Here is a 72,089-nt window from a genome sequence, read left to right as displayed (position 1 = left end):
CTCAACATATTGGTGATTTAATTAATATGTGAGCAATCACGATTATTCTCATACAGAACATCTCAACATATTGGTGCTTTAATTAACATGTGATCAATCACGATTTTTCTCACACAGAACATCTCAACATAATGGTGATTTAATTAATATGTGAGCAATCACGATTATTCTCACATAGAACATCTCAACATATTGGTGATTTAATTAATATGTGAGCAATCACGATTATTCTCACATAGAACATCTCAACATATTGGTGATTTAATTAATATGAGAGCAATCACGATTATTCTCATACAGAACATCTCAACATATTGGTGATTTAATTAATATGTGAGCAATCACGATTATTCTCATACAGAACATCTCAACATATTGGTGCTTTAATTAACATGTGATCAATCACGATTTTTCTCACACAGAACATCTCAACATAATGGTGATTTAATTAATATGTGAGCAATCACGATTTTTCTCACACAGAACATCTCAACATATTGGTGATTTAATTAATATGTGAGCAATCACGATTATTCTCATACAGAACATCTCAACATATTGGTGATTTAATTAATATGTGAGCAATCACGATTATTCTCACATAGAACATCTCAACATATTGGTGATTTAATTAACATGTGATCAATCACGATTTTTCTCACACAGAACATCTCAACATAATGGTGATTTAATTAATATGTGAGCAATCACGATTATTCTCATACAGAACATCTCAACATAATGGTGATTTAATTAACATGTGATCAATCACGATTTTTCTCACACAGAACATCTCAACATAATGGTGATTTAATTAATATGTGAGCAATCACGATTTTTCTCACACAGAACATCTCAACATATTGGTGATTTAATTAATATGTGAGCAATCACGATTATTCTCATACAGAACATCTCAACATATTGGTGCTTTAATTAACATGTGATCAATCACGATAATTCTCACACAGAACATCTCAACATATTGGTGCTTTAATTAACATGTGATCAATCACGATTTTTCTCACACAGAACATCTCAACATATTGGTGATTTAATTAATATGTGAGCAATCACGATTATTCTCACATAGAACATCTCAACATATTGGTGCTTTAATTAATATGTGAGCAATCACGATTATTCTCATACAGAACATCTCAACATATTGGTGCTTTAATTAACATGTGATCAATCACGATAATTCTCACACAAAACATCTCAACATATTGGTGCTTTAATTAACATGTGATCAATCACGATTTTTCTCACACAGAACATCTCAACATATTGGTGATTTAATTAATATGTGAGCAATCACGATTATTCTCACATAGAACATCTCAACATATTGGTGCTTTAATTAATATGTGAGCAATCACGATTATTCTCAGACAGAACATCTCAACATATTGGTGCTTTAATTAATATGTGAGCAATCACGATTATTCTCACACAGGACATCTCAACATATTGGAGCTTTAATTAACATGTGATCAATCACGATTTTTCTCACACAGAACATCTCAACATATTGGTGATTTAATTAATATGTGAGCAATCACGATTATTCTCACATAGAACATCTCAACATATTGGTGCTTTAATTAATATGTGAGCAATCACAATTATTCTCACACAGGACATCTCAACATATTGGTGATTTAATTAATATGTGAGCAATCACGATAATTCTCACACAGAACATCTCAACATATTGGTGCTTTAATTAACATGTGATCAATCACGATAATTCTCACACAGAACATCTCAACATATTGGTGCTTTAATTAACATGTGATCAATCACGATTTTTCTCACACAGAACATCTCAACATATTGGTGCTTTAATTAACATGTGATCAATCACGATTTTTCTCACACAGAACATCTCAACATATTGGTGATTTAATTAATATGTGAGCAATCACGATTATTCTCACATAGAACATCTCAACATATTGGTGCTTTAATTAACATGTGAGCAATCACGATTATTCTCACACAGGACATCTCAACATATTGGTGATTTAATTAATATGTGAGTGATCACGATAATTCTCACACAGAACATCTCAACATATTGGTGCTTTAATTAATATGTGAGCAATCACGATTATTCTCACATAGAACATCTCAACATATTGGTGATTTAATTAATATGTGAGCGATCACGATTATTCTCACACAGAACATCTCAACATATTGGTGATTTAATTAATATGTGAGCAATCACGATTATTCTCACACAGAACATCTCAACATATTGGTGATTTAATTAATATGTGAGTGATCACGATTATTCTCACACAGAACATCTCAACATATTGGTGATTTAATTAATATGTGAGCAATCACGATTATTCTCGTACAGAACATCTCAACATATTGGTGATTTAATTAATATGTGAGTGATCACGATTTTTCTCACACAGAACATCTCAACATATTGGTGATTTAATTAATATGTGATCAATCACGATTTTTCTCACACAGAACATCTAAACATATTGGTGATTTAATTATAATATGTGAGCAATCACGATTTTTCTCACACAGAACATCTCAACATATTGGTGATTTAATTAATATGTGAGCGATCACGATTATTCACACACAGATCATCTCATCATATTGGTGATTTAATTAATATGTGAGCAATCACGATTATTCTCGTACAGAACATCTCAACGTATTGGTGATTTAATTAATATGTGAGCAATCATGATTATTCTCACATAGAACATCTTAACATATTGGTGATTTAATTAATATGTGAGCAATCGCGATTATTCTCACACAGAACATCTCAACATATTGGTGATTTAATTAATATGTGAGTGATCACGATTATTCTCACACAGAACATCTCAACATATTGGTGATTTAATTAATATGTGAGCAATCACGATTATTCTCACACAGAACATCTCAACATATTGGTGATTTAATTAATATGTGAGTGATCACGATAATTCTCACACAGAACATCTAAACATATTGGTGCTTTAATTAATAAGTGAACAATCACAATTATTCTCACACAGGACATCTCTACATATTGGTGATTTAATTAATATGTGAGTGATCACGATAATTCTCACACAGAACATCTAAACATATTGGTGATTTAATTAATATGTGAGTGATCACGATTATTCTCACACAGAACATCTCAACATATTGGTGATTTAATTAATATGTGAGTGATCACGATTATTCTCACACAGAACATCTCAACATATTGGTGATTTAATTAATAAGTGAACAATCACGATTATTCTCACACAGGACATCTCATCATATTGGTGATTTAATTAATATGTGAGCAATCACGATTATTCTCACACAGTACATCTCAACATATTGGTGATTTAATTAATATGTGAGCAATCACGATTATTCTCACATAGAACATCTCAACATATTGGTGATTTAATTAATATGTGAGCAATCACGATTATTCTCACACAGAACATCTAAACATATTGGTGATTTAATTAATATGTGAGCAATCACGATTATTCTCACACAGAACATCTCAACATATTGGTGATTTAATTAATATGTGAGCAATCACGATTATTCTCATACAGAACATCTCAACATATTGGTGCTTTAATTAACATGTGATCAATCACGATTTTTCTCACACAGAACATCTCAACATAATGGTGATTTAATTAATATGTGAGCAATCACGATTATTCTCACATAGAACATCTCAACATATTGGTGATTTAATTAATATGTGAGCAATCACGATTATTCTCACATAGAACATCTCAACATATTGGTGATTTAATTAATATGAGAGCAATCACGATTATTCTCATACAGAACATCTCAACATATTGGTGATTTAATTAATATGTGAGCAATCACGATTATTCTCATACAGAACATCTCAACATATTGGTGCTTTAATTAACATGTGATCAATCACGATTTTTCTCACACAGAACATCTCAACATAATGGTGATTTAATTAATATGTGAGCAATCACGATTTTTCTCACACAGAACATCTCAACATATTGGTGATTTAATTAATATGTGAGCAATCACGATTATTCTCATACAGAACATCTCAACATATTGGTGATTTAATTAATATGTGAGCAATCACGATTATTCTCACATAGAACATCTCAACATATTGGTGATTTAATTAACATGTGATCAATCACGATTTTTCTCACACAGAACATCTCAACATAATGGTGATTTAATTAATATGTGAGCAATCACGATTATTCTCATACAGAACATCTCAACATAATGGTGATTTAATTAACATGTGATCAATCACGATTTTTCTCACACAGAACATCTCAACATAATGGTGATTTAATTAATATGTGAGCAATCACGATTTTTCTCACACAGAACATCTCAACATATTGGTGATTTAATTAATATGTGAGCAATCACGATTATTCTCATACAGAACATCTCAACATATTGGTGCTTTAATTAACATGTGATCAATCACGATAATTCTCACACAGAACATCTCAACATATTGGTGCTTTAATTAACATGTGATCAATCACGATTTTTCTCACACAGAACATCTCAACATATTGGTGATTTAATTAATATGTGAGCAATCACGATTATTCTCACATAGAACATCTCAACATATTGGTGCTTTAATTAATATGTGAGCAATCACGATTATTCTCATACAGAACATCTCAACATATTGGTGCTTTAATTAACATGTGATCAATCACGATAATTCTCACACAAAACATCTCAACATATTGGTGCTTTAATTAACATGTGATCAATCACGATTTTTCTCACACAGAACATCTCAACATATTGGTGATTTAATTAATATGTGAGCAATCACGATTATTCTCACATAGAACATCTCAACATATTGGTGCTTTAATTAATATGTGAGCAATCACGATTATTCTCAGACAGAACATCTCAACATATTGGTGCTTTAATTAATATGTGAGCAATCACGATTATTCTCACACAGGACATCTCAACATATTGGAGCTTTAATTAACATGTGATCAATCACGATTTTTCTCACACAGAACATCTCAACATATTGGTGATTTAATTAATATGTGAGCAATCACGATTATTCTCACATAGAACATCTCAACATATTGGTGCTTTAATTAATATGTGAGCAATCACAATTATTCTCACACAGGACATCTCAACATATTGGTGATTTAATTAATATGTGAGCAATCACGATTATTCTCACACAGAACATCTAAACATATTGGTGATTTAATTAATATGTGAGCAATCACGATTATTCTCACACAGAACATCTCAACATATTGGTGATTTAATTAATATGTGAGCAATCACGATTATTCTCATACAGAACATCTCAACATATTGGTGCTTTAATTAACATGTGATCAATCACGATTTTTCTCACACAGAACATCTCAACATAATGGTGATTTAATTAATATGTGAGCAATCACGATTATTCTCACATAGAACATCTCAACATATTGGTGATTTAATTAATATGTGAGCAATCACGATTATTCTCACATAGAACATCTCAACATATTGGTGATTTAATTAATATGAGAGCAATCACGATTATTCTCATACAGAACATCTCAACATATTGGTGATTTAATTAATATGTGAGCAATCACGATTATTCTCATACAGAACATCTCAACATATTGGTGCTTTAATTAACATGTGATCAATCACGATTTTTCTCACACAGAACATCTCAACATAATGGTGATTTAATTAATATGTGAGCAATCACGATTTTTCTCACACAGAACATCTCAACATATTGGTGATTTAATTAATATGTGAGCAATCACGATTATTCTCATACAGAACATCTCAACATATTGGTGATTTAATTAATATGTGAGCAATCACGATTATTCTCACATAGAACATCTCAACATATTGGTGATTTAATTAACATGTGATCAATCACGATTTTTCTCACACAGAACATCTCAACATAATGGTGATTTAATTAATATGTGAGCAATCACGATTATTCTCATACAGAACATCTCAACATAATGGTGATTTAATTAACATGTGATCAATCACGATTTTTCTCACACAGAACATCTCAACATAATGGTGATTTAATTAATATGTGAGCAATCACGATTTTTCTCACACAGAACATCTCAACATATTGGTGATTTAATTAATATGTGAGCAATCACGATTATTCTCATACAGAACATCTCAACATATTGGTGCTTTAATTAACATGTGATCAATCACGATAATTCTCACACAGAACATCTCAACATATTGGTGCTTTAATTAACATGTGATCAATCACGATTTTTCTCACACAGAACATCTCAACATATTGGTGATTTAATTAATATGTGAGCAATCACGATTATTCTCACATAGAACATCTCAACATATTGGTGCTTTAATTAATATGTGAGCAATCACGATTATTCTCATACAGAACATCTCAACATATTGGTGCTTTAATTAACATGTGATCAATCACGATAATTCTCACACAAAACATCTCAACATATTGGTGCTTTAATTAACATGTGATCAATCACGATTTTTCTCACACAGAACATCTCAACATATTGGTGATTTAATTAATATGTGAGCAATCACGATTATTCTCACATAGAACATCTCAACATATTGGTGCTTTAATTAATATGTGAGCAATCACGATTATTCTCAGACAGAACATCTCAACATATTGGTGCTTTAATTAATATGTGAGCAATCACGATTATTCTCACACAGGACATCTCAACATATTGGAGCTTTAATTAACATGTGATCAATCACGATTTTTCTCACACAGAACATCTCAACATATTGGTGATTTAATTAATATGTGAGCAATCACGATTATTCTCACATAGAACATCTCAACATATTGGTGCTTTAATTAATATGTGAGCAATCACAATTATTCTCACACAGGACATCTCAACATATTGGTGATTTAATTAATATGTGAGCAATCACGATAATTCTCACACAGAACATCTCAACATATTGGTGCTTTAATTAACATGTGATCAATCACGATAATTCTCACACAGAACATCTCAACATATTGGTGCTTTAATTAACATGTGATCAATCACGATTTTTCTCACACAGAACATCTCAACATATTGGTGCTTTAATTAACATGTGATCAATCACGATTTTTCTCACACAGAACATCTCAACATATTGGTGATTTAATTAATATGTGAGCAATCACGATTATTCTCACATAGAACATCTCAACATATTGGTGCTTTAATTAACATGTGAGCAATCACGATTATTCTCACACAGGACATCTCAACATATTGGTGATTTAATTAATATGTGAGTGATCACGATAATTCTCACACAGAACATCTCAACATATTGGTGCTTTAATTAATATGTGAGCAATCACGATTATTCTCACACAGAACATCTCAACATATTGGTGATTTAATTAATATGTGAACAATCACGATTATTCTCACACAGAACATCTTAACATATTGGTGATTTAATTAATATGTGAGCAATCACGATTATTCTCACACAGAACATCTAAACATATTGGTGATTTAATTAATATGTGAGCAATCACGATTATTCTCACATAGAACATCTCAACATATTGATGATTTAATTAATATGTGAGCAATCACGATTATTCTCACATAGAACATCTCAACATATTGGTGATTTAATTAATATGTGAGCAATCACGATTATTCTCACATAGAACATCTCAACATATTGATGATTTAATTAATATGTGAGCAATCACGATTATTCTCACATAGAACATCTCAACATATTGGTGATTTAATTAATATGTGAGCAATCACGATTATTCTCACACAGGACATCTCAACATATTGGTGATTTAATTAATATGTGAGCAATCACGATTATTCTCACACAGAACATCTAAACATATTGGTGATTTAATTAATATGTCAGCAATCACGATTATTCTCATACAGAACATCTCAACATATTGATGATTTAATTAATATGTGAGCAATCACGATTATTCTCATACAGAACATCTCAACATATTGATGATTTAATTAATATGTGAGCAATCACGTCACGATAATTCTCACACAGAACATCTAAACATATTGGTGATTTAATTAATATGTGATCAATCACGATTTTTCTCACACAGAACATCTAAACATATTGGTGATTTAATTATAATATGTGAGCAATCACGATTATTTTCACACAGGACATCTCAACATATTGGTGATTTAATTAATATGTGATCAATCACGATTATTCTCACACAGAACATCTAAACATATTGGTGATTTAATTATAATATGTGAGCAATCACGATTTTTCTCACACAGAACATCTCAACATATTGGTGATTTAATTAATATGTGAGCGATCACGATTATTCACACACCGAACATCTCATCATATTGGTGATTTAATTAATATGTGAGCAATCACGATTTTTCTCACACAGAACATCTCAACATATTGGTGATTTAATTAATATGTGAGCGATCACGATTATTCACACACCGAACATCTCATCATATTGGTGATTTAATTAATATGTGAGCAATCACGATTATTCTCGTACAGAACATCTCAACATATTGGTGATTTAATTAATATGTGAGCAATCACGATTATTCTCACATAGAACATCTTAACATATTGGTGATTTAATTAATATGTGAGCAATCGCGATTATTCTCACACAGAACATCTCAACATATTGGTGATTTAATTAATATGTGAGTGATCACGATTATTCTCACACAGAACATCTCAACATATTGGTGATTTAATTAATATGTGAGCAATCGCGATTATTCTCACACAGAACATCTCAACATATTGGTGATTTAATTAATATGTGAGCAATCACGATTATTCTCACACAGAACATCTCAACATATTGGTGATTTAATTAATATGTGAGTGATCACGATTATTCTCGTACAGAACATCTCAACATATTGGTGATTTAATTAATATGTGAGCAATCACGATTATTCTCACACAGGACATCTCAACATATTGGTGATTTAATTAATATGTGAGTGATCACGATTATTCTCGTACAGAACATCTCAACATATTGGTGATTTAATTAATATGTGAGCAATCACGATTATTCTCACATAGAACATCTCAACATATTGGTGATTTAATTAATATGTGAGCGATCACGATTATTCTCACACAGAACATCTCAACATATTGGTGATTTAATTAATATGTGAGCAATCACGATTATTCTCACACAGAACATCTCAACATATTGGTGATTTAATTAATATGTGAGTGATCACGATTATTCTCACACAGAACATCTCAACATATTGGTGATTTAATTAATATGTGAGCAATCACGATTATTCTCGTACAGAACATCTCAACATATTGGTGATTTAATTAATATGTGAGTGATCACGATTATTCTCACACAGAACGTCTCATCATATTGGTGATTTAATTAATATGTGAGCAATCACGATTATTCTCGTACAGAACATCTCAACATATTGGTGATTTAATTAATATGTGAGCAATCGCGATTATTCTCACACAGAACATCTCAACATATTGGTGATTTAATTAATATGTGAGCAATCACGATTATTCTCACACAGAACATCTCAACATATTGGTGATTTAATTAATATGTGAGTGATCACGATTATTCTCGTACAGAACATCTCAACATATTGGTGATTTAATTAATATGTGAACAATCACGATTATTCTCATACAGAACATCTCAACATATTGGTGATTTAATTAATATGTGAGCAATCACGATTATTCTCATACAGAACATCTCAACATATTGGTGATTTAATTAATATGTGAGCAATCACGATTATTCTCACACAGGACATCTCAACATATTGGTGATTTAATTAATATGTGAGCAATCACGATTATTCTCACACAGGACATCTCAACATATTGGTGATTTAATTAATATGTGAGTGATCACGATTATTCTCGTACAGAACATCTCAACATATTGGTGATTTAATTAATATGTGAGCAATCACGATTATTCTCACATAGAACATCTCAACATATTGGTGATTTAATTAATATGTGAGCGATCACGATTATTCTCACACAGAACATCTCAACATATTGGTGATTTAATTAATATGTGAGCAATCACGATTATTCTCACACAGAACATCTCAACATATTGGTGATTTAATTAATATGTGAGTGATCACGATTATTCTCACACAGAACATCTCAACATATTGGTGATTTAATTAATATGTGAGCAATCACGATTATTCTCACACAGAACATCTCAACATATTGGTGATTTAATTAATATGTGAGTGATCACGATAATTCTCACACAGAACATCTAAACATATTGGTGCTTTAATTAATAAGTGAACAATCACGATTATTCTCACACAGGACATCTCAACATATTGGTGATTTAATTATAATATGTGAGCAATCACGATTATTCTCACACAGAACATCTCTACATATTGGTGATTTAATTATAATATGTGAGCAATCACGATTATTCTCACACAGGACATCTCTACATATTGGTGATTTAATTAATATGTGAACAATCACGATTATTCTCACACAGAACATCTAAACATATTGGTGATTTAATTAATATGTGAGTGATCACGATAATTCTCACACAGAACATCTCAACATATTGGTGATTTAATTAATATGTGAACAATCACGATTATTCTCACACAGAACATCTAAACATATTGGTGATTTAATTAATATGTGAACAATCACGATTATTCTCACACAGAACATCTCTACATATTGGTGATTTAATTAATATGTGAACAATCACGATTATTCTCACACAGAACATCTAAACATATTGGTGATTTAATTAATATGTGAGTGATCACGATAATTCTCACACAGAACATCTCTACATATTGGTGATTTAATTAATATGTGAACAATCACGATTATTCTCACACAGAACATCTAAACATATTGGTGATTTAATTACTATGTGAGTGATCACGATAATTCTCACACAGAACATCTCTACATATTGGTGATTTAATTAATATGTGAACAATCACGATTATTCTCACACAGAACATCTAAACATATTGGTGATTTAATTAATATGTGAGCAATCACGATTATTCTCACACAGGACATCTCTACATATTGGTGATTTAATTAATATGTGAGTGATCACGATAATTCTCACACAGAACATCTCAACATATTGGTGATTTAATTAATAAGTGAACAATCACGATTATTCTCACATAGAACATCTCAACATATTGGTGATTTAATTAATATGTGAGCGATCACGATTATTCTTACATAGAACATCTCAACATATTGGTGATTTAATTAATATGTGAACAATCACGATTATTCTCATACAGAATATCTCAACATATTGGTGATTTAATTAATATGTGAGCAATCACGATTATTCTCACATAGAACATCTCAACATATTGGTGATTTAATTAATATGTGAGCAATCACGATTATTCTCACACAGGACATCTCATCATATTGGTGATTTAATTAATATGTGATCAATCACGATTATTCTCACACAGGACATCTCATCATATTGGTGATTTAATTAATATGTGAGCAATCACGATTATTCTCACACAGGACATCTCATCATATTGGTGATTTAATTAATATGTGAGCAATCACGATTATTCTCACACAGGACATCTCAACATAATGGTGATTTAATTAATATGTGAGCAATCACGATTATTCTCACACAGTACATCTCAACATATTGGTGATTTAATTAATATGTGAGCAATCACGATTTTTCTCACACAGAACATCTCAACATATTGGTGCTTTAATTAACATGTGATCAATCACGATTTTTCTCACACAGAACATCTCAACATATTGGTGCTTTAATTAATATGTGAGCGATCACGATTATTCTCACACAGAACATCTCAACATATTGGTGATTTAATTAATATGTGAGCGATCACGATTATTCTCACACAGAACATCTCAACATATTGGTGATTTAATTAAAATGTGAGCGATCACGATTATTCTTACATAGAACATCTCAACATATTGGTGATTTGATTAATATGTGAGCAATCACGATTATTCTCACACAGAACATCTCAACATATTGGTGATTTAATTAATATGTGAGCAATCACGATTATTCTCACATAGAACATCTCAACATATTGGTGATTTAATTAATATGTGAGCGATCACGATTATTCTCACACAGAACATCTCAACATATTGATGATTTAATTAATATGTGAGCAATCACGATTATTCTCACACAGAACATCTCAACATATTGGTGATTTAATTAATATGTGAGCAATCACGATTATTCTCACACAGAACATCTCAACATATTGGTGATTTAATTAATATGTGAGCAATCACGATTATTCTCACACAGAACATCTCAACATATTGGTGATTTAATTAATATGTGAGCAATCACGATTATTCTCACACAGAACATCTCAACATATTGGTGATGTAATTAATATGTGATCAATCACGATTATTCTCACACAGGACATCTCAACATATTGGTGATAAACTTAATGAACGGCCGATTAGGTTTTCTGACTTGCGACCCCACAGCTTGAGGACAAAATACAGCGGAAACAGGGAAATTCTTTTTTCCACTGATGATGTTAAAACTAGTCGACGCACTGCAAACAAATGACAACATATAATTACTTGTGTTTTAACTGAAGTTTTAATCGAGTTTTCGCGCTTTCATGTGGGGAAACAAACATTAGTGTACGCACGATGCAGGGGCGTAAGTGTAACACATGACTACACGATTCTCAGAGCAGAGGATGTGGTTTTGGTCGGCATATCAATATTTTATCAATGTTTGTCAGATTTCAAGTTTTGTGAAAAAGTTTTACACAAAACACTGAGTAATGATCTCATAGCCGACACGTTTCGACAGGCAGGTCAAAAATCCTTCAATGGCGTGGCACCGATTCAAATTACATCATGAATGGTACGCTAAATAGCGTCATCCAAATTTGTTTGCAATAAAAAAAAAATACGTAATGAACAATGCGAGAATCGAACAACAGTGTATTGTCCCATTAAAGTCTATAGATATGGTGCGTATCGATTGACTTGATGCATAATAGCTATAAAATACTCACGGCATGGCTCACCGAATTCAGTCTGATCTTTTAACGCAATATGGAATTTGCATCTTTTCGATAACTTACAACTCATCAATCGCAGTCCTCAGTATGTTAAAGCGTATTCCTACTCAACCACTCAAGTTGCGCTTCTCTGATAACCTTTTTCTTCCGCGTTTTCATTGATATGTAAATGAGTGAATGTTACATGGTCCCCCTCCATTAACTATTGTGTGTACACTTGCTTCAATACTTAGTAGCGACCCGCACAACAGTCCGGAAACTCCCACACACAGAAGAGGCGCGTAGTGGGTGCATTACTACAGTGACCATTTTATAGATTCATATTCGTGACAATTCAGAGCAACGTAGTCATCCAGTTGATATTTATTCCCGGTGGAGGGGAGTTTTTAAAGTGACGCGCTGCAGCGTGTGTAGCTCCGACCATTTCTTCTATCATGATACCGGTATTTTCTGATACGCGTGTTTGTGGAAGCCAAGTTTCTATCGTTATATTGATTTTTCTTTCGTCTCGGTGTATATATGCGGTAAGTGTTGTTTACATTTTCTAAAAGCTTTAGTTATTCATGGACTTAAACTCATACTTTAGGGGGTTGGAAACGATGCAGAACGAACGGACCGCGCCCAGTGTGGCCCGAGTCTGTCAGTCACGTACTTGTTACTCTACACCTATCATTGAAGTTCAGGTTACATAAGAGACACGGTCAGACACTGGTTCAAGTGTACCGGTTATGATATACAAAGTCAGTCGTATCACGCCCATCGTGGTAATGCTATCAAACGTTCTTGATCTTATGACTCCGTTTTCCGAATGTCAGTGAATTTGAAGGACAAGTCGTGTTTTACGACGCCTGTGAGGGGAATTTCCCTACGTGTGACCGTGAGAACACACGCTGCCCTTTGACAAGAAGCGATCAGGTAACACGAATTTATGGTCCAAGGTGGGCGACCCGGAGTAAACGTCGTTCTAGTGCCAGGTACTGAAATGACCATCGCGAATGTCTGAAAGCTTTCTAGCATGTTGTACTCGAAGTGGTCCACTCTGAGCATTTATCACGCCAGATTGTCAAAATCGGCGATGAACGGCTTCTACTTAACTATGTTAACTGTCCGCATTCGCACAAATACTTCTTAAGTTTGGGGCGGGGTAGAATTAAAATAAATGTTCTCGACCAGGTACTTTATTTCGATTTTACAATGTAGATCTTATAAATAAGTAAACACTGTAGAAAAATACGTGGTTCAACAGGTGGTTCAATTCATTGAATAATACAAGTAGATGTTTTATGAAAACAAATTAGACCTAAAGGCAAATATATTCCAAATATACCGGTTTTAGTTCCTTAAGCGTTAAGGCTGTAACCTGCCGATGTTAGGTCACCGTATATTAACAGCCTGACAGCGACTAATTGCGTATATTGTGCATCGTCCTTGTCACGTCAAAGAAATAGCAGTACACGTTTTCAACGCGATAATGATCTAAACTCCAAAGTTCTACCAATTGCCTTTAATGCCGAATGTATTCTACCATAGTGACTGTATTTGTAATCACATCAGACAAATTGCCCCCAAGGAAGTACTAATAATGTTCGAATAAAGCACGGGTGTATCAAGGTTAAATACATTGAATAAAAGAATTGAACGAAGTAATTCAATTTAATTTGCTATTCTATTCTATTCTATTCTATTCTATTCTATTCTATTCTATTCTATTCTATTCTATTCTATTCTATTCTATTCTATTCTATTCTATTCTATTCTACTCTATGTGTGCCCCTGTTGGTCGCCAAACCATAATAGCTATACTTGAGTAAATTTCTTTATGCTGAAATGTTGCAACCCTTTTACAGTGATATTGCGAATTGTATTGTTCACTATTAGTACTCGGATAGCATTATGTCCAAAGTAAAGAAAAGACGTATTACGCGCGTGGCGATAGTTTTTCTTCAAATGTACAGTATACGCGATCGTTCATTCATAGTATAGGTAACTTTCTTTAGGGAAAAACGCTGCAACCACCGTACAAAGTTATTATGAATTGTATTATTCGCTGTTTGTACTCGGTCGAAATTCTGTTCACGTCGCGGTCACAGTTGGTTGTTTCATTAGCTTAGCAGTGTAACCATCGCAGCATGTACCTGTTAGCTAGCGAAGCGTGGAGGCCACGTGAAAAGACTGTACAACAGCTGAATGCTCAGACGTCACATTGAGGAATTCGGTTACATGGGTGGGGCCGACTTTTCCCAAGGACACTAGTCGTAATTCTATTGATACCCACTCAAGCTTACATGGTCTACATTCATCTGTACATAGTTGCCAAAGTCGAGTGTGACCTACTAAACACCTCGGCGTTCTTGGGGTCAATGTTGTAACTTCAAGTGTGCATCTTACCTATAACCAGCGGGTTGCGATGGCGGGGGCATCGTAACAATGTTGCTGACTGCGCGCGTATTTAAAAAACAAAATCGCAGTTGTATGTTTTTGGAGCATTATGATTGCATATGTCGTGTACAATTTTCTATGGCGGTTCAGAATTGTTAAACAGTGTTGCCATAACAACAGTGTCACATCCCAAATCATTAGATAAAAGAGCCATCATCTAAAACTTAATGGCATTGGAAATTTAGGTAACGATCCGAAACTAAATCTAGTAATGAGAACATAGTTTGAGAGAGCGTTACACGAGCGACATATCTACGGTAAAACACAATTTCGCACAATTTTATTTTAACAATGAAAGACCATGGAGGACCATACGAGACTGTTACAATCGGTCGCGATATTAGTAAAATGTATTCCATTGGAAATATTTAAATTACATTTCTCTCTACCATTGCCTGACACAAAGTCTGCTAGCAACTTATTTCCAAGGCAGTCGATATTATAAGAAAGGTCAAGCTCTCCCATGATAGCCGTTTCATTGTGTGAAGTTTGAATAAACAAAATCATAATATTCGAGGATGCATGCATAATAGCTGTATGTGATTGTAAACATTAGTTCTGAGCCATATCCGATTAAACACGGTTGGTGCTGATAGGTTATAGTGACCTCCGTTGAGTACAACATACCACTGCCTTATAATATTCCAAATTCAGGCCTTTTAGAAGTATTTCGTTTTGACCAGCGTGAAAAAAATACAGTACGATCCGAAATAAAAAAAATAGAATTATATATATATATATATATATATCAAAATAACCATGACAGAGAGCTTCTACGGCCAACCCCCTTTAGTCACGACTGTACTGGTTGCTAGGGAACCACGCACACTTATATATTAGTAGACCGTGTCATGCTAATACAACTTAAACCGAGCCCGGCGTCAAGTTCAAGATAACATTCCAGTCTAAAGGTGTAAACTCGTTGCATATTGAGTGAAGATTGCCAATAGGAACAAATGTGCACTTTATTTTCGGTCAGTGATTTTCATGGGAAAAGATATATCCGTTTCCCGAGTATTTTTCTTACGTTGTGTTTGCTTTCGCGAAATTGTGCTGTTTTTATGCCAATTTCATCCAACATAGCGTATACTATAAGTTGCTCTAAATGTAATAAGTTTGTACTTTTGTTTTATGAAGGCGTAATTGTATCACAGTCTCTGTCCCGTGTTGCCTTAATATTGATGATGCGTAGCCACCCACGTGATGAATGTGGTTTAAACCGCCATCGTTACTCTGTACGATCATCGGTATTCTCACGGGATTCAGGACGTGTTTCACAGGTCATCGCGTACACACATATATATAAACAACCGTTGACGTGTCATCTATCAAATGAACAGAGCTATATGCCACATTACATCAATCTGTCCAACCTAAACTGAAAACAAACCATTTGCGAACAACAACAACCAAAATACCACACTGATGACAGATGCCTAAGAAATCGCACTTTCTGTCTTTCCTCGCGGCGCAGGCATGATATCACGTGCTACTTGAACACCAATCAAATTCAATAGCTCACAGGGTCACGTGTCAAAAGATCTTAGGAGGAGCTGCTCAATCGGGGGATACATTGCGTATTTACAGTGTGTTCACACAAAGGTGCCAAATAGCATCCTCAGTGAATAGGTATCAATGTCATGGTCAATCTAAACGCAATACGGTTCATTGCTTCCTATGTACACGTGAATGGTTATACTGAATTATCCTCTCTCAACACCTAGTTTATATTCAAAATACAACATAAACACTTATAATGTCTGAACTACGAGGCATGTGATGCTAAAACATCTACGGTGTTACCCACACATTACTAATATCACCAGAAAAGTAATCCACTCCCTAGAAAGAAAATGAGTAATTGTGTTCATTATAATTTGGGGTTCTCTGTGTCTCATATTACCTCAGCTTGGTGTCTTCTCATGCCTTGAGGGTTGAATGTTAATATTTGTGATCGATATTTCATGGTAGTGTTGGTAATCAGAAACTGAATCGTTGTTTTGGTTGTTTGTACGGCTTTCGTTGGTTGAAATAATGCGCATGCGCTTTACAATACTGGTACGTACTACTAACACCAGGTTTATGCACGCTGTGTGGTTTACTTTTTTGTCAAAGTATCTGTGTCATTTTACAAAGAGTATTTTACCAATTAAAATCATTTATTAAATTAATTAAAGTTAAAGTAATATTTTTGTGTAATTAGTGCTTATGAAAATTATTGGTGTGCATAAGAAATACATTTCTTTAATTTATTTCAAATTTTCTTGTCAAATCAGTTGTTTTCATTTGTTATCCAAAAAACGAAAGAATTTGACAATGTTAAAAACAGAAATTTTTTACTGTAGTGTTATACGTTATACGCATCGCCGTACTTTGAGTATAACATTTGAATAAAAAGATGCGTCTACAACATATCAGTTCAATATCACTAACATGTTTGGTCCGTCATTAGAATCGAAGTACTAGTAGTATGTGTGATATTTGTATTCGTTGCAACATGGCTACGTACCGCGTTTGTTAATGCAGATACATTAAGCATTATCCACGCTTACCATTCACGTGGTCACGCACAAACGATCAAATCTAAGCTAAATCTGATATATCGACGAAAATCCGTTATAAGTCTTTTATTCGAAAAATGATCACATTTAAGGAACTAAACAAATATATTAAAAACGCAAATAAATCGACTCGAAGTATTAACAAGTCAGTCTTACACGTTTGTTTTTCAAACTGTCAAAATGTAGTGTATGGATTAATTCCAGTGACGTTATAGCATGGTTATAGTAGCACACAATGTTTCTTTTTTTCATTTATACCCAAATAACGCTTCTTGTATGGGAGACATGGGACGCAAACACAACCAAGACAAGGTTTTGTCATAATGAGAAACGGGGGCAAGCGTAGTCGGTATTTCAAGGCAACTTAAATGAAATTCCCGAGATTGCCACGAACCAAATGATGTTTATTGTCAGTCCAATAATTCGCTTTTGTTTGATATACTTTCAAATGTGGGAGTACTAATCCCTATAAGAATGTGTTTCTTTCTCATCTACCACAAAGTGAACCTTGGGTAATACAAGGTAATGTATACAAAAAGAGAGTAATCTGTTGCCAGCTCAGGTATATTACAAAAAGCGAGTTTTCTGTTGTCAGTTTATTGGGTGTGCGGGTAATCCCCTGTGACGTTGGGTGGTATTACCTAAATGTACACGATTTGTTGGTAAAAGGTGGGCAGTTTCAGTCGAGAGATATTGAGCTAACATTAATGGAAGTTTTCTCTTTAATAACATGCGTTTCTTTTAAAAAAAAAAAAAACATTACGGAGTTTCAAAACGCGCAGTACCCTCCAGCAGACCCCACGAAAACGAACGTCCACTTATACAATGCGTTTGGTATTTGCTATGCTTTCGGCGTGTAACATGGTTTGTTGTTCCACGCATTCTTTAAACAAGCATGTAATTTTCCGCTTTGCAACTCGTCAACGAAATGTCTTCCGGCATGCGAAGTCTTGTCTGACTATGTCACAGTTATTTGCAAACGTAAACATAAACGCGTAGTATCCGACAGAACAATATCAACCGCGGATGTCACTTTAAAATCGAATCTTTATTAAGCAAGACGAACATTGCACACTTCTCAATGCCGATTTCTGTCATCCCGAGTCATCGCAAGTTAAGAAGTTTTGTCTAACCTTCAACCTTTGGTTTATTAAAGCGGGGGGGGGGGGTCGTCACCTGCGCACGCGCGGGAATTGAGTCCCAAACGACGATAACACACACTAAGAACGCAAAGGCTCGTGTGTAGACGTTTGTTTGTAAACAATGACACGCTTTGCTCTGACGTATGCGCAGGTGACGACTCCCCCGCTATAATTTCCGAACTCGTATACCTTGTTTTACAGACTCCTCTTCCTAACGTATAATCTGAATGATTCAGCAAATGAACAACCGTTCGCTGAGATATACAACAACACACAAATTAGGTTGTAAACATTAAGTTCTTGTCCCTATTCCCTACTTGTAAGAGATTTTAAAGAGCGTTAACAGAATTTAACTACAAGAAGTAAAAAAAGGGGAAACAAACATCACAAAACCATAAATATCAATCATGGGTGTTTCCTACACATTTACTGAACGTAAATCTGTCTGTTAAAATATAAACGAAAATATAAACGAAAAATGCATTGAGTCAAAACCTCGTGAAATGTGATTATCCTAATATTTTTCTAGAATTGAGGAAGTAAAGAAGTGCCACTTTATCGGAGTTATAAATCTTAACGGAAAAGCCACTTATCTGGTGAATATTACTAAACCATTATGGCGACTATTGTTCGCACTTTTATCGGTATTTCACATGATAATTATATTTCTTCATATCTTAAATATATTCTTGCAAAAATGATTCGCGTCTTCATTTTGTTCATGGATAATTGAACAAAAATATATATTATACTTGTTGTTGGACATTCCATCACGTACGCTGTGGAAATTAACCTACAAAAAATATTTATGAAGCTATCAATGTAAGGAGGTCTATGTTATCACTTGCAATTGACGTTTATTTCTGGTTAGTGACGATAGTACACTGCTCGCCGGCGGTGAACTATGTTAATGGTGTATTTAATGTGATAGGTTCGCCAAAAGTACGTAAAATATTAGGAGTGTCGTGTTGATACACAATGGGTTGTATAACTTATGTCTCAGGATTTCGTTGTTAATGGACACTTAATAAGACATTATTCCCCGCTGAATAAATGTGGCGCTGTTCTCTGGCCGTTACACATCACTAGAGCAACGCACATCAATTCACCTTGCCCTGGGCAAAAATAGTTTTCAGTAAGTTAGCGTTTCGATAACATCATCATGTATTACGTTAACGCGGGGGTTGTCGTCACCGGCCATAGCGTGTTGTTGTTTACGAATAAACATATACCCATGATCCCTTGCGATTGTTAGCGCGTGTTGTATGGCTCATACCAACCTGTAATTAGAACTCCATAGATGACAATGTTAGCGTTTGACTGAATTTCTCTAAAAAACTGGTTACAAAGATCAAAATAATGTTTTAATTTGGTGATACCACATAAAATAATAGAATTATGACCAGAAAACACATCATGTTGGCCAGCTCAAAGTCCTTCAAAATTGATGTAGACAAAACACACAGATTTGCCAGGCTTTCTACCTTCAATATTCTCAGAAATGCAGCCAGTTAGGAAGTGTCTAATCAAGCCTGGAGTTGTCCAGACCCATAGGTCACCGGTACTTGTCAATAAACAAAGCTACACCACAGTCCCTCTATCAGATAGATGATAGAGATAGAGGGACTGTGGCTACACACAGTCTAACAGCTGACATAATTGAAGTACGCCCTCATACATCGTGTTTCAGACAGAACGCGGTAACCATTCATAACAGCAACCATAAGATTTGAACGCTGATAGACTAAATGGTAGTATGAGACCTGTAATCGTCGCTTGGGATTTAATTTCCGCGCATGCGTAGGTGAAGACCCCTCCGCTTTAACACATAATTGTACTAGTATTCATTACCGTGTATTATTCATCGGTTTCATTTGAAGGCAATATCTATCACGAGGACCTCGTTCTTCGCTTTTCCCTTTCAATTGTCATCACATACTTTATTGAAATAATAACACCATGTTTTTTTTTCTTTTTTTAAACGATCGGTATCTTTTTTTGTAGAAAGTAGTTAAGATGCATTTTCCCAAGGCGGGAATATGTGCGATAATTCGGCAGCTGGTGGTCAGACGCCTAAAACACGAATATGCAATATAATATGTTTTCGAAAACAAACAGTTTAAAAAAAAAATTATGAAGAAACAACCATTATGAAAACGTTTGTTTGAAACTGTAATTTGGAAAGAAAAAAACATTAATTGTTGTACTGAATACAACAAATTGATAGTGATATAAACCACATCCCAACAATAGCGGGCGGTATATGAAAGACTCCGAGTCGATTTAAAGGAGTAAATTTTTGCCCGTGCAACTAATATATAGTATATACTCCTAAATGACATATGTGAATTGTGTGTTTTTTTCAAGCGTTTTTTTTTTTCTGCCAATCACTGTATTAAAAAATAACGTGTAAAACATTGTTTTACGATACAATGAGAAGGAACAACAACAAGATACGTAGCAACAGTGTCAACAACAACAACAACAACAACAACAGTGGGAGCAACAACACTACAAACATTTACATGTACTAGTACTTATTTTTGTTTCTCTTTAATTTCAGCAACTGGATTTGGGGGCGCTGTTTACATCACCTATTGTGCAATATGAATGCCCGGATGGTAAGTGTAGATGTGCCAGAGCCCTGTTCTCAAAATGTCATATGTTGGTGGTTTTCTGAAATGATATAAATATTAGGAGCGTTTCCTTTGACGTAGTAAATAAAATCAACACTGCTGATGTGTGATTTACCGTTGATTGGTTGTATGAAGTCATGTGGTTGTTTTCACCTTTGTAGGTTATACGCTCAGAGGCTCGTCGTGCTATAAGTCTGTAACGAGTAGACAATCGTGGGTTAACGCAGAGAATACGTGTCAAGGGTAAGTCATGTATATTTCATTATTAAAATATATGAAACATAATAGTTGATAAACAAAATAAAAAAATTCTCGATTATTTCAGATTTTAGTGTGGCAGTTATATTTGAGGAATACAAACACAAATTATACATAACAAGAGATTTGAAGCAATATTCAACAATGAGTCTGGCTCTCAAGTTGTAAAAAAATTATCATTCTAGCAAAAAGTGAAGTTCGCCTTCAATAAGGTACAACTATATTAGGGATTGGCTATTAAATCCTCCGGATAAAAACACATAGTACTGTACTGTAGTGTCTTTCAATCGGTCTTGAGTTTGGGTTTGTTTTTCCACACTGCTAGACTGGTCACAGTCGGACGATAGGTGTAATTTTTAATTAAAAAAAATATGTTCCTCACTTGCCGCGAAATGTCGCGGTGAGTAGAAATTTAGCGGTGAGTGGGATATTTCGCGGTAATATTTCTTATGAGATTTCGCGGTAAGTGGGGTAATTCGCGAACAAATATAATCTCCCCGACTGTAGCCAGTCTACTACACTGTGTGTGGATTGATAAATAATTTTCCCTGTAGATTTTTCTTTCAAATCATTCTCTGTTCACACACCCAGCCCCGGGAATGTTAAATAGCAATAAACTGCCATCCACTAAGAAACACCCCTCCATTGTGTCCAGTGTACCAAGTGACGGTATACCTCAAATAACTGTTTTATTTCATGTGATCGAATGAATTCCATTACCGCGACTAGAATGAGAAAAAATGTGAACCTGCGAACAGACGTGATTGTTTTCATGTGTCGATGCAATGGAAGAGTAAAACCGAACATATAAAGCTTTCATTTGCAGAATGTATCAAATTCCCCATTGATAGTTACTAGTATAACAAAGAAATGCTTAGCGTCCGTGTCTCTATGCGAGGGTGGCACCAATCGGTGGCACAGCATTTCAGTGTCTTGTCTTGTCTTGTGTCAGTGACTTGATTACTATGAGCGATCTCTCACAAATATTGATAGTAAATTATAATGATAACAATAATGCATTAAAACATTATCACATACTATTATAATTCGACGGTTAGTTTAATGAATACAGTGGCTTTTGTCAAAGCTAAGCATATGACAACATTTGACCAAGAAAAGATAATATGAAATTGAGTGAGCAGGATGGACTCAAAATAACAAAATAAATAACTCCCTTCTACATTCACCTATTTATAGGGAAAACAAAAACACCATGGCCTTCTTGGTGGTATACGATATAAGGCTCGGCTTTTGTCTCATCTATTTTTTTTTCGAAAGCCCAGCCATTAGTATTTGTAATGTAATTCTTGTCCGGCATTCCTGGCAATAGTAGGAACTCGTAGCCCGAGAGGATGTGAACTCAAGTGAATCATTTGTTTTGTATACGCTCAATAGTCACATTATCGTAAAGTTAACCCCTATGAAGGCTGATTCAATACTAAATACAAAGACTATCAAGCCAACGCCCAAATGTATGCAACTTGCTAAAATGACTTTTAAACACTGCCGCCCCTTAGAGGATGTTCGATAATATTGGAATCCTTTATATCATTTAATTGTGTTTTATCTTTTGCCTGTTTAATACCATAGATCTCAATACATGGGTAAAATGTCGGTCGCTGTAGTTGATTGTTTTCTATGTTTTTGCTAAAAACCTTCTGATCAATAGCAAGTAGTAACTATTTATTCATCGCCGAAATCTTTGTTACCCTGGTAATTTGGTTCTTGTTTGGACGAAGTTCGAAAAGGGGGACAGTGAGTCAGCCCGTCTGTCCATCCGTCCGTCCGTCAGCACCTGTATTCCCGGCATGCCTGGACCAATCACGCCCAAACTTCACACATGTGTATTACATCGTGTCACTTTTTCGCATTTTTCCCATTTTCTAAGTCGTGTTGGGTTGGATTTTATCCAAATATATAATATTCAAAATTCCAGAGTCATAGAATACATTTTACATCATGTCACGCATATAGTTATTTCATTCGTTTCAAGTTTTGGAAATGGCTGGCTCGTAAATAAATGCCATGATCAAGTATGTCCGCCATTTTGGCACTGAATAATTCAGGCATTCGTGGATGGATTTTTTTTTTCAAATTTGGAACATACATAAGAAGATTTGCCTGAGCGTGTCAAGTTAAAACACTATATATCTGTATGAATGGCCATTTTATAGCCAACATTTCAAAGCATTTTGGTCAGTAATTGTATCGTGTACAGTCTGTTTCAGTAAAAGTTATATATAATGAATTTCTCATATCATATTTTTCCATTTTGAATAAGTACAGTGATATTGGGGATAGTTCGAGTCAGATGGAGTCTTCGAATACTAATAGAGTGTTGTTGACAATGTATACTTATTTGGTTACAGAAAAAAGAACCCATCGATAGCGTTGTATTATAGTGTTACATTCGTTCTGTTAAAGGGCGGTGGTCGTCGCGCCGCGTCATGTTCGATATAGGACTCATAGCGACGTATTACAAACGTGTGGTGCGTGGTGACCACGGTCTATTGGGTCAATTAAGAGACGGTTAAAAGTGATACTAACTTTAAAAATGCATAATTAAATGTTTTTGTTTCACGATAAATGTTTGGCAGACTTGGGTATTTTCTGCTACAGGTAATGTACAAAGATGTAAATGTATGTAATTACTTCTCCCTAGGAGGTTTGCATCACTGGCGGTAAATTTAATCCTACGAGTTCATTTATTTTTTATTCAAATTGCAGACATGGTGGCCATTTAACTGCCGTAGAGGGCTACTCAGAAAATCTCTATGTCGGCGCACAGATATTAGAGGATGTTAAAAATGATTATGATTCTCCGGAAGTAGATGATATTGACGATTGTTGGCTTGGTATGTAAATCCCTCTAATTTATTTGAAAATAAGTGATACTAATGTGCTAGATTGTAGTTGTTATAACATACAATGTCAATGATAGTTTTGCGTGCTTTCCTCAAGATGTTTGCTTGCAAGTTTTTAATGTACTAGTAGAAGTGAATTCACGACATATCGATGTGATGATCACGTGACTATCGAACTTCTGAGGGTGTAATAGTTGGAATTTCCACAATAAGAAATGCAAGCTTAATAATAATCGTTCATATTTATTTATTTCTACCAACACCAAGACCATTAATAAATATGCATGACTAACTGTGACAGTTTAATTGAATATTATAGGTCATGTTTGTCATACTTTTCCTTTAATGGGTTCATACCACCAGGACACCGAAAATAAAAAATGAAATGACAAGGTCATGAAATGTCATGATAAATGGTCATAATTATTACTTTTTATTAGTTCCTATGGCGAAATTGCCTATTCATATCTTAAAATTGTTTTCGGTGACTTGTGTTGTGGAATTCATATACAGTACTATTATTGATATAAATCTTCGTATTCCGAAAACATTTAAAAACTTGACTTATAATTTAGCGAGTTTCTAGGGCGATAACAATTCTCCCATTATATACAATAGAATATTATTTCCCATAATACATTGCTGCATATATGTGTAGTAATATAGGGATTAACATAGGGCTCTATGAAAAAGATGCAAGTTTCCCATAAACGCTACAGTCCAATTTCTTGTCCCACAATCCTTTGCAGAACCCAATATGGAGTTATGGAATATAACACATTTCTGCCCTATACTCAGTAAAATTTTGATTTCAACTGCCAGTTCAGTGGCCGCGGCGGCCCCGGGGCAGAGGGAACGGTCGCTCTCTCGACGAAAAAGTTGGGGGCGTCGGCCCCACAAAATTCAAACTGAAAACAAGATTTGCCCCTCAAAATGCAGGAAATAGCGTTTCAGAGATTTAGATTTCAAAATTGTTAAGAGCATGCCCCGGACCCCCTAGTAAGGTGGGGTGGTGAGCAGCCCCCCTCCCCCAAATGCAAAACTTCGTGCCTCTGCAGTGCCTTAAAGGGCGGTGGTCGTCGCGCCGCGTCCTGTTCGGAATTGGGACTCATAGCGACGTACACAAAGCGTGTAAACTACTAGTACATTGTTTGTTTGCACAAAATTCGAATACATTCTGCGCGACGACCACCGCCTTCTAATGCTAGTTTGAACAGTTACTGTTTTTTTTATTTCGTTAGGCCCAAATGTCGCCTTGACACATGATGCAGTTACTGTGTGCGAAACAAATTAAAAGCCCAGACATTGTTCCATCTGTCGCTTGTTAACCTTGATGATTAGCTAGATGTCTCATGATTTTTACGTGATTAAGAGATGTAGAATGAATTATTCATATATGGAACAAAGGAGGGAACAGTTTTTGTGCAAGAAATTGTCGTTTGCGTACTTTTATTATGTTCTTTATTTCAGGATTTACGGGTCCAAACCCCGCCGGGAGTAATGAATATGACTACGCTGATGGGAGGAAAGCCACAGTGTTCGACGGTCGATGGAGTGATACCCAACCAAATGAAGAAGACGGCGCATGCGTTGAACTTCATCTTTACGAAAATAATTACCCATGGTATCATTCGCCGTGTATTCAAATGAGTCCTTTCGTGTGTGAAATTGGAGCATGCGCAGAAGGTAAACGATACACGCACCAAAAATGAGATTGCTTATACAGAAAATAATTTCCAAGCAAATGTTGCTTTCAAAAATATATTCAACTTTGAACTGTAATCTATATATTTGAAAACATTTTTTTTGTTTTTTGTTTTTAAATTACAGGAGAATTCCGTTGTACAAATGGTGCTTGTATCAATCCTGATTGGGTATGCGATGGGACGGTCGATTGTGGTGGCGGCGATTTCTCCGATGAGATTGGATGCGCAGGTAAAATAATCGTGATTACTAGCCACACTTGAGATAGCAAATCTTCTTTACGACATTTTAATGTTCCGCGCGAATAGAAGCCTACTCATTAATGAAAATACCCAGAATTCATTTTGCAAAAAATTGCGTTTTTACCATTGGTTCCTAGTGATATTTTGCCATATCTCAAATTGTAGGCTGGTGCATAGGCTAAAACACTTCTAGTTTCTAATTTTCTATTGTTTCCTTAACATTCATTGTTGTTCTATGGATGGTTCTAAAAATAACGATTTTTGAAAAATATATCTCAAAACACGCAACTGTAACACAAACAATAATGTTTTTTATTGTGCCATGAAACAATAGCTCCATCATTATAAATAATATACCAATGAGCACTGTCGTGCGATTTAAGACCAGCTTTCTAATATAAATAGGTTTTTCCCTTTAATAATGACCACGTTGTGTACACCACTAGAGGGCGTAGCATCACCCTACAATCGCAATTATTTATTTGAGCGATTGTGTTCTATTTTGTTCATGAAGATCTACGTTTCGTTGAACACCATCGTATTTACAGCCTAAAATGCTATATCCCGATTGTTTGTTTGTTTGTTTATAGAGGATTGCGGTGGTTTTCAGACTGGTACTTCGGGTACTATACAGACAAGTGGTTACCCTGACAACAATTACGACATCCTCCAGGAATGTGTATGGATCATAGAAGGACCAGCAACGTCAAAGATTAAAATAAAGGTACATGCGAAATATCAGGTTTATCTTCCCGTTGGACCGGTTACACGATTGCAATTCAAATTAAATTAAAAAGAAACAGAAAAGATAATGTGTTTCTTATCTTTGAAAGAGTCTCAAGTCGTGGTTTCCCATGTCTGTGCAGTACAGCAAAAAGGATCCTCGCCACAAGTAGAGTAGAGTAGAGTAAAGTGTTATTGACAAATTCAGAGATTGTGATTCGCTATTGGGAGCTTTTTTGTATCGCCCTCTATGTGCGATTCTTTCGAATTATTTTCATCCACACCAGGGACGTCAAAATCAGAGTTGATTAGAATGGTCTAATGGTGTTTAACTGCCATTTTGAGTTTTGTTAGAGAACTAGTATCAGAGCATCCCCAACTCCTTCTCATGTCACCAACTGGGGATATTGAAATATGAAATTACATTAATTTTTCCTCCTCCTGAAAGCGGAATTTCAAGGAAAGTACACTTTCAAATTCAAAAGAAAAAATCTATTATAGAGACACGCAAAAATGAGCGGTCCGGTGGAAAGGTTATTTCCCGGTCCCCGTGTCCCGATCGCGGACATGAGAAGAATATATTCTCGGCATATCTCCGTATTCTATACCTGCACTGTGTTTTCCCGATATTGTTAACTGCTGTAATGTATGCCCATCTCATTGTATATGTCTTTCTATCTATACTTTCAGTTCCTTGATCTCGTAACTGAGAAAGACCACGATATTGTCGAAGTGATCGACGGACCTGTATACGACGCCTCAAAAGTTCTCGCCACGTATAGCGGCACTGGTACCCCGGATGAGGTGGTGATCACTAGTACTAATTCTATGACTGTTAAGTTTCACTCGGATAGTACCACTACAAAATCAGGATTTACAGCGGACTGGGAAGCCAGTGAGTGCTATATAACGATTTATCGATAAAACAAAGTTTTAATAATACTTAGTTTTACATACTTACTCAAACAGTATTGCAAACTCGATCCTGGCTAACGTTGGTTATTTTTTAGCGTATTTAAGAAATTGTTTTGATTTTGCATTTTGTGAAAAAAAATATTTGGCCATGATTTATCGTAAAAATAAAATCTTGGTTTTGGGACAGACAAAATCATTCGTTCAATGAAATACTAAAAAATTCTCATTTCCTGTATGTCATCACACGAATATTGCTATGCTAGCAGCCGAATCATTATTTGTGTCCACTGAAAATTATGTTTATTACCATTGTATCTTTAATAATTTCATAATTTGCGTAAATGACGTCATTTCTGTTGCTTCCAGTATTTTCTACGTGTGGAGGAGAGTTCATTGCCGAGGTTCATAAAAAAAATCTATCAAGCACGGAATATTTTGAAGAGAAAAACTACCTGAACAGCGAGGACTGCAACTGGCAACTTGATTCGTATAGCGCACAGACGGTCATAACATTACAAGTAGGTTGAATTTTCCGCATTATTTAATATTGTTATGTAAGCACACGTAAATATCACAAAATCATATTTTGTTTTCACTTATTTTAAATTTATAGTTTGTCACCTTTGAGACACAAGAAGATACAGATATGATATCAGTGTTCGATGGTGAAGATGCTGGTGCTGCTCACGTATTAGCGTTATTTTCTGGTTCGGAATTACCAAACGTTGTGATATCCTCCAAACATCAGATGAGAGTGGACTTTAAAAGTGACGACACTGTCACCATGCGTGGATTTCATGCTTGGTATTGGGCAGGTAAGTGCGACTATATGTATGCCATGTTTACCGACAAGACGAGATCTCAATCTCTGTTCGACGACAGAAGAACTAAAGCACTGATTCGTCAGTGTGTGTTATGCTTATGTGATTCTCGATCTCAGTTGTGATATTTTAGTTCTTAATTTTGATATGATGGGAGAAACCTATCCTGATATAGCCGTCGTTGTACGAGAGTGTAGATTGGGTCGTGAATGTCGCCCTCTGCAGAGACAAGTCAATAGCTCAATAAGTGTTTAGTATTCAATGACAATGCATAGTTACGCGTGATCTCAATATTTTTTAAATTTTCTGGAAAAAAACCCAGTATATTGACACTATATTAATGCAAGAGTATTGTTTCACATTATGTGAGTATCGTGTCACGAAAAGAAAGAAATAACACAGAACGATCGGTTACACGTGAAATGGATTAGTTGCAAATTGCAAGTATTTAAATGTGAATCACGCCATAATACACCAACAGTGCAACATAATCCCAATTGTTAAAACATTACAGGCTGTCAAGGAATTGAAATTGTACGGTCACATGGTTACATAAGCACTCCTGGTTACGGAGTAAATGATTATCCCGGTGAAATAATGTGTACCTGGGCCATTGAGGAGCCAAGTGGCAAACCATTAACATTGATATTTGATGATGCATTTGAACTTGAGTTGAATACGGATGCAGATTTTGTAACGGTAAGCTATTTTTTATAGTTTTGTTTAAAGTTAGTCATTGTGTGACTCGGCTCATATTATTTTGGATTTTGAATGACAGTAGTAAAAAATAGATCATGCCCAAACCATACCTATAAATTCGAGACAACAACAAAACAAACAAACGAACACACATACGCACGATTAACAAACAAACAAACGAATGACGGGCTTGACTATGTCAGATTGCGGTAAGAATAAACGAGCACCAGTAGTGCCAGCTTATTTGTGTTGATAAACATTGATTTTCCCACAATCCAATGCGTTCTTCAAGTGGAAATCACGAGTATGAGGTTTGACCTGGGCGCGACTTGCACTGATTACCGACGGTGATTTCTTCGATACCTTCCAATCACATGAAAATTGTCTAATTAAAGCTTGGAAACGTCTCACTTCGTACTCGTTGATCTGCGCAACAGTCAAAGTCGCCATCTTTGTTTATATGAGACCCATATATCTCGTACATGCGCAGTGCGACGACTACCGCGCTTTAAACGATAGGTGATGATAAACACATTGAGTACAAAGATGATGTTGATGACGATCCTGATGAGTTTTGATATGATGATGTGTTTTAATATTTCTCTAACACAGGTGTATGATGGGATTGATGATAGCGGTGACATACTGACAGGTCCATGGAGCGGTAATTCAGGAACAGTTACAGACGGTACTCTTCCACCCCCTAATTCACGTTCAGAAAATGGAATGTTCTATGTTGTTTTCACTAGTAGTCAACAGAGGAATGCAATGGGATTTAGAGCAAGGTTCTCTCCGGGTAAGTAGAATTGATCTGGACATGACGGTGTTGTCTAGTCCAGATAGATATGATTGACAAAGAATATATTATATATACTATTATTTTTATTATTTGGTATGGACAACAGAGATATTACCGATTGTTGTGCAGTATTGTCCTATAAATGTTCAAACATTCGAAGTATAATGACGCTATACTTTACCTATTCTTACCAGGCTATATACCCGGTCATATGCCAAGATAGTTGCGACTGATTAAGCTTTAGAGCTTGGTTCACAAAGACCTTCTGATCGGATAATGGGACAAGAGTTTTATTGGTACAAAGAAAGAACCAAACGATAGCTTTCTTTTTCAACGCCAGATTCCAATCATGTGGCATTAGTTGAAAACTCGATTTGACATGTGTCAATTCTAAATCTTGTGTATAACACATGTCATTCTTGAAACAAAACAAATATGATCTGGACACATTTAAACAATGACAATGACTTCATTTATTCGTGATTTACTGTAGTCATCTTGTTCTGATCATTCTAATGCAATCTTCTCCAGACTGTCCTGCAATAGACATTGGCGACGGAGTTATTGCCAGTACAAATGAGAGAGGTTATGGTACAGTTGTTCAGTACAGTTGTCTCCCAGGGTTCACAAAGCCAAGTCGCACCGTCGACAGCCTGACCTGTGAATACGGCGGAGAATGGAATGAGGGAGACAATTCAAAATACCCGTCTTGTTCACGTGAGTATACAATTGAAAGTACTTTTATCTGAAGTATAAAAAAAATATGTCGTGTCTGTTCAGACGCTTAAATCTAAAGCAATCTTCAATACACTATATGGTGACTATATCTTGGCTGAAATAACATAATGGCATGTATTCCATCCCAACTCTGTACATATCATCGTGTTAATACGCAGGGATCTCCTCATTTTAATTGCAGGTGTGCGATGCGGCATCCCACCAGATGCTACAAACGCTTTCTTCTATAATGTATCCAGCATTGCCTACCAGGGCGTGGTCAGTTATCGATGCGTTGAGGGCTACACGTTCTCGAGCAGTGCAATGTCCATGGTATGCCAAGCTAATGGAACGTGGGGACCCGAAATTCCTTCATGTGAACGTGAGTACCCTGTCAAATTGTCGTTTCTGCGTTAGTACACATTATATTATGATAGTATAGACGACGTACGGGACACAACATGGGACAAGAAAATAGTAATTTTAAACATGAAATTATAAAGATATTATATTGTGGCGTGGAATTTGACACAACATTGACGATTTTTTCAATGCAAACTTATATTTGTGCAGCTGTCGTGTGCCCTGGGCCAAGTATGCCAGATCCGATGACATATGTAGTTGTTGGCGGTGGGGACGATCTAATCTACGGTGTAACTATTTCCTTTGAATGCCCCGACGGATACAATGTTATTGGTTTCACATCTTCGATTTGTGGGTCAGACGGAGAATGGACGGCAGATCCAGGGGATTGTCAACGTAAGTGATGAAATATTAAACATATCTGAACTTTTCAAAACTTTTTAATTTGATTATTTTTCTGCATTATTTAATTATAATTGTTTTATTTTCAGGTATAAATTGTTCAGAATTGGTCATAACAGATCTCAACATGGATGCCACTCCTGATATTGGTCCTTACTACGCTGGTGATAATATAACATTCATCTGCCAGTCTGGTTATCAAATAGACGGACCTACCTATATTACATGTAACGATGATACACAATGGAGCGATTCTCCGCCAACATGCACAGGTATACCATTGCCCTTATTTGCATATTTCATTATTTCATCTGAATACATTATCAGGCGATAAAGTATTATTATGTTCCATTGGCCCTGAATGTGTATAATCTTATCTTACATTTGGTAACGGAAGTTCATGCAACATTGTTGATATTGGAGTTTGGAAGACAAAATACAATCATAATGATATACAAAAACCAGTCGGACTGTGGGCACAAATAAGGCGCCATCACTCGAGTAAAATATGATGTTTTTTCTTTGATATCAGGTTTTCTTGAAGAGTTCTTCATTTGTGCGAAATTGAAAGGACGATAGTCGCTTATTTATTTAGCCCGAGACTTTATGTATTCATATAACTTTACCTTCTGAGAACTTCACTTTGAGAATATCACTTGAATTTGTTGTACTTATAACAGTGTTTCAACGTGTGCCGTAATTTTATAATATATTTTTCTAGACATCAACGAATGCGAGACAGATACGGATAGTTGTGGATTGAATCAAATTTGCCAGAATACAAATGGCGGATATGAATGTCTCTGTGTTAACGGCTTTGAAGTTGACGAGTCAGGAGACTCGTGTAGTGGTGAGTAAAAATTGCTCCTGTCCGATGCCATAATGAAACACTTCCATGGTCTTCCACACTGTCAAGACTTCCATGGTCTGCTCGAGCCTATATGAGAATGATCCGTGATTGGTAAGTTGTATCGATATATATATATAATAATAAAAACAAATTATTTTTTTCTAGATATTAACGAATGTGCTGATGACGATTTAAATGCGTGTAATATCTATAGTGAATGTAATAACATCGATGGAGGCTACACGTGTGACTGTTTTAATGGATACATACTCTTTACAACTGATGGCACTAGTGGGTTCTACATCCCTCCTGGTGAGAGCGGGCTGTCCATCGGTGATATGTACGTCTTCAACAAGAGCTGTGTCCGTAAGTATGGCGACAATTGTGTTTTTTTTTCAATAATAATAATCCAACCATTTTCACCACCATCGATAAGTACTCCAATTTGTCTTTTTGTTATATATAACCTGTTGCTCTATCATACCAAATACTCCATCAGATATTTCTGAATTACTTTCGATTCGATTTGCCATCATGATGTATAGTTTTAACTGTTAACTCTTTCTGTTTTGACAGCGTTGACATGCATACTACCAAATATCAATGATGCCGTCGTCATCCCACGTACTCGTACGGTATACTCTATTGCGGGTTTACTTCTTATCGAGTTGAATGTCACACTGACTGTCATATGCAACCCTGGCTATCAACTCAATGGGCAGAATATTCTTACGTGTCAATCAGATGGCGAGTATGATTATAATTTGCCAACCTGCGAAGGTAAGGTTCTAAACAGACGTTTCTCAGGAGTCATTCTTATCTTAATCGTACCCATAAAGTGAATACTAGCGATATGCACCCCTACCAGCTGATAAAACAGTCAGGATTTACTTTTTTCAGCTGTGTCATGTGGTAAACCAGAGGACATCGCCAATGGCATGGTACAGGTCAGCGACCCAGCTTATGGGTATTTTAGCAGATCATCGTATTCATGCGACAGTGGATATAACATATATGGACCTACAGTAAGAATGTGTATAAAAGATGGTTCGGAATATAAATGGAGCTCATACCCACCAACATGTATTGGTGAGTCATAACATGATCATTTACTTTTCATTTAAATGACAGTTCAACTATACGTTCTTCTCCCTTTTCAGAGTGATGTGCCATATAAATACTCACTGGGAATATACTATATTATTTTACTCACAATTATTCTTTAGCTGTTGACTGTGGTAATGTGACGTTGGTTACTGATGGTTCATGGTCGTACAGCAATGGTTCACAGTATGGAAGCATTGCAACACTTACATGTGATGATGGTTATGGACCTTTGGGTGATGACGAAAGAACCTGTATGGAAGATGGTAGTTGGAGTGGCATACCAGCGCAATGCACAATTATTGGTAAACACACATATATTCTCATCTTCACAGTACATTACAAATTCATTAAAAGAGAATAATGTTCGTTTAAGTGAACATGAGAAATAAATTTAATACTGCATTAACTTTTTCAGGTGTATGTGATGATCCTGGTATGGTACAAAATGGGCAACGCCTTGGAGATGATTTCTCAGTAGGATCCACTGTTTCATACACTTGCGACTTTGGATTCACTCCGACTCATTACCTTTCATTAATTTGCGAAGGACGAGAAGTTACAGTTATCCCAACAATTCCAACAACAACGAAAGAAGCGGAATCAACAACAACAACAACAACAGCAACAACAACAGAAGAAGAAGCATCATCAACAACAACAACAACAACTGCACCAGTGGCAACAACAACAACAACAACAACACCGCCAACAACAGAAGAAGAAGCATCATCAACAACAACAACAACAACAGCAGCAACAACAATAATAACAGAAGAAGAAGCATCATCAACAAGAACATCTACATCAGCTAGAGCTACAACGAAAACAAGTACAGGTAAAACCTAAACCACCTTTTATTTTTTTTGATTATGTTAAAGCATTATCATCTGAATCTTTCCCACAAAACTGTATATACTAATGCTTGTGCTTCACATTCACTAGTATGTCATGTTTCATTGTGGTCAATCGTGATCCAGCCAGTGACCACGATTCAATCATCATTGATCACATCGCAAATAACAAATTGTCAGTTCAGAAGTTCCGAAGGACTAAATGTTGCAATTTGTAAATGATCGTGTATGTATGTTTTTCTTGGCATAGAATTGCTTCTGTAAGTAATAAATTAAGCTTTGAGTAACATTTCACTTATGTAGGATAAATCTAACCTGTCGTATAGTGGTCCAAACCCAGCTAATATATAACATATATTGCACGTAGTGGGCTGTATTTCAAACACAGCTACTATTTAGCATAATTACTTTGATTATACAATATCTCTGAACACAGCGCGTTTGTACATACATATGTAACTTTGCTTGGCATACAGTTTTGAAAACATAAGTAACAAACTACTATTGGTATGAGGGAATCCTTTGCAGATTATCATATATACCTTGGTCACTTGAATTTGATTTGCCGCGCTAAGAAGCTGGATCCATCAAATAGCGTTTCTGTAACAACCACCCTGACAAAAACACAGGACTTTGTATTCGATTTCCCATGGAAACAAAGTGGGGATTTTCCCAAGATATAATGGTGAGGCAATGGATGAATGAATTGACATTCGCTAGCGACGATGACAACGACATAGATATATCTAATTACAGAATTACTTTTTTTCCTGTTACAATGTTGAATTATTCAAAAAATATCATCGTATCACAACCTCAAGCAACTTGTTGTAATCGTACATATCCAGTGAGATTAATGCATACGTGAATAAAGCTAATCAATTTCATAGATAACCAATGAGTTGTGTTGGTCATTGTAACCTTATTTATCCATTCTATTATTAATTTTGATGAACCGACTGTGAATTATCTTCTTGCAATACAATTCGTTGGAAAATTGTTGCAAAGACTGTACAGTAGTTCTGGGGATCTTTTTAATGTTGTGAATGCAGACGTGTTTTGAATTATTGGTGTTTTAATACTCACATGGAAGAACTCCAGGTAAGATCATGATCTAACAATGCAACTTTCATTAATAAATTCCTTTAAAACGAATAGCATAATGTTACATACTGAGTGGGTGAAATTTAACCTGCACCGCACTGCACTAATACATAATTATGTTGGATACCCTTAATAATTAGTATAATAATTCTAATTATTTTCATCCACAGATCAACCAAGCTGTGTATTAGATGGAACACATGTCACTGCTATTGCAGAGTCGTCAGATTTACAGGGATTTAATGAGTGTTCATTTGCTGATTATTATACAGATCAAGATTATATAGCAGGCATGGCAGTCCTGAATAGCGCAGCTGTGAGTGAACATTAGTCTTAAGTTGGTGGTCCAAGGCTTGCAGAGAAATCATTTGCAACTAGATATGCTAACTAAAACTAGTTAGAAATTCTTCCGTGACTGAATAATATTATACACTACTTTTTCTATTGGGAACATTGTTTATAACGTTTTGAAAAGTCTACTTTTATTAAGGTAATAATCTTATTATTTTCAGTATTGTGGTCAATGCATTAGGGTGACTGGTCCTAACGGTGCATCTGTCACCGTTAGAGTGGCGGATAACTGTCACATGAGTAATTGCCGCACAAGCAATGACGACATTGTACTGAGACCAGAAGCATTTGGTTTATTAGTAGATGATGGCAGTGATTCTGCCAATGTGACTTATTTAACTGTGGCATGTCCTGATGAAACGAATATAAAACTGAAGGTAAGTTCTAATATCACTATACAAATCTATTATTCGAGTAATTAGATGGAATTGATTTCATTGATCAATTTTTATGTTCGTTTTTCAAAATGTTTTGATTAGTTCATTTTATGACACCTTCCTGAGCAATGCCACAGAGATTAGCTGTTTGTTCCTGGGGGGAGGGGAATCAATTACCTTTACAGACTGTATAATCAAGTGTGATTTGCCCAGCCTTCAAAACAAGCAGGTTGGTTTACACTTGAATGTGTAATTAGCGAAACTTTCCAGGAGAGACAGCAGTGTACGTGGAAATGTTGCTTTGCCAGAAATATTAATAACAAATATACCCATTATTAGATATATATGGAAAATAGAATACATTACTATAAATGGCATTTCTAATTGGCATATAATTGGTAATGATGTTAATATTTACATTTTCTATCCAGCTTGTGTCTAGTGGTGGCTCGTTTAGAATATTGATTCTTGATCATCGGTATCCTGTGACATCAGTTGAAGCAGAAGTCAGCGGTACATGGGTAACATTTGTGAGATCGAGCAACAATTTGTTTGACCCACCTTCTGGATCAAGTAATCTGGTGCCACCTTTAAATGTTAAAATACATTCAGATAAAGGTCAAACGACATATACTTTAGACGAATATAAGTATGGTGATATTATAGACACTGGGGGTCAGTTTCCACCCTGTGATGATGAAGAAGAAGAGATGGCGACCACAATCACGCCTTTTCAGAAGCAAACATCCACGCCCATCATTACAACCTCCTCAACACAGACATTAGCAATCACCAGTACAACATTTGGTCATTCATCTACAGAAGGTAGGTTTTTATGTGCTATGTTTTATCTTCTTAGCTGCGATCTATATTTTATCAAAATTCTTATAACATATTTCCATGGCAATGATGATATCACTCAACTATGTTCTTGCACATTCGGTTAGTGTATTATATGTTTCCAGCTGCATATGCTTATGTTGAACCCACTTTTTTATGCATATGTCAATGAAATGCAGTTGTAAATGGTTTTGTTCTTTTAACTATCTACTCAGTATTAATTTACTCTAAGTGGTAACGTCTGTTTTGTTAATAACAATATTCAATTTAACGAAAACACACGTATTATTTATTGCTTTAATCTTTCTCACCCACTGCTAAATGTTAACATAGTTAATACGTTTTAGACTACTAAATAATAATAATTACTAAATAATACTTAATCGGTCAGGTTGCACCATCATGGAGTTACACATATTAACACCATTATTACGCATCCTTAAAAACCCAATAATTCAGTTGCACTACCTCTGATATAATTATCTATCTAATATAGTGTCACGAATATAATTGATATTATTATTAACAGTACATGTATAGGAGTAAAACAAATAACTGTCAATAGTTTTAGTATTCACAATAATGCTTTATTCCCATACGTAACAAATCAAACATTGTGAATACAATTCACCGTTATAGAGCCTGAACAAACGACTCTGGCTGAATCAGTAACAACAACTACAACCGCTGCTGTGCAATCATCCAGTACTCGAGTACCAAGTACCATAATGGAAACTACAACATTTGGGCGTACATATGAACCAACGTCTAAATACACAACATTTCATGAAACAGAGATCACTGATATAGAAACCGTCACAAAGGAAATTCAAGTGACTGAAACCATTGAAATTACAACTTCAAAGCCAGCAAAATCAACATTGTTGACGAGTCGAACAATCGGCGTAACGGAACCTATAGTAACTGAACGAACGGACAGAACTACTTTGCAACCTGAAATAACTACACGAACAGAACCAACTAGTACTACCACGTTCCACCCAGAAGGTACAGTTACTTTGTATTATGTTCACTAACTCAATAATCATTATTCTTTATATGAATCAAATGAAACTTTACTCAACCAGTATACTAATAAAATATGGAACTCTAATATCAATAGTACTTGGTGATAATGAATTGCAGTTCATTTTTATTTCTTATGACTAAATTCATATGAAAGTTTGTAATCTCTATAAACTGAATTATTTAACCAATCTAAGAATCATGTGATATACGTTTAATTCATCTACTCATCTAAAGCAGAAACAAGTGTTGTGACTGATTCAATAGAGATTACAACGAAATCCCTTGATGCACAAACTACAGTTACGATGCCAAGAACATATTCTACCATCACCACTGTGGCAGAAGAAACTTATTATGAAACTGTTACCACTGAAGTAGATGAGATTATTACTGCTGATGATGCGTCTGCGTCAACATATGTTACAACTCCAGTTGCAGTGCAAACTGTTGCAACAACATTGACACCTGTAGTAACAGAGCCAAGGTTATCAACACGTGCAATAACTGAAGTAAGCTCTTCAAAACCTTCAGTGACGAAGACCAAGACTTATGTACCAACTGATACCACACAGGCAATTGACACAACACAAACAAGTTCAGTGCCATTTACTATTGTACCACATACATCAACCAAAGCCAGTACTGCTGGGAAAATATCTACAACTGTGAAACAGGAAACTGAAACTGAGTTTGAAACTCTTACAGTTGAGGAGGAATTTACTGTTGCTGTTACGGATGTGACTGAGTCAAGAGAAGTTACAAGTCCTGTAGTAACAGTGTCAAGAACTTCAACTCGTGCAGTAACTCCTATAGTAACAGAGTCAAGAACTTCAACCCGTGCAGTAACTGAAGCAAGTACGTCAACACCAGCAGCAACCAATGAGAGGACTACAGCACATGTACCAATTGAAACCACACAGACGATTGACACAACACAGACACATTTAGTGCCAGTGACTACTGTACCACATTCATCACCCAAAGCCAGTCTTACAACTATAAAACAGGAAACTGGAACTCAATTTGAAACTCTTACAGTTGATGAGGAATTTACTGTTGCTGTTACAGATGTGACTGAGTTAAGAGAAGTTACAACTCCTGTAGTAACAAAGTCAAGAACCTCATCTCGTGCAGTAACTCCTATAGTAACAGAGTCAAGAACCTTAACCCTTGCAGTAACTGAATCAAGTACGTCAACACCTACAGCAACCAATGAGAGGACCACAGCACATGTACCAATTGAAACCACACAGACGATTGACACAACACAGACACATTCAGTGCCAGTGACTACTGTACCACATTCATCACCCAAAGCCAGTACAACAGGAAAAGTATTGACAACTATAAAACAGGAAACTGGAACTCAATTTGAAACTCTTACAGTTGATGAGGAATTTACTGTTGCTGTTACAGATGTGACTGAGTCAAGAGAAATTACAACTCCTGTAGTAACAGAGCCAACAACCTCAACTCGTGCAGTAACTCCTATAGTAACAGAGTCAAGAACCTCAACCCGTGCAGTAACTGAAGCAAGTACGTCAACACAAGCAGCAACCAATGACAGGACCACAGCACGTGTACCAATTGAAACCACACAGCCAATTGACACAACACAGACATATTCAGTTCCAATGACTACTGTACCACATTCATCACCCAAAGCCAGTACAACAGAAAAAGTGTCAACAACTGCAAAACGGGAAACTGAAACTCAGTTTGCAACTCTTACAGTTGATGAGGAATTTACTGTAACTGCTACTGAGTCAAGAGATGTAACAACTCCTGTAGTAACAGATCCAAGGACTTCAACACGTGCAATGACCGGAGCTAGTACTTCAACTTCTCCAGCAGTGAAAACTGATACCTCAACATTGGCACCTGAGGTAACACAAGCAAAGACTACACTGCCAACAAGAACAGAAGTCAGAGCATCGCAATCAAGAGTAACAAAGTCAAGAACGTCAGTGACTGAACAATCGGAAACTGAAGAATACACTGTCACCATGGACGATGAGGGGACAGAGTTGATAGAGACTACAACTGAACGTGAATCATCAACCCAGCTAGTTACTGAAACGACAGGTATGGCTATAGAACTGTGTAATCTGTACATTAACTACACTAACTTCAAATACAGTATATACAATTATATAGTGAGTTTGTAAACATGTAAATCAAGCAGTCCTATAAATATGCTGACTAAAGTATACACAACGATTAGAGAGGTAAACAAACTTTTACTAAATTAAATTACTTGATTATAAAATTTGGATTTGATCTATACGATGTGTAACTCCATGGAATCCAAAAAAGACAAGAATAATTGCAACTAACCAGATTACATTCTAGATAGAGAAATTAAACAAAATTACTATATCTTGTGTTTTCAATACAAACTACCTAACTGAATAGAGTAATGTCCAGATGAATTTAATTAAAATGAAATTATACAGTAAAGTACAACAGGTGCATGTGTTTAAACGTACGTGGTGAATGTATGAATACCAAACATACAGTTATTTTTTCGCAATTAGTTTAATGTTAAATATAAATTGGAAACTGTAAACCATCTGGTTACATTTTTTAATTATGTGTTGATGTAAAATACTTGTTAATAACCATTGTTTGTTTTCAACAGTTTCAGATAGATGTGTACTTGCTAATCCTATTAGTGCAATCGGTGAGCCATCCAGTTTACCAGGAATTGGTGAATGTTCATTTGGTGACTATTACACCAGTGACCTTGGTGGTATGGCCACTTTGAATACAGCAACGGTGTGTACACTTGTTATAATATATTAAACTGTCGTAGTTGATTTTAGCAATACAACCCTTAAGTTATTATATTTGTATTTTTTTTGTACAGCGATGTGGTCAGTGTATGGAAGTAACAGGTCCAAGTGGTGTGACGGTGATAGTAAGAGTTGTTGACACATGCCCATTTGATAAATGCATGTCATGGGATGACATTGTTCTCAGTCCAGATTCGTTTACGGATATAGTGCATGATGATGCCACGACCAGTGTCGATGTCACTTATACAATTGTGGCTTGTCCTGGTGATGAGAATATCAAACTGAAGGTTAGTGATTATAATAAATGGTTATAACATAAGAGGAGGTCTGTCCAGAAATTAGTAGTCATACATTGAGGTAGCCAATCGTTTTTGAGAATGGTGGGTCGCCGCCGTCACTTGTAGATTCAAGTATAGGTATATGTCTTATTGAACACCAGATTTTTGTAAAAGCACTGTTTAAAAATTATAATCGTTTTCTATATTATATAACTATAGTCTATCCTCATATTGTAAAATAATTCTGATAATATGTGACTACTACGACTGCAGGGTTTATATGGCAATTGTCGAACACGACTACATCAACGAATTCTAACAAAGTTGAGCCATCTCCCGGCACAGGCTTTCGCTGCCTCGTTGGGAAACTACAAATACGTATTTGTGCTTACGCGATTATTAATAACATGGGTGTTGCATATACCATTTACATTAATTTCAGTGTATATTTAAGTTGGCGGAAATTTGAATGGCAGAACGTCCACTTGGGGAATGTCTGGAAAAAATGAATCAACTTCAATCGTTTTATCTTCACTTGGATATCTTGCAACACGTTTCATGTTGTGCACGTCCATGTGACTGCAGATAGCCGATGTTGAACCGTGTGGCATATCTTTGAAATAGAGAACTATATATTTTTCGCACAAGATGCTTGGGTGTGTCTATGACCAGTTGATTTTGAATTAATTTTTCCTTTCAGATCATGGAAAGTTCTTCTGGCTCACCACCCTTCGGGCTTGTGGTACTTGATCATCGTTATCCGGTGACCTCGGTTACAGTGCAGAGTAGAGGTGGATGGGTGACATTATACAGAATGAGTAACAATGTGTTCAAACTCCCTGCTGATTCAGAGGGAACATGGACGTCTTTCAATGTGAAAGTCTATTCAGACTATGGACACATCACCTACAGAGTTGATCAGATCACATATAATGTGGCAATAGACACTGGCAAACAATTTCGTCTATGCAAAAATGGTCAAAATGTGATAGAAACAACCATGCCACAACATACCACAGTTACAGGTAAGTGTTGATCAATGTTTACATTCTCCCCAAATTGTTACACAGCGTTTAACAAAATTCTCCACCCACTATATGAATTTCGCACAGTTATTAGTCTTTCTCTACATAGGAACCACCCAGAGTTATGCATTTCTCCCATCGTTTGATGCAGCTCTGGGCACTGTTTTTGTAGAACTACCCAGGTTGGTCCTCCAACCACGTTGTAACTTTAGAAATCAAGGCTGCATCATCTGGGAAACGCTTTCCTTTAAAAAACAACTTCATGGCTGGGAAGAGATGAAAGTCAGAGGGTGCAAGGTCAGGAGAGTAAGGGGGATGCAGGAGGATTTTATAGCCACACGCCCGTGCTTCTGATCTGGCAACATGCGCGTTGTGGAACGGAGCATTGTCCTGCAGGAGGAGGATACCTTTGCTGATCTTGCAAAAGTGAAGCGTAATAGGCTTCTGTAATTGTGGTACCCATTGCCAGGAAATCTGTCATCACTACTCCGTCCTGGTCTCAGAAGCCTGTGAGCATGACCTTGCCAGCAGAGGGCTGCACCTTTGCCTTCTTTGGAGGTGGTGAGTCCAAGTGCTTAATCTTGACCCCTTAGGCTATTTGGTAATGCGTTGATTTTCCAAAATGGCTGCCTCAACTTGACGGACAGATGCCTCATCAATGGCAGAAGAGAGACGACCAGGTCTGGGAGCTGTTTCCTCAGACTTCCGGCCATGTTTGAATTCACGATGCCAGCGTTTTTTCAAGGTCATATGATGGGGCATCATCACCATAAGTTGCTTTCATTTCATCAAAAGTCTCCTTTGGTGTGTGTCCTTTCAAATACAAAAAACGGATCACTGTACGACACTCAACTGGCTCCATTTCACACCTGACTCAGATCAAACACCTGTAAATCAGAAACCACAATTAGTTCAGAGATTTAAATCATTACACATGCAAAATTTCATCTAGATCAGACAACTGGAAGTGGGTCAGGGGCATTACTTATCGAAAGCCCCTCGTATTAATTTTCATATACGTTAGTCTTGTTTGTTTTGTAATTTGTATTGATTGGTATATTTGTTTTGGTTGCATTACAAAACACCAGTTATGTTAACAAATGATGAACACACTAGACTTATCATGATCTGAACTATTATTGTCGCACACATCCAAGTAATCATTCGATCATTCGAGTACACATGCGTATTAGAGAATTGCATTATTTCATACTAGTTGTTTTAGTGCATACAGTAACACTTGCGTATTAGTGGTTTCGATTTTTCATCCAATGCATACTGTTGTATGTCCTACAAACGCGACATTTTTAGTTTAAAATCAACCATAATCCGATTCAGCCTACAGTATTAAACAACAATATTTGAAAACATATTGCATTTTTTTAAATGAATTTGTAGGAAAAGTATGACTATAGAGTCAAACAAACTATTATTAATAGTACAGGTTACAGTTTTGTTATTATATGAAGTATAAGCAATTATGACAAAACTGTGTCTTACTTAGCAACCATTATCACCTAAAACAGTTGTATTTTAACTTAAAATGGAGCTGTACAAACGGTTTATAAGATAATGGTTTGCAACTTTCTTAATCATATACGGTGATATGCAATGAAGATTTAACAAGGTCTGAACGCTTTGTGAGCGTTTGAAAGCGATACCATTGCAGAAATGAGAAAAATTGTTTTCGCCAGATTCAAAACGTAATATACACGTATTATACAATTTGCAAAAAAGTAAGGACACCACCAAAACGGCCTGAGATGAACGCTAATCAGTACTTTCACAGTTTCAGTTATGTTGCATTAAGATTTCTAGAAATTTATAATCATCTCGCAATTCGCGTGACTTGTTTGTCTCGCGTGAAACCTTCATCACTTATGAAGATTTCTTACCCTAATCTTATAAATCTTGATATTATTAATGTAAATAATAACGGCAAGAATAAATTAAACTACACATGCAACAAAACAAAATAGATACAATATTTTGTAAAGGTATGTTTGTTTTTAAATCTCGAACAGCTTACAGCCACTCAATGGATTTTCGAGTTACAACGCCATCAGTCGGTTTTTGTGCGAGAATAGGGGGTGATTTACAGCTCACTAAATGTGTTCGCTGGTTTCCCTGTTTCCTGTTCGATTGCTATCATACAGCACAGCACAGTACAGTACAGCTGTGATTAATACGTCATAGGGATGAGGAGAGTGAACATGGACAACATACATATACAATTAAGGTTACATAATAATTAATGTTATAGGTAAACAACATGTTACCAGTAACTGATCAGTGATGCACTATATGACGATAACATTACATATCTATTATATGTGCATTATTTTATGTCACGTCTTTATCTACGTCAACACAACCAAAATAAAACATAGGAATATAATGGAAATCTAAATAAGCATTGCTCATGCTAAGCTTCTTTAACCTCTTAACAGATCTAAAGACAAAAAGTACTTCAGAAGAAGTGACTGGTACTGTCACTAAAGATGTTGATGTCACGGCGGGAGAAGAAACTAAAGTAGTGACAAATACACCCAGTGTATCAACAAAAGAATACGAGACTGTATACGAAACTGAAATAGTGGAAGAAGAAGTGACAGAGTTAAGAAAAACCACAGCCATGGACGAGTTGATAGAGACCACAGTCATAGACGACTTAATAGAGACCACAGTCATGGACGACTTAATAGAGACCACAGTCATAGACGACTTAATAGAGACCACAGTCATGGACGAGTTGATAGAGACCACAGCTACAGACAAGTTAACACAGACTGCAACTAAGGATGCTGGTGCACCTGCTGTACCCTCTATAGTTACTACCTTGAACTCAATTACAACTGATGTCATGGAAGAGGCTACAACATCAGTACCTTCTGAATTAACCACGACAGAAGGTAAACCATCTATGTACAACTTTATAGTTGAGACGAATATAACATAATTATTCTTTCAAGCGCTTTTTCTTTATGTGAGCAACGTGTAAAAATATTGGCATTTATCAGTTTCAGATGGATGCGTGATAACTGACCCCATTAGTGCAATTGTTGAATCATCCAGTTTACCAGGAATTGATGAATGTTCTTATGGTGACTATTATATCAGTGGTCTTGGCGGAATGGCCACTTTAAATACAGCAACGGTGAGTACACTTGTTATAAAATATTTAACTGTCGTAGTTAACGTAGTTGGAAAAAAAAACTTATAGATTAAATTATCCATGTATATATTTTGTACAGCGGTGTGGTCAGTGCATGGAAGTAACAGGTCCAAATGGAGTGACGGTGACAGTAAGAGTTGTTGACACATGTCCATTTGATAAATGCATGTCATGGGATGACATTGTTCTCAGTCCAGATTCCTTTACGGATATAGTGTATGACGATGCCACGACCAGTGCGGATGTCTCATATGCACTTGTGGCTTGTCCTGGTAATCAGAATATCAAACTGAAGGTTAGTGATTTTAACAAACGTTACTACATGACGTCAGTGTCGGGCAGTATTAACTAGTAAGCTGAGCATTCAATTAACACAGCATTCTATCAGATTTGGGCGATTTATTCTCCTCTTGTTGTCTGCGTCCCTTGACTGGTTATAAAAACAAATTTAAATGAAGTCGAAAAGATGCATGAAATGGCACGTGGTACTTCAATGTATTGTTTTCATTTAACTTATGTTTTCATTCCTCTTTTATCAGTTCAAGGAAAGTGCATATAGTTCAGCTTTTGGGCTCGTGGTACTAGATCATCGATATCCGGTGACCTCGGTCACAGTGCAGAGTAGAGGTGGATGGGTGACATTGTACAGAATGAGTAACAATGTGTTCGTACTTCCTGCTGATTCAGAGGAAACATGGACGTCTTTCAATGTGAAAGTTTATTCAGACTATGGACACATCACCTACAGAGTTGATCAGATCACATATAATGTGATAATAGACACTGGCAAGCAATTTCGTCTATGCAAAAATGGTCAAAATGTGATAGAAACAACCATGCCACAACACGTCACGGTTACAGGTAGGTCTAGTATTCAACCTGTGTTATCTTCTTCAATAGTGACATAAAGATATCTACATCCTTATATTATTACTGACGTTTTAACTATCCAGTCGCTTTCAATTCCTGTATGTATGAACCTTCCTGAAATTTTGTATTTAGTCTTCAGTTCATTGTTTGATGTTATAGTTATCATTTGAATAATTGATCAATTAGAAGCACGAGATTTGCGGCGATATTGATTCAGTATAGCATCCTGTTATTGCATAACATTTTTTTTTTATAAAATCATATTTTTCATCTCCAGACTATGATTCAACTGAAAGCATAACTGTTGTAGTAACAGATGATGACGTAACTGAGATATTTACTGAAAGTAAGTAACTATTTGTATACAGATCCCATCCTTCATTATCTCATTAATGTGCATTCTAGAATTAACAAATAGAAAATAAATAGTAAGGTAATTTGTATTCTGTGTATGAATTTCCTACTTAATAGATGAGCGAGACACCACAACTAAAGAACTGACTACTACAAAAGAAGTGACCACAATCACTGCGTTGCAAGGTAATTGTTATAACTTCTACACGTGTTGGATTGGAATGATTCTTTGGCATAGTTTCTGTTTTGTCTCCCTCTTGTGTAGCACGTGTTAATCAGCGATATAAGCGTTTAAGTGTTTCCATACCAATATGTAAATTCATACCATGTACATTTATGATTGCTTTCATAGATTTGTATCCTAATTATTGTGCCACTATTACCGTTGACTATAACGCTAACAGTGAAGTTACCGATGCGAACACGTGTGCATCATACTATGGAACTACCATATCAAATGGTTTGGCAACGGCTGCAACTCAGTTTCTGCCATATGAAGGCGCTCCTCCATGCCCTGAACTTAATGGAAAAGTTACAATATATGTTACCTCCACCATTACAGTGACTACTGGAAGTCAGTCGGTGGGTTCATAACACTCTTAAAGATGAGATATGTTATAGTTTCTGTTGTCGTGTATATATAATAATACTTCTCCCTTCAACCACTTTCTAATTATGCTGTCAGAGAGCCTTTACTTGTAGTGATATTTGTATATTTATACATCGGCATGTTATTTAAAATAACTTATAAATAAAACTATAAAATTGTTTGACTCCGTGTTTTGTATTTTTTGGCAAATATCCACAGGTGGGTGTATTGATTGATTGGATGATTGAGCCTAACGACCCAGTGAACCCTGGATACTCCGTAGCAGATTTGACCGGTTGCGGTTTACAAGAATTGTTTTTCATGACAAACTATCCCAGCGCATTTGCCGGTCTCGCGTCTGTCGATGAAAACGGCGATTGTCCAGGTCTTACAGCAGATGCAAATCCAAGAGAAGACCTTGCTGAGCTTTGCTGTTCGACTGGTTATGAACTCGAGCAAAACATGTGCAGTATGTGTTACATAGCCAGTCAATTTGAAAGGCTCGGTCATCTGTCACGCACAATATCATCTTTAAAATAGATTCGTAAATGTGTTCACCGGCGCTGTATCGAACACTCGTGTATCAGTTGTTTATCGATCACAACTTTAGTGCTATGCTTTATTTTATTCACGTATACATGTAACGATAACCTTATAATAACACTCCATCTAAGTCTATCATATCTCACAACACTTGTCTTGAACAGTTTAGGTTATAGTTAACAAAATTAACTGTGGGTATATTCTATAAGTATTATTTGCAGTTTAAGTGTTGATGACGATACAACAAATAACTATACGTAATACGGTAATATATGTCTTACAATAATGTTGTCGTTTTTTGTAGAGGAAGTGACTGGATCGAACCGAAAGAGAAGAGATGTCCAAGTAGAAGTGGACGTAGTTCAAGAATTCCTTTGGAATGGCACTGCACCAGTATGTTTGGGTAAGTAAAACACGTATGAAATATACATTTACTGTTGTTGTTTGTTTGTTTGTTTGTGTTTGTTTGTTTGTTTGTTTCATACTAATGATATTCATTATATATTTCTGTATGTTCAGACACATCGCCACCTGTAATATACTGTCCAGAGAGCTTCCTTACACTGACCGACGAACTAGAAATTGACATAATCTACCCACATGCAACTGCAACTGACAATGTCGGAATTGCAAGTATTACGTATGAACCACCAAACGGTACCACTGTATCCAACGTAAACTATTTGACAGTCACGGTAACAGCGCAGGACATGTCTGGAAATGAAGCTACTTGTGAATTCGTAGCTTGGGTGGAACGTATGTATCGATTATAATGGGTTTTTTTTAGTCCCGAATCTTTTAGTGCCATCTACCGCTTGACAATTACAATGTATATTTGAACGGGAACGAGAAAAATAATTCGTCACAAAATATGTATGGTTATCGCGAAAACCGTGTCTCAAATTATTTAATAGCATTTAATGGTATTAGATTGTGTTTCTAGCTATAAACAGTACATATTTTGTTTAAAACTGTCTGCATATAATGGTTGACTAAACGGTTACAATACTGTCAGTATTGTGAATAAAAACACACAATAATTAAGTTAGAAGATTTTGTTCTTAATATTGGACTGATCAAATAACGCCAGCAACACCATTTCCAGTCACAGGATCGGTCGTCTGTTTCAAATATATCTACGTAAAAATACATGAATATCTTCACGGACAGGGACGTGTATATCTTGGTATGAAATTACACTTAAATTCGTCGTAGTTTACTTTTTGGAGAAATAGCATGAAAGTAAAATAAAAACTGTTTTGCTCGTATTTTGTGTCAAACATCTTGGTTAGTGTAGTTGAAATATACTTTTAGAGTTTTTGCTGATTTAGTAAGACTACCTACTCATTTCCGCGTACTGAGTACTACAGCTGTATATAAGTCTTGAAATGTGATCTACAACTAGAACCTGCACTACACTGCTAATTCGTACACCAAATCCCATAACATGTGATAGAATATATCACTAAAATAACTCTGATTCTCAATAACTAAACACCACAATAATATTGAATATAATATATCGAATGTCAGCACTCCTTGCAAAAGTATAGTGCAAATCTTTGAGAGATACGAAGAATAATATTTAAAAACAAATATATAAAAAATGACTACATTTGTTTCATAAATCTGATATTGTAGGGTCACAAATTTCATAATCTGTTTAATCTATGTATCCATTTCGCAGCTTCTGAAGGCCAAAACAAACACAATGGTCGTAACTTACGTATTTAAAACAACTTGCAGCGTTCAGGGTCATTTGCATAAAAGCCATTCGATAATTCTCCTTATTGCGTTTGAGAAACGGTTATTTTTAAGCCGTCATTATAATAATTACGGGTTCGTATCTGTTCCATAGTTCTTGAAATTCACTGGACATGCGTGAAGAAGTTGTAGCTGGGGTTATTTAAAATGACGTCTCCAACCTGCGCGGATTTAAACGACACATATATTTTGGCCAACATCATAAACTACAAGAGTGTTTTTTAATAATAATATTAATAATTCAAAAACCATTGTGTACAGAGATCAACATCATAAGGTGTTAACATATTTTGTGATTCCCTGCTTTGATGTGAATGGTTAGTCCGCTCGCATGGACCAATCAGACTGTCTGGATTTTTATTACATTGTATTGACATGTAGAGAAGATTATATCTTTTTATAATATAACACGATTTATATCATTTGATAATAATAACTCCAATAATATTTAATATTTCATCAGCGGAGTCGTGTCCAGATTGGTCTCTCGAAACCCCAGAAGGTGGGCAAAAGGCGTGTACTGGTTTAGTACCAGGATTATTTGGTGGTTATTCCTGTTCCCTGGCTTGTCCGAGTGGATACGACTTCATACAAGAGATCGGCACTCCCGGCAATATGTATTCATGCAGACTTGAAGGGAAATGGCACCCGCATAACTATGTTCCTGATTGTGTGGGTTAGTTTATTATAACATTTATATATATTTGAAACATAAATAAACTAACGCATCATTTAATTGTTTGGACGTGTAATTAACATGTTCTCCATTGCATCTATTAGAACTCGAAGTTCCGGATTATTGCCTGACTATTGGGGGCGTGTATACAGCGACAACATCAATTCCATTGTCGTGCACAGCTTACTACGAGAGTATATTAGAATATATAATACAGTCGTTAGATCCGCAGCTATCAGTCCTTTGCAGTGACATTGCTGACACAGTACAGATTGTACTGACTGATACCTCTGCCATGATTGATGGTCAAAATGTGAGTATTCGTAAAATCGTAGAAGATAAAGTCTTTTCAGCCTGAAAAGTGGAATAATTGCACCAATGATATACGATAAAATTAAAACAAGTTAACACATTGTACGTGACTTGTTCTTATTTGTGCTTCTTTCAGAAATAAATCAAAATAACAATCACCTGCGACTGTTATATAAATATAACAATTGGCGTTGATATGTAGCAATTTCATCATTTTGATTTCTAATAACACCTGGCATTTGTATATGTTCAAAACAACAATCCAGCGACTTGACGTGATATGATGACTAAGATAGGAATTGGTCGACTTATGGAATATACCAATTCTTCGAAAAAAAAAAGTTTCACACATACTTTCTTGTCGGCTTAGCAATGAAATATCTAATGGTTCGAATTACATGAGTATCAGTTGTTGTTTTTTAAACGAAAATTATCATTTTGTCAAATAATTACTATGTTTTTGTTTTTCAATAAAGGTCAGCGCATCTATTTCAATGAGTGTTGTAGCGTTGCCTGGCAATACCAACAGGACAGCGGTATCTATATGCGGGGAGCGGATTATGGATTTCATTCTAACGTCGTACAATGAACTTTCTAGTATACTAGTAATAGAAAGTCAGGCTGCTACCTGCCCAGAGATTATTTTACAGGGTTCCCCTACTGAAGAATTCCAGGGATGCTGTTGCCCTCAAGGGTCAATTACACGAGGATGCTATTGTTGTAAGTTGTGAAGTTTCCACCATCTTTTAATTCGACGAACTTTGGATATCGAAATACGGGACGATGTTCTATATGTCTCTCTGTTAAGTCTGTAACGGATGGTGTGTGTTTGTGTTATTGGACTTGAAATTCATCGTCACGGTGGCAGCAAGTCAATGCCCGTTAGCGGCTAAACGATTCTTTGACGTCATAATGAGGCAGATAGATTTGTTTTGGCGGGTGACTGTCTTAAAGCGGGAGAGTCGTCACAGTATGGCTTTGTCTAGAGGGCTAGAGGGCCTGCAACGATGTTTTCCGCTAAGTGGGTTATGACTGAGAAATGAAGTTGTATCTAGTATACTAAAACTAGTTGGAATGTGTATTTCTAAATATTTTATGACCAACAATGTCTAATTATTTTCTCCTACAAAAGTGACGTGTACGCCCGGAACGTTCGATGACGGCGACGCTTGTCTCAGCTGCCCTATAGGTACATACCAGAATATGACCGGTCAGACGTCATGTCAACAGTGCCCTGCTGGTTACAGCACATTGCAAGAACACACAAAGAATGACGAAGAGTGTCGAGGTACGTATAAAGAGTGTTTCCTAGAAGGAATTCGAAATCATTATCTTTTATGTGAGCTCACTGGGTTTCTTTCAAGCTGTATGAATGTCCCGGATGTGATATGTAAATGACAAATACCACTTTGTTGTGTTTCAGAACTATGTAGGCCAGGATTCTATTCTACCAACGGAGTTGCACCATGCCGACGTTGTGAGATTGCTACATTTCAGTCTGAGTACGGGTCGACAAGTTGCACACCCTGTCCAAATGACACATCAACATACGGCGTTGCTGTATCGGAGTCAAGCTGCAGAGGTAAATCATAATCCGATTCATACTATCGAAGAAGCTTCGGGATTTGAAGTGTCTGATAATAAATGTTCAACACATATATCATTAAAATATACATTTTATACATATTTAACAAGGGTTTACAATTATTACAGATTTCTGCGAACCTGGGTCGTTTTCTAATACTGGTCTATCGCCATGTCAACAATGTCCCCGCCATACCTATCAAAACGATAGCCGAGCAACGGGATGTGAACCATGCCCCAGTGGAATGGGGACATTAGCTCCTGGGTCTTCCAGTGCTGACCTTTGCGTTGGTAAGTTGTGTAATTAAATGGCGGTAGTCGTCGCGCCACGCATGCGTGAGATATATGGGTCTCATATAAACAAAGATGGCGACTTTGACTGTTGCGCAGATCAACGAGTACGAACTGAGACGTTCCTAAGCTTTAATTAGGTAATTTTTAGGTGATTGGAAGGTATCGAAGGAGTCACCGGCGGTAATCAGTGCAAGTCGCGCCTAGGGCAAACCTCATACTTGTGAATTCCATTTGAAGAGCGCATTGGATTGTGGGTAAATCAATGTTTATCAACACAAATGTCGCACATACGCAGCGCGACGACCACTGCCCTTTAACATAATTAAAATAATGGACAGTATGTATGGTAAATCAAACTGTTATTTTTATTGGCATATACTGTAAAACTTAACCTGAAACTTATAGATGTTAACCTCGTTATCGTCAAGGTGCAACAATGTCAATTGTTCGTGTGAGTGGCGCTGTAGGTGGCGAGTCTGCCTGTGGGTTGGGGGTGCTTGTCCGCATAGCGTGTTCGAATCCCGTGTTCAATATTGTAATATATGTGTCTTCGTTTGTTGTAACATTGTTATTTCTAACTTTTAGTATGCTTTCTCATTTTCGTCAGATTACGACATTTGTGTTGAGTTGTTACCGTGTCTGTCTGGCGGTACGTGTTCAAGTTATGGCCCACTCAACTATACCTGTGAGTGTACTAATCTTTACAAAGGGTGAGTAATACCTTTCTTGTACACTTGATTTTATGTTAAGTATATGAACATACGTAGTAGTTACGTAATCGTGTAATGAAACCGAACATCTTAGATGAACTTTGGTTTGGTTTGATATGATTTTCGATTGTACATACCAAAATGAGTTCGATATCGTGTAATTTATTTATATACAAAAATGATTAAAGTGAAGTACAACCGTTATCAACTTACTTTATCAGCTTAAGGTAGAAGCATACTCATAAATTAAATTACCCCGAATGTATTCATTTTGCAATAAACTGTACTCCAAGACAATATAAGGATTTTGACCGAAAAAAAGTTGGGGGTCACCAGCCTTTTTTTAAAGAAATTGATGGTTGTATTTTAGTGGAAAGTCGCCATTTTGACACCAGTATAACACTTTTACCATAGATTCCTACGACGGAGATATTATGCAATATCTCAAAATATAGCCTGGTGACATAGGCTGAAAAAATCATATAATGTTAATGATGGAGAACTTTTTTAGTTGTTCTGAATTATTTAAAAAATCTGGGTTTTAAAAAGTGACAAAAATGTAATTTTCTTTAACATGTGTTCTATGGAATTGTTCTAAAAATTGCAATTTTCAAGAAATATTAGGACACGTTTCTCAAAAAGGTTTACTGTAACACACAAAATAATGCTATTTCATTGTACCATGAGACATTAGCTTCATGATTGTACACAATAAACTAATGAACATTGTCATGCGATTTATGACCAATTTTGTCAAAAATTATGACTAATTTGTGATTTCGGTGAAATGCGAACACTACTTTAATATACAATACACATATGTGTGACTTATTGATTGAACCACTCAATCGGTGTTTATCCACTTTGATAACGATAGATGATCGCTCCTTGAATAACGTTAACGTAATGGTTGGATGTAGGGCAGTGCTTAACAAAGTAGACTTTTACACGCACGTAAAACTCATATGCAACGGATAGTATTATTCTCGGTATGATAGGCTTACTATTTAAAGACATCAGAGGATATGTTGTTATAATGTATGCCATAATTTATCTGCATTTAGCTATATTATGTTGTGATGAACATACTATACAACAAAATAATCCCATAGAAATTATTATATCTTCTTATGATTTGCAGAGATCGATGTGAGTTGCCAGCGTTGTGTGACAGCGGCCCCTGTCAGAATGGAGGTCAGTGTGAACTTCGCTTCTCATCGTACGTGTGTAGCTGTGTGGATGGTTACATAGGAGATTTGTGTGAAATCGACAGGGATGAATGCGCATTTGACCCCTGTCAAAACGGTGCTACCTGCAACGATCTAGTCGGTTCATATAGATGTGATTGCGTACCTGGTTACCAAGGAGACCAATGCGATGAGGAGACGAATGAATGTGATGGGGATCCCTGCGATCACGAAATCTACTGTGAGGATTTGTTGAATGCGTTTAGATGTGAGTGCGAACCTGGATTTGAAGGCGTCCTGTGTGATGAAAATATCGGTAAGTTCCGTCAAAATAACCAAAGTACGTAATATGCTTTCCAAACGATAAGTTGGCAAGTAAACAGTACATACGAGTACGAAGTGAACATTACAAATTTGCCACCAATACCCAAACGAATACTCCTTAATATCCCATTGTTTAAGCAACTTGTCATCATGATGTATTGATGTACATGCCGCATAAGCAGCACGGAAACTGTTTGGGAATTCTGGTCAAATCTACTGGAAGGTATGGTACATTAGTCACACCAAAGTATATTTATAAATAAGTGCAGGATATGGTTGCTCATTCAGTCATGAGTAATTTTGTGTGTCTATTGCCTTTTAAATTCTTGTATCTGGACTACGAATTGAGGGCTGTGTGAATGTCGACGTTGTTTATATATTATTATTGTTTTTTAGATGAATGCGCACCGGGTCCCTGTATGAATGGAGCCACATGTCAAGACGGGAATAATGCCTACTCATGCATCTGTCCTAATGGTTATGAAGGTTCTAGATGCCAGAACAACATCGATGACTGTATTGGTGTCAATTGCCAAAATGGAGGAACTTGTGTCGATGGCCTTGAAGAGTTCACCTGTGATTGTGTCTACGGATGGGGAGGTAAATTGTTTTGTTACTCATTGAATAGTTCACAATTTTATAACTACTATATTAATCCCGGAAGTTTAATCTGAAATCGGAGTATTACTGACGAATGTCGGTACAAATTATAATCAGCAAACATATAATTAGCATGCATTATTTTTATTTTGGAAGGTAACAATTAAAATTGACTATCACTTTCTACGTTTTTAAATTGTAGGCGAATACTGCGATGAGCAATCTGCGCCATGTTATCCCGATCCATGTGGAAACAATGCCACGTGTGTAGTTCTTATCGATGCCGAAGACTATGTATGCCGTTGTATCTATGGTTACACTGGTTATTATTGCGAGGTAGGTGCAGAAACCAAAGACGAGGTCTATTACAAACATTATATGAGCTAATCTACCAGCTGTGGTTATCTCAACATGGTGCTCGTATGAACTAGAAACGAGAATGAAATCACGGAATCGTACATACCCCCTTTACTCCTCATTTTAATTAATTTAACTCAATCGTATACTATTGTTTAAATGTCTTGCAGGAGGAAGTGGACGAGTGTGGTTCGAATCCGTGTAAGAACGGTGCAAACTGTACCGACCTAATAAACTCGTTCGAATGCAGTTGCGTCGCGGGTTTCTCTGGTTTAACATGCGATGTGAATATCGATGAATGTGCCAATGTTCCTTGTGAGAATGGGGGTATTTGTACCGACCTTGTTAATGGTTATACCTGCCAGTAAGTTCAGTCATATTTCTATGTTAAACATATGAATTATGTAACAAAATACAATACTACGTATTCAGTAAACTTTGGACATGAACTTGACAAAACTTATACAAATAAATTTACCATTTTATTAACATTTTCGTAATATATTTTTGTATTTATTCGATAAAACAAGCAGAACATTTAACAAAATTACTTATACAATTTTATAAAGGCTGCTAAAACGTGTCTAAAACTAGTTGAATGCTTTCCGTGGCTTTCTATACCATTTTCTTTTATAAATTAACCCCTATTTTAAAAGAACAGATAATGATTATAGCTACTATAGTACATTTGTAAATCAGTGTTATAGAAATAGAGTTGAGAATACTATAAACTGAACCATTGTTATCTTTTGCCATTAGGTGCCCGACTGGATATAGCGGTCAAAATTGTGATCAAGACACGGATGATTGTAGTGGAGATCCTTGTGAAAACGGTGCCACTTGTCAGGATGCGTTTAATGCCTTCAGTTGCATTTGTGCTGCAGGTATGTAAATTATTATAAATCTCATGACTGTTGTAAGTGAATGATCCAGTGAATGAAGAGTCGTGCCCTTTACAGGGAAATCTATATAAACTGTTTTCTAGTTATCAGAGAAATGCGGCTTTAAACATGATGTGTTTCTCTAACTTTAACTCTAGGATTTGAAGGGGAGATATGCGATGAAAACATCAACGAATGTGATGAGTTTCCGTGCCAGAACAATGCTACCTGTATTGACACGATTGGAAGCTACTCCTGCCAATGCATCGATGGATTTGACGGATTTTTTTGTGACAATAACATCGATGATTGTCAGGATACATGTCAAAATGGTGCGACATGTCACGATGGCCTTATGACATTTACCTGCGAATGCCTGCCAGCCTACGATGGTGTCTTATGCGACAAAGGTTTGTGGTTTTCCCATCAAATTGCTAGAATGTTAGCATTTATATAATACTAAAAAATCATTAATTATTACAATATGTTTTTTTTTCAGAGAAATCAGCTGATTTTGATTTATTCCTGACTGGAACAGACATGTCTATGTCCCTATCGACGCAGTACCAATGTATCAATGATTTTAGTGTGTCCCTGTGGGTGAGATTTGCTAATGCAGGCTCGACTGGTACCTTCTTCACAATCGCAGTATATGGAGGGTGAGTGTATTATGTGTCTTTATCATTACATCTTTGTCTAATCAATCGTCCGACGTGTTTAGATGATGGGACATTTATTTTTATGTTGTTATATAGGTATATTTTTCCAGCTTGTAACATATAACATGTTTCTTACAGCGAGAATCTAGCGAATGAAGTTCTGATTGTACTCGATCAAGACGTCACTGGGGTTAACGACGGCACCTGGCATCACGTGGCTCTGATTGTGTCTGAGGGCGCTGTGGCCATCTTTGTAGATGGTGCTCCAGTATCCTCACTTTCGTGGACGGATGTTTCGGATCAAGATATGTAAGTAGATTCGATTATTAGATAAATTATTAAAACATTTATGGATTACATGTATATTCTGTTATAGTTTTAAAACTGTCAGTTTATGTGTAGTGTTGTGAGAGAACTGTGGATGCAACCGCATAAACATGTATTGTTATGGTTACTGTTCTATTCTTTATCTTAGGTGCATCATTGTGCTAGGTCAAAGCTATGATGAAAACGGCGCACTCGATGAATATTTTGCCTTTAATGGCGACCTGACCCAGGTCAACGTGCACTCTCAAGTGTTATCCTTAGAAGACATCCAACTACTTGCATCGAATTGTTCTAATCCACTCGGCGATGTTATCTTGTGGGTTCAGATGGACCAAGATCTTACCGGAAATGTTCAAGTAGTGAGACCATCCCAATGCGGAGGAACGAGCTGTTCTATTGGTCACACAGGTTCCGATTGTAATACCGTTATAGGTAATTAGGAGATTCACACTTACGTTTCTTTACACTAATAGTATATTACGCTTGCGTTAAGTGACGCATTTTAATAATAATCATGACACATGCGAAAAGCATCTCAGTTTCACTAAAGTTTTTAATCAGCTTACCGAAAAGAATATTTCTCTTTATTCGGAACTTTATATTTAACAGTTATCTTGGTAATACTGACAACAAGTGATCATACTAATTAGCATTTATTTATTAAGTTTTTTAGTTTTAATATCAGGTCTTCGAACAAAGCCATGTTTCGTGTAAAGTACTTTTTATTGCATGTCTCCCACATGAAAGCACTGCCATTTTCAACAACTGTAGAAACAATCACACAAGTGACAACGCAGTAGAATATAGAATAAAAATACCCATTATGTTTCTACTACAAACCACGAATATGTTTGTTGTGAAGGTTAAGACATATAATACGAGAAACTTTAACCAAAATAGATGGGCCAATTGAGTAGGTTTACATGAACAAACTGAAAGATATGTAGCCTGTGGTTTTTCAGGTGTGAAAACGCTATGCTATGAAACATATACATTATAATATATATCTAAATAATTATCTTCCAGATAAAGTGCCTCCTGTCGTTATATCCTGTCCAAATACGACTAGAATAATTAACCCTGATAGTAGTCTCTCCGTTGGTGAATGGGAAGAACCGATTTTCACAGATGATGTCGGTGTGGTCCGTGTGGAACAGACTTTTGCCATAGGTAATTACGTAATCATAAGTTGCCGTATTAGTCATAATAGAATGATAGTTGGATGTGTAATCATCGATGAGGGCGCAACTCGCACAAAGTAGCTAAACGCCACAATAATTGTTTTTCTTTGTAGGTGACACGTTTTCTTGGGGTACATACACCATAGGATACGTTGCATATGACGCTGCCAACAACTCGGCCCAGTGCAATTTTCTTCTATATGTGCTTCGTGAGTATACTAATAGTTTTTGTTTTCGAAAATTGTAATCCGGTGTTATGACGTCACAGTCGCGCGTGGTAAGCACTTTGTATAAGACAATAGTTCATCTATATAATAAGTGTCCTGAATTGTTGTAGTGCCAAGACGCGGCCATAAACACATCGGGAATGTGCCTAAATGAGCAAACTGCAGTGAATTCTCATCCTAGTTTTTCTGAAGTGATTTGCGACTACGCATATTGCAAAAAGCCGCTGTGAATTCAGAAAACACATTGTAACATACTGTAAAATGACTAATTTTCACTGGGTTTAAATTTCACTGATTTACCATTTCAGGCATATTCAGTGGGTTTTAAATTCACGGTTTCGTCATTTAGATAATGTGTTCTATGCTAAATTTTACATATTCACTGTGTTTTAATTTAGCGCATTTTTCCAGTCAGCGAAATAAGCTAAATTAAAACCCAGTGAATAATTACCCCCTTTACAGTACTTGGACCAGATTTTTCTTACATGTAACAGTCAGAGCTTTAACAGTTTGTTTATATAAATGTCATTGTATTGTTTTCAGCTTTTGACTGTGAATATCCCGACGTACCAGTCAACGGACTACACGTGTGTTCACCGTTTGCTTCTGGGCATTTCTGTGTGATTGAATGTCTTCCCGGGAAACGGTTTGTGACTTTACCCCCGCCATACTACATTTGCGGCGCCGAGGGTACCTTTGATCCTCAAAACTCGGATGTGGCCTTCACTTTTCCAGGATGTGCAGGTAAATTGTGGTTAATCCTGTCAGTTCCTTGTACGTAACGTCTGCCTCTAAATATCTATAAATGCTCATTTTCATTTTCTGTTTTCTGTGCCGCTATTTTCTTCTTATTTGCTCAAAAACATAAAAATGTGTCAGAAATTGATTCAAGCTTTACCTTTACAGTAGATTTTCCGAACCACAGCATTATGACAAGAAATAACATTTATAAAAACGCCATTTTGCATTTCAAAGAAATAATTTCAACTGTCGCCACGTGGAATTAAAATGTGTTTGGTTTATCAAAAACAACTTCCAGATTTAATTTTCCGGTGTGTACTACTTGCGACCTCCCATTATGTCAATGGATAATGAACGAATTTTACTTGCAGCACCTGGAAGAGGCAACCAAGGCGTAAACTGCCAAATGAGAGGAAACTCAAACGCTGGCACTTGCAATCAGGGCATTATTGGACAACTCATTCAATCCTTCAAAGACACCATGAATTATCTGAACACGCTGTATGGTATATGTGGTGGAGAGTGTAATTTTGACGACCTCGTGATAGAGTGCGATTCAGCGAGGAGACGAAAACGACAGACAGGAGGGTCATTTGTTATTAATTATTCATTTACCAGCAACGCGTAAGTAATCTCTGCAAGTTTTAGAAAAATGGTTCGTCAATAAATTGTGAAATTCTCAATTCGCAATTCACGGTTATATTCTGATTTGCATTACAGTACCGACGTTGACCCTTCGCTTGTCATTGAGGTCGCTGTCAAAGATGGGAACTTCACAAGTGGTGGAATTACGATCGATTCGGATAGTCTTGTAGTGTCAACTATCGTGATATGTGAGAACGGAAGTGTTCTTGCCTACAATAATGATGCATGCGGTAAGCAATGTCTGGAGATTCAATTCAAAGCAGTAAAGCGCAAATACAAGGCCTTAGACAAAAAATGTTGGAGTGTTCGGGCATCTAAAGTCGTTTTAATCAAATAGTCTTTAGACGTAAATGGCCGCCAAAATCTCGTTGAGAGAAAAAGGGTAACGAGACTTGGTGTTGCTCCATTCTCGCCCGTCATCGCGTCCGCTGTTTCACCTACCACGTGATTCACTGAAATGGTAGATGCAACAATATAAGAGAATTAAACAATAATCAGTGTCAGTCTCGCAATTAACGAGATTTCGGTGATCATTTGCATTTAAGGTCAATTCAGAGCAATGATGCAAAGTGTTCACTATTCATGTATTATTTCTTCAGTGCAATGTCCCAGTGGTGAGTATCACGATATAGACTCTGACACGTGTCTGCCATGCGAAATGGGATACTATCAACCAGATGAAGGCCAGACAGAATGTTATAAGTGCCCTGATAATGACATAACTCATGGCAGAAGATCGATCGACGTATCCCAGTGTGTCGGTGAGTAATAAACTGCTGTCATACAAATGATAGGGATAGCTCCTTTATTGTGTCATTAAAACGAAAATAGTGCAAGTTGTGTGTAAACTTCCCCTTTTTATACGCCACGCATAGAATATGTTTAGTCCGTTTCTTCAGAAATGTATACCGGTCTGGTCAAATCAGTAGCTTGATCAAAATTTGGAGGGATCGAAGTTCACCTGCTATTATGAATTGAATTTTTAGCGACAATATATGTATTTACATTTATGTTGGTAATTTTACGACTAGAACACTAGAGATAATTGGCTTTTTCAGTTTTGAAAATAGTTAATTAACTAACTTAAAAAATGGTTCAAATTAAGATTAGATCATGTGAATATAATTTATGAACCAGTTTGTAAATGCTTGTTGAGTCAGAGAAATGATGAGCCAACTTAGTGAATAAGCTGTGCACTTCTATTACTGATTTCTCTACATTATGTTTTTTGTGTGCGATACGTTGGCATTTAATAATAAAGAAAAAGATTTCAAAATTTCAACATACATCTACGAAGAAATATATTATACATTGTATATCAATATGAATTGAGGTGTACTTACGTTTAGCGATTCATCAAAATATCACGCCTATTAATATCAAATATTAATATCAGATGCATCTTACATATAAAAGCCAAAATACTCGTAAAATTTAAATCTGACGATATAGTAGTGGTGGAAACCATCTTTTACAGTTTAATTTGTTTTTTATTTTTAGACTATTATATGTTGTTAAGCATATTATTAATTGTCAATTAGTATTTGCGTAGCGGTAAATTATTCCGGTGATGTGGCGAACAAAAAAAACTACCGTGACGATAGACTTAAACTTATTATATTCATTAGATATAAGAATATTGACAATATCCCTCATTATAATACACTGGAAGGTATTTCAGATATATAAAATAAATATAGAGAAATCAATTGTCATATTTCACCATGCTTTCCCAAATTCAGCCATGTTTTTGTTTGACATTTGTCTGTCAACGTCTGTGTCTGTTTTCGCCAGTCGCAGTCACAGTGGTCATTTTCAGCTGCAGTTAAATACATACAAGAACAGAATCTCCATACACATCATGAAATACTTACGCTGGGGTGTATCAGATTTGTTTTCAAATTTGCGAGTTAAACAGAGAAACCATTTTATATATTATCCTGTGACGGCAGTGTTTACCAATTAGGCATTGATAAACAAAATTATGAGCGCTAAACTTAAATTTTGTTATCCTTCAGGAAATAAATTCTTGTGATATTTTTCTGTTTCTTTTTAATTTGTTGGATAAGATATGTAGCTGGTGGAAAATTATATCTGGTCTAAAATTAACAAAAAAAAAACTCAAAAAAATGTTTCAGCGATATTATGTTATGACTATTCACAGGGTTAATTAAACTTTTGAGAGTACAAGACAAAAAAAACATATGCACTGTGAAGATGCATGGGAACGGTTTCACAGTCACGGTACACGAATTGCTTACCGAGTTCTGTTCTTTCACCCACAGCTCGATGCACTGCTGGACATTATTACGATAGCAGCGCATCGCAATGTGAACCGTGTAAAAGAGGTTACTGGCAAGACAAAGAGGGAAAGTTTGTATGCAATACATGCACAAAGGGGATGTTAACTGACGAAGAGGGCGCTACCAATGCTTCTCAGTGTCTTGGTAAGGAATAGTCTTCATCTAGATACGTCATCATTTCGTTTGTATATTTGCAATATCAGTTTTGTACAAAGTACAATAAACAAAGTCGATCATGGACAAATGCCCATGCCCTTTGATCGAATTAAAGCAACTGTCGCTATCGATGAAGTCAATACATCAACGACACAACGTCTATACTCAGTGACGTTCTGTGAAATGTCAGTACTTTCCTCTTTTCTTGTAGAGGTGTGTAAATCCGTTGGAATACAACTCGGCGTCAGTGGTGAATGTGAACCTTGCCAAAAAGGAACATACCGGTCAGACGTTGACCAACAAGTATCGTGTATAATGTGTCCTTTTGGTTTCACTACCGAAGAGTCTGGTGCCGACTCAATTGATCTGTGCAATGTTGGTAAGTGGTGGCTACAAAAATAGGCCATGATACTTTTTTTCATAACTATAACTTCCCGCCAAAACTTGTGGACAATTTTTGCATATTTTCTTTAATTTTTATTCGAATTCCATGTTATTTTCAACCTAACATTTTAACAATTACGGTGTACGGTGTTTATATATTTTGATCGAAGATTTTTTTTATCTGTTTGTGGATTCAAACATATATTTGAATAAGATGTCTTAGCGGAAGTTAATCTTGGGAAACTGACATGATTTATGCTTATAATCGTTTTTTTTTTAGCTGACTGCAATGTAGGTTGGTATTTGAATAACGGTGTCTGTGAGAAGTGTCCGCTAGGAACCTACAATCCACTTCGCCATCAAGATAGATGTCAGTCGTGTCCTGAATATTACACCACCAACACTGAGGGCGCTTTATTTGAATCGGAATGCGTTGGTGAGTAAAACAACCACAACGATCACCTCCAAGACGTTTGAGTTCTTGCCGTAGTGTAATCGTATTTAGGTAATTGTTTTCGAGTATCAATGTTCTATTTATAAATTAGAAAAGCGACGTTTATATTCACGTTAGATTGTGATTACCTCTGTAGATGCCCACGAATGCCGACTTGGTACAGACGATTGCAGTGAGAACGCTGTCTGCAGGAACACCGTACCTGGGTACACGTGTACATGCCTGCCTGGCTATATGGGCGACGGCAAAGACTGCCTAGGTGAGGTTTTGTCAAGATTTTAATTTACTAGTAGAGAGGTGTTATAACTACCAATACAATAACTGTAACGTTGCTGGTATCAAAGTGTGTGCTCATTCACGATTTGCTCACACGTCTGGGTACTTTGCAAGTTGTGGTAAATCCAAGTAAATTTCGCCGATATGGTTTTCTGTTGAAGATTATACAACAATTTTATCACATGATTCCATGTTTCGATACTAAGTATGAGTTTGTTTTCGTAATGCAGACGTTTGTTTTGACTACTGCTTTAATGATGGTTTGTGCGAAAAGGATTCATATGGAAACGCAAGCTGTAACTGTAAACGTGGCTTTAAGGGAGATAGATGTGAAGTGAAGATGGGTTCAACGTCCCCAGGTTTGTGTATATTTAGCCATATACAAGAGCAGCAATACTATCTTAAGTTATCATAGTGTATTACACATTGTCACTGTGTGTCAATGCTTTTAATTATATCGAATAATTAATATGTCAATTAATTTATGTGATAAATTTTAGTTATAAGTTAATTCAACTCTCTTGCCGTGAGTGATTAGTAAATATCCTGTTAAATGACGCCTCAAGTGACTTTTGTCTTCCATCATTATAGTGGATAAAAGGAAAGACGTTTGCTCTGTTCTTAGGGTAATCGCCTTTCAATAACAACATATTGTTTCGGGGAATGTTTATATTCTAAATTACAAACGACTACACAAGAAAATAAAGTTGTTTTGTTCACCAATATTGATTTCACCTCTCTATGTCACTGTGGCGTCACAAAAGGTGCGTCATCGCTTGAAGGCAGGAAAGGCGTAGCTTTATGGTGATTACTACGTGATTAGGCAAACAGGCAATTGCGTATTTGTCTGCCTTTCCACACCATGTACGACTTAACAATGCAATGCTTTATCCTCTCCAGGAATTTCTGACGGTCAGACTGCTATCGTTATCGGCGCTGTTGCAGGAGGTGTTGCAGCGATCCTTGTTTTAGGCGTTATTATTCTTCTCATTTATAAGAGGTCAGTATAATTTAACAGAGCCATAGTTGTCGTGCCTCTTGCTGGATGTGGGTGTCATGCGATGAATACAATATGCGCACAATACATTGTTTATTTACATGAGCTCGCTGCTTCATAACTGGGACGATTTTCGGAAACATATATAAGGGAGGGTGTTCGTATTATTAGTCTGCGACAGGTTTTTGATTTTCTTCGTAACAGGAGTCGCAACAAGTGTCGGATCATTTGAATGAATTAGATGATAGTTAGATATCTGAGAATTCAACCCTCAAGATCATATGTTTTTTTTTATTAATGTTATTTTGCTGTTTAGGTTCTCTTTATCGTCCAAGGAGCATCCGGGCTGGGAGACGCAAGAAGCGACAATGGATTGGGTGTTTGACGACATCGAAGATAACGGAGATGTGATAGATAAGTTAAAGAAAGAAGAGGAATCTTTTAATGAGATATTTCACTACAACCCAATGTACAGTGAGAGTGCCGGTGGCAGCAGTGTTGATATCACACATAAGTCTGGCTCTATGAGGACTTTTAAGTCACAGGATGAAAGTGTACCAGACAATGATGCATACTTTTAATATTAAAAATGAGGTATGTTTTGCCACATCCGAGTTTTATATCATTCTACGAGTAATGTTTCACGTCGTGCTAAATTGTCACGCAAGATTATACATTGTTACGCGAGATTATCCATTGTCACGTGAGTTGTGACGACATTGTTTGTGTGTTCTGTCATCAAGATTGTTCGTTTCTCCACAAGTGTTTAGTTCCTGGCCATAGCTTAACCCAACAAACCATACCCTCTCTTTATGAGTGTACATTTCAACATCGTGTTTCGTTGTCATTTTCAGGTGGCCTAAAGGAACTGCTTGAATACAGACTATGTGATGTTGTATATATGTCGCGTTGTTTGACACATCATTATCACGTGATGAAGTAGTAGAAATGCAAATGTTGATAAGAATTTACATCAAACGATTGTTTTATTACGCAATATTTTATCTTAGCATATTCCAACTAACAAGTAGTCCATCTCGCTGTGGAAACCAACAGGTTTGTTTTTTAAACAAACGAGTATGTTTTATGGTAACTATTCTGCAGTTATCATATTATAAAATTGTAAACTAGTCATTTGTATTAAGCTCCAATAAAATTAACTATCAATGTTTTTTTCATTATTATTATTATTTTCAAAATTGATACCGTGAATTCATTTTTTTGATTTTTAATGGGTTTATAACCGTTGCAATTATTTAATCGAAATTGTCTCACAGTACTTATTTTGAATTCCGAGTCCGAAGAATAGATTCGATGTGGTAGTCACATTTGGGGTAATTAATCCAAGAATACTGTGGGGGATTGGGATAACTCAGGTGTATTTATTTATGCGTTTAAATCATTTATAAGACTTGTATATCTATAATGTATATTTTTATATCGTGTCGGGCGAATACAGGCTCCTGTTCTATTAGCATTACATTTAAAACATTTGAACTGCGCCCTCTACGGATTACTAAGGCCTCACAGAGGGCGCTATTGTAATAGCGTTTTTTGTGCATCATGTCTGTACTTGAAAACAACCCTATTATCTTGACAGTTATGTAAAGCAGTGAATATCTGGTTGTAACTGGTTCTATTTTTCACTTTTAGCCATAAACAATCGTGTACATAGTTCAGCGTCACCAGTGTTCATAGGTTATACGAAATTCAGTATTTTTGGTTAATGAATAGTCGGGTTTTTAGGCGACCACATAAATCCATAATAATCAATATAGTCATAATTATTCATCATTTTCGAGGACTCGATGTATAAATAGGCACACCAACGTAAAATTAAATAATCTGTCCGTCCATTTCGATTGTTAAAAGTTTAATTGCGAAGTTAGAGTGTCCTCTTATTTTTTCTGTAAATTTGTTTCTGGTATGTAAGTGACACTCTGTTTTAGTAAAGTTCCTTCACGTATCAACGTGTCAGATCTCAATCATGATTTTACCACTTAGCACAGTTGTGACCTCTCAGACACTGTGAAATGTATTTGCATTCCATAGTTTCAGTGCCGCGGTGAGTGTGCCTGTTTTAAGAACGATATATTAACTTCTTTTACGTGGGATGTTGTTCTATGCTGTAATTATTTTAACAAAAGTTTAGAATACAATACAATAAAATAAAATAAATGTGTATAAATTAGCCGCTTTGTTGTTGCTGTTGTTGCTGCTGTTGTTGTTGTGTTATTGTATTTTATGTTGGTGAAATCTAAATGTATGCTAAATACATGATGCTGTGTGCTGATGACGAGTACCTGTCCACAATCATACAAGACCTGTCGAAAAAGGAAACAGCGGTGCCATTTTCCCCATTAATGTCAGGTTTGAGGGCGCACTCCATCGACCAAAGCTTTAAAGCGTACCGCAAGAAATTAACTTTAAATTAATATAATACATCATATCTCAGTTTTTATTGAATACAAATATTTAAAATGTAATAATGTACCTGGACATTCTCGCTGATATAGCAGGCCTAATATAACAAAGGATAGTTGAACTTAATAATAATTGAAATAAATTCCCACAATATGTAAGTAGTTTAGCATGGGATTCAATGTAATGATTATGTTTGATGACGTAATATAGAAGTTCGGCAATCTGTAAATACAAAACAGCCGCTTACTGACCGCAGCATTATTAACCTCGTCAAATACCATTCCCCGAACAACGATGTCAACGCGCAAACCAAATTGGCCATATCTATGTCTGCGCAATGCTACTTTGTTGTACGAGGGAGTAAAACTAGTCAATGAAACAGCTGATTGTAACTTCCGAATTGACGAGGAGACCCGCCTTCTTTTTTTTATTATGTACGACTATCAGTCTGCGGTCAGTTCAAGTTGTTGACATACTAGATGATTGATGTGCTATTCAAGTGTTTTGATGTGTTTCAGTGGTTTGTTGGTCCGCTGCCAGAGAGATGCGATGCGACCAATCCAGGGTTCCTTTATTAACGACTGAGACCAGGCCCAATTTCTAGAAAGTTGACAATTATATTACTTAATAAGTGTATTGACATTGCGCCTATTAGCTATGCATTTTGCTTCTCACCCTCTCTCAATTTACGAGTATCTTTTTTTCTTCTTTTTTTGTATTTTAACGATATACGCTAAATTCAAAGCTAACTCTAAATGTCAACATCGCGATACATAAAATGCCTTAGTGCGGCGCTATTTTGAGCACAAATTGCCCTCCTAGTAAATTGAATGAATAACCATAATTTATGTTATGCTATCGCCATCAAATGCAAATGCAAATCGTCGGTAAAAAAATCACGTGTAGTTGACAATAACAAGTTTTGAAAGATACCGTACTTGACCGTCAAATTTTTGAACTTGTATATGTGACGCGACGTTCTCATAACGCCGCATGTGACACGACGTTCTTTTACTGTCGCGATGTTTAAAAAAAAATACTCATGTTTCGGGAGAAGTTGTTCTCCTAACGTATTAATGTCATAATGTTTCTATGCAATTCTGTTGTCATTTTTTCGACGAAACATACAACCTGTATTTTCAAGAAAAACAACCTTGAATACAAGTATGAACCGGCGAACTATGTCACGTGATACATTTGCTTATTAACACAACCAGTGACGATGAGAAAAAAATACATTTGCCAATATCTGATAAGGTAACCGGTCCAACATGTGTTTTTAGGCATTTCCAGGTACATAATTAAAACATGCATGTGATAAGGACTACATAAACATAAACTGCAAGTTATAAATCACACTGTAGTAAACTCCCGGATTAAATAGAGTGACTTGGAGCGGTTGGTGATGTTGTAACTAAAATTGGTTTACATTGCTGACTTCAAACTGGGTGAATTGGAATTCGTGAACGTTGAAGTAGCAGGCAACATCGAATACTCGCGCATGTTTCCCGCGAAGAAGATATCACTGACCACGAGATGCATTGATTTACCGATGGCTTATCAGAACATCCGCATACAATACCTAAAATCATGTTATTGCGATCAGAATTGAAATCACATTTCACATCTAAAAAGAACTCTTTACAGTGTATTGATATATTCGTTCCTGGCTTACAGTTATCGAAAACAGCGTAATAAAATATAATGGCCATGATGTGACGGTTGAGTGACCCACTAACTGTATTTGTGCCCCGTTATCGTGGGTCATCTGAAGCTTAACCTCTTTATACTCGAAACGGCGTGAGTAACCTGTAAACAAGGGCGCGCTCTCGTCGTGACAGGCAAATAGGTCAGCTAGACAATGGGTATAGTTAATATCATGCTTAAACCTCATGTACCGATGATGTATATTGAGTTCAGAGTCGACAACATTGTTTGTTCCATTTTTAGTGGTGACGACACGCTGGAATAAACGCCCGGCTACTTATTTTTATACGCTGATTTCTGTCACGTGAACTTTTTAAACCTAATTTTTAGTTCCCGCGGTTGAACAAATATAAGTACATGTAACGTCAAATCTGAATAACCGTTGCTTTCACAGATTCAATAATTCAATCACGATAATTTACCCGCAGCCAGGACTAGCAGTAACATGTTTTACAAGCCTCAGGGCACCTGTCTGGTGAAGGTAGGGAATGCGAGTCATTCGTAAATCAAAATGATTTTTAAATAAAAAAAAAGTGCCTCCTCTTTTTCGACAAAACGCGGAAAAAATCAAAACACCCTTATTTAAGATAGACATCAGAAACGTGCGCTGTCTTCTCGTTCTTTCGAATGTCACGGTGCATTTGGTGTGATTGGTTTAGGTAAAAGTTCCAAAAACAACAAGGTCTTCCTCTGTCAAAACACTTTTGTGTTGTCTTGTCCCCGTGTTCGACCAATTAGTAGTTGTCAGTTCTATAAAAAGTATCCCCTTTCTTGTTTTTTTTTTTTTTGCGGACATGCGAACTTCGAAAAGCCTATACCCCTTTGTCTGCGAAATTCAGAATGCACCTGCCCCATCCCCTGCGACCAGCCAAATGCCCTGAACCCGGATTCATAACATATAACTTGTTTAGAGACTCTGTGTCATTTTTACTGGCAAACGATATAACGATATGTAGCGGGCCGATGGTAAGAGTGGACACCGCATTGCAATGTCGTTCAGTGTACATATTGCTTCACCGATAGCAATGTTGTTTGGTAACTTAAGGCATATGGTAATGATTCTCGTCCCAATTGAAAAAGGTTGCCAGTGGCGACACGGTTTCAATTTTGTCGTGTTAAGATTATTCAATGCCACAACAACAATAAAATGTTGAATCACTTAAATGATTATTAAATAATGTTTCGAGTACATGCATTTAACGTGTATTCGGATCTCCTCATGAAACAGAAAATAAACATGTTCCCAATCTACCGTGTGTGGCGCAATTCAATGGTTCGCGAAATTGAAAACAAAAATACGACGTTGAGAAGTAAAAGATTTTGATTTTTGTTTATTGTGTGTTAGAGTCATTTCGATTGTCTGAAACATATCTATATCGTTTTTACTAGAGTGTAGTATCCCCTTATGATATGACGCAGTGCGCCAGTATTTTTAATAACAAGATATTCAACTAATGTTAATTGCAGTAAAAAATGAATTTGTAGTGTTATTTTGACCGAATTATGGTTCATTCAACCCTATACGAGGAGCAGTGATTTGACTATAGCAACGGGGTTTCCTTAGTAAAGTTTTTTTATCTGCGAGAATGTGATATACTATACCTAATGACAGTATGATCAAAGTGACGTCATTGCACAGAGCGTTCCGATTGGTCAAATGTTTGTCAAATATCGATTGCAGTTTATGCTGTCGACCCAGTTTAAAAGCGGCATAAACAGTAGTTCGTACCCGGCTCAGTACTAAATACTGAGCAGACAACACCATGAAACTTAATTTCACCCGCCCGCTGAGCTTTGTGTTGGGTTATACTTTTAAACAGATGTGAATATTTCGAGAAAAGTCTTGAATTAATGTACATGTAATCATGATCGCAGAATAAAGGCAATGTAAGATGTGATCATACAAACTTTACGATTCGTTATAGATAAGTTATTGGTTTTCAAATCGACGTGACCGTTGGAGTTGGAGGATCATACATACGGCTGAACTCTTATTGTCGTTTTACATAATGTATTAAAATGGTTGCGATTGCCATGCTGTTCGAATTTCATGTAAACAAACAATGTATTTTACACGCGTTGTGTACGTCACTATGAGTCCCATATCGAACAGGACGCGGCGCGCCGGCCATATAATGTATAATGCCAAATATAGTGTCGGATGATGATGTTCTGAGCTTCGAGACTGGTCTGTCAGTCTGTCTTGCCCCTAGCGTTTCAAAAGTTTTAGATTTCAATTTTTGCCAGAGGAGCAACCCCCGGACCCCCTAGTAAGGGGGTCTGTGGATGGGTAGCAG

At 36.1% G+C, this 72,089-nt stretch overlaps 1 protein-coding gene across 1 annotated transcript; it reads left to right on the top strand.

The window, feature by feature from the left end:
• The first annotated feature begins 13,428 nt into the window (after positions 1-13,428).
• On the top strand, positions 13,429-67,852 carry LOC100378937 (uncharacterized). The gene is made up of 70 exons (XM_085505598.1): positions 13,429-13,720; positions 21,902-21,959; positions 22,136-22,217; positions 24,960-25,087; positions 26,567-26,782; positions 26,927-27,031; positions 27,633-27,766; positions 28,456-28,660; positions 29,047-29,198; positions 29,294-29,495; positions 30,016-30,200; positions 30,813-30,996; positions 31,531-31,716; positions 31,919-32,098; positions 32,290-32,475; positions 32,571-32,753; positions 33,203-33,331; positions 33,497-33,697; positions 33,908-34,111; positions 34,232-34,420; positions 34,558-34,740; positions 34,854-35,273; positions 36,564-36,709; positions 36,906-37,121; positions 37,553-37,946; positions 38,601-38,969; positions 39,228-41,075; positions 41,632-41,768; positions 41,860-42,075; positions 42,767-43,091; positions 45,542-46,003; positions 46,112-46,248; positions 46,346-46,561; positions 46,806-47,127; positions 47,414-47,482; positions 47,608-47,676; positions 47,843-48,072; positions 48,299-48,548; positions 48,927-49,025; positions 49,142-49,378; positions 50,850-51,062; positions 51,167-51,375; positions 51,851-52,094; positions 52,507-52,662; positions 52,798-52,956; positions 53,088-53,249; positions 53,860-53,962; positions 55,104-55,465; positions 55,870-56,073; positions 56,276-56,409; positions 56,601-56,794; positions 57,190-57,314; positions 57,470-57,721; positions 57,811-57,970; positions 58,109-58,279; positions 58,446-58,729; positions 59,324-59,467; positions 59,592-59,687; positions 60,249-60,449; positions 60,818-61,070; positions 61,167-61,321; positions 61,691-61,852; positions 63,377-63,538; positions 63,762-63,929; positions 64,215-64,370; positions 64,525-64,647; positions 64,895-65,023; positions 65,565-65,664; positions 65,978-66,255; positions 66,516-67,852. Exons 1-69 carry the CDS (start codon positions 13,631-13,633, stop codon positions 66,240-66,242), a joined length of 14,790 nt encoding a protein of 4,929 aa, XP_085361724.1. The 5' UTR covers positions 13,429-13,630; the 3' UTR covers positions 66,243-66,255; positions 66,516-67,852.
• Positions 67,853-72,089: the final 4,237 nt, after the last annotated feature.

The sequence above is a fragment of the Saccoglossus kowalevskii genome, chromosome 11 (genome assembly GCF_978046115.1).
Source record: "Saccoglossus kowalevskii chromosome 11, keSacKowa6.1, whole genome shotgun sequence".
NCBI classification, from domain to species: domain Eukaryota; kingdom Metazoa; phylum Hemichordata; class Enteropneusta; family Harrimaniidae; genus Saccoglossus; species Saccoglossus kowalevskii.
The sequence above is the reverse complement of the archived record's forward strand: the minus strand, read 5'-3'. Positions and strand labels throughout refer to the sequence as shown.

Bases quoted from the DNA above. Each gene is read 5' to 3' on its own strand.
- LOC100378937 (XM_085505598.1), top strand. From the start codon at position 13,631: ATGATACCGGTATTTTCTGATACGCGTGTTTGTGGAAGCCAAGTTTCT. The intron at 29,199-29,293 runs GTAGGTTGAATT...TTAAATTTATAG, and splicing joins AGACGGTCATAACATTACAA to TTTGTCACCTTTGAGACACA. The intron at 56,795-57,189 runs GTAAGTTCAGTC...TTTTGCCATTAG, and splicing joins GTTAATGGTTATACCTGCCA to GTGCCCGACTGGATATAGCG.